The sequence below is a fragment of the Amblyomma americanum genome, chromosome 1, assembly GCF_052857255.1.
Source record: "Amblyomma americanum isolate KBUSLIRL-KWMA chromosome 1, ASM5285725v1, whole genome shotgun sequence".
Lineage (NCBI taxonomy): Eukaryota > Metazoa > Arthropoda > Arachnida > Ixodida > Ixodidae > Amblyomma > Amblyomma americanum.
Genome location: NC_135497.1, coordinates 94,069,828 through 94,141,581, shown reverse-complemented (window position 1 = coordinate 94,141,581; position 71,754 = coordinate 94,069,828). Strand labels below are relative to the sequence as shown.

Sequence of the window (71,754 nt, the reverse complement as noted above, 5' to 3'; positions counted from 1 at the left end):
TGTCGTCGAGGCGAAACCCTGGCGCTCTCTGTTGTCACGTCATCAAGGTCAGTGACGTCATTAAGAGTTGCCATAATAGTTTTGACATCAAGATCACGTGATATCAAAAAACCAATCACATTTGCGCTAAATTTAAAAAACCTTCACCTCCGAATGAGCTCGGAGGCTGCAGCAGTATCGACATCGCCCACAGAGAGGACATTGAGAAAGGAAACAACTCATGAGAGGTGTTTACGTCACGTTTTTTGAAGCCGGACGTGAAGGCTTCCCTCTGCACTGCTTCCCCCTCCCCCCCTTTTCTCTACTTGGCCGCCGTCTCAGCATGCTTGCGCATGCGCAGCAGACAATGCAGCAGACGACGCCGCTGCGCCCATTACTAATGTCTGAGCCGTCGGCCAGATTGCCAGTAGTCCTTGCGAAAGCGCGGCACCTCCGCAACACTTTATGGCCTGCAGTTCGAAAAGCGAGGGCCTCTCCTGAGCTTTCCTTCCTCCGTGGAAGAGGGCAATGGTAGTAGTGACCGTAAGAGTGTCAAGTGGGCGGAGGACGTACTAAATAAATGGCCGCGAGTGGGTTTCGAACCCGCGGCGGCGCGAACAGATCAGCTCGCTGGCCACTGCATTAGACCACTATAGCGCCATCACAAAAGCCGAACATCCCGCGTTTATAACTGCCAGTCTCTTGCGCTGTGCTTTGTATGTCCTCGTCTTCATCAACTTCCATCCGTGCTCAATGAATCCAAACCACACTGCTATATTAGGGTGCGTTAATAAGCCGGCCCCTTAATTTATTTTATTGGCATAGTTGTGCGAGGAGCCTTATCTGGGATAATCTGCATCGCCCATCGCGTCATCCGAACATGCCTTAGCTGAAAATCTTTTGAATATTTCTTTCTCATATGCAGTGGTGATGGCAGATACTAGTTCCAGCCTGTCAATACTCTGAAAGAGTCGCCAGCATAACTAGTGGCTCTGGATGAATGCATCGCGCTGGGATGGAGAAGTGAAGTAATATAGTGACCGTCTGGTAGGGCATTACTTTTCACGAACTAAACCTGAAGAGGCAAGCAGGCAACTCGCTGAACTAGCTGTAGCGATTGCCTTGCCAGAACACGACTTTGGGCGTCGCCAATACGCCGTGGTGTTCGGGGTTGTACATTTCAGACAGAGTACTCGGCCACTGTCCTGGCTGCACCAGCTTGGTCGGAACAGTTACCGCTCCTTGCATCTGATTCTAAGATGGCGCTTGACTTCCGATCGCCACGTGCAGACTGCTCACAGTCATTTTTACACTTTTTGCAGCGACAACCGTTAAGCGCCCATTCCCGGATTTCACATCGTCGCTGTAGTAGTAGTAGTATGTCGTAGTCATTGGCGGGTGCCGGAACTGGTGGGTGCGTTACCATGGGAACCACTTGGAGGGTGGTTACCGTGGAAGGAGGAGGGTATGATTTGAGCGGAAGAAGGCGTGACCGGAGGGTGGCCACCAAGGGAACTGTAATGTCATTACCGGGCAAGGAAGAGGGTGTGGTGACAGAGGGCGAATCTCTAACCGAAGAATGGTTACCGTGGAAGGAGGAGGGTATGACAAGAGCCTAAGGGCAACCAGTAGGTGGTTGCCACGAGAACCACCCGTAGGATAGTTACCTAGTAAGGAGGAGGAGGGCTACCGTGGAAGGAGGAGCGTATGACGAGAGAGCGTAGGAAGGTGCAACCGGAAGCTGGTTACCATTCGAACCGTCCAGATGGTGGTTAATGTGGAAGGAGGAGCATGGAGCGGCAGCGGAGGAATCTCCAACCGGAGGAACGTTACCGTGGAAGGAAGAGGCAATGGCGAGAGCGTAAGAAGATGCAAATGGTGGATAGCTACCACGAGAACCACCCGTAGGGTAGTCACCCTTGAAGGGGGAGGAGGAGGGTTACCGTGGAAGGAAGAGGATGTGGCGGGATCGTAGGAAGGTGTAACCGGAGGGTGGTTACCACGGGGACCATCCGAAATGGGTGACCGTGGAAGGAGGAAGGGCGAGAGCGGAGGAATCGCCAACCGGAGTACGGTTACCGTGGAAGGAGCAGGGTATGGCGAGAGCATAGCAAAGCATAGCGGGAGGGTGCTTACTATGAACGGAGGAACGTATGGCGAGAGCGTGAGTCGCTAGCGGGGGGTGGTTGCCACGTGACCCACCTTTGAGGTAGTTACCCCGGAAGAAGGAGGAAGAGGAAGTTACCATGGAAGAAGGAAGGTGAAACGCCCGCGTAAAATTTTCTTTGGGCGGTCTCTGACTTTGTATAGATTTATGGCCATAAACTTTGAGTAGAATTTTGTTTACAGACAGTCTATATACTATGAATGGACAGAGCAAAATATCAATAGAAAGGCGATAAAGAACAGGAGCGTACGAATGCGTCACCGGAAGTGGCTACCACACGAACCATTCGGAGAGTGCTTGGTATCAAAGGAGGAGGGAGAGTAATGCAAGAACGGAGGAATGTAGCATCATGGTTCATCTGGGGCAGCTGCTGCGATACGCGCCGCGCGAGGAGAGGGTCATCGGAGGCGCCACGCGCCGAGCGGCGGAGTGGAGAGGAGAGATAGTCGTAAAGCAAGTATGCGGGCAAAACTAAAACGCGCGCCGCTCTAGAACAATGCAGATATGAAGTTGCTCTCATATCCGCTACCTCAAGTATCGAAAAATATAAATACCTTAACAGCTGTCGCTGAATCTCGTGTTACACAGTGGAAAGCGCCTTACCAATTTTTAAAAACATTTTCAGGACACAAATAAGTTAGTTTGGCACTTGATTCCAGGGAACCCTCGGGTTTTCTCACGGGCAGAGAAACCTCTTCCGGTCCGTGAGAGGGGCTTCAGAACAAAGCCTTAGTGATTCCTTAGCCCCTTCATAAACATTCCTGTGGCGCTACCAAAAACAGGAAAACTTCGTGCTCTTGCCTTTCCGGTCCCGTACAAAGCAGTTTTACGCCACATTGCCCCACCAAAATTGTCCCTCAAGCATCGCATTTACTTTTCTCTGACGCGTATAATCTCATATGCCACAAAACATTCACTTTTTTTTGTGGCCGCTGTGTCATCTTGGAGAGCCACATGTGGAGACAAAAGAAGAGCCATCTTCTAATTTCTGCCGCCTTTATCCTCTGCATAGATAGGTATAGGCCTCAGCTCGCAACAACCAACCTGGCGTTTTTTGCTGCGCAAGCAACGCTACTGCAGCCCCCCCCCCCCCCCCCCCCCCCCCCCCCCCGGTATATATGGCGTGACTCGGTGGCCGAAGCCTTGGCGCACCTCGCCTGGGAGCAGCGTTCAAGAGTAGGGGAGGGTTTGGCGCAAGGCGAAGAGTGGAAGAGGAGGAAACAGCGAGGCGAGGAGGCGACGGCACTAATAGCGAGAGGGAATAAAGAGGGAAAGAGGGCAGCTTTCCGGAATCCTTCCGCTTTTTGGTGCAGCTTTCACCAAGTACGGATGTCGTAGTATTTACACAACGAGCAAGCGACCAACGAAGTGAAATACATCAGCTTCTACTTCTCCGATCCCAAGGATATATGGTCCTGTCGATCAATCAAAATCATCCGCCGGAAAGACCTATCCGACGTATACGCCTAAAACAACGGCGTCCGTCAAGACACGAGCAGATCGACAAAAAAAAAAAGATTGAGTGATTGATGGGTGTAAGCAATTACACCAACTTACATGGGTATGAGGTGGGTCATCATGATCTCGCAGGAATGGCGGCGGCTACCGCTCGGGCAAGTCAGCCATTGCAAGCAACACTGAGGCAAGTTCACGTGAGCCAGATAAGGGAAAGATGAAATGAATTGGTGCGAGGTTCCGGCACTTAGGTGCGGCAAAATTGGAAAGGAACCAAACGTAAAAAAACATGATTTAGAAAAGACAATCCGTATAAGACTGTCTGATCGTTCCGCCAATTTTCTTTTTCTCCCCACATCTGCTTGCCATCGCTTTTGCGTCTCCGTCTCGACTAGTCATCCACCGCGAACACCTAACGGGCGTAAAGGCTCTTCCAACAAACGCCTAATGGGACGCACTGATGACCCCTCCGGTGCAGTGCCGCCGCACGGCCCCCACTGACTGCAGCGTGTTCAAGAAGTGTCAACTACAGGATGCCTCTGACAGGGGCTTCCAATGGCTCTTTTGTCACTTTGAGGTAGCAGCTCTCTTCCCAGTTCTCTCCTGGGCCTCTTCGGTGGAGGAAGTGGAGGCCACAACGAGGGGAAACGCGCACGGGAAATGAGTTTTTGCTCAGTGTTACCCCCGTGCGTGTATGCCCACTGGGGTATAAGTAGTGCCCAATATTGTTCGGCTGTTGAAAACGAAACACCATGAGAAAAGAACTCAATTACAAATTATTTACCGGACGTGGACAAATTACACATAGGAATTCATGTATGCTAATGCCTCACTCGTCACTGCAAAGGAGAAAGCACGAGACAAAACAAATTGTTTCCATACTTACTTAATAATCTTAGTTTCGTCCTCGCAGGGCAAGACTAGACCTGAATACTTTTACATGGTGGTGAAACAGCGCAAGGGACGAAACAAAGAACGTCCCTTGCGCTGTTCCACCATCATGCATAAGCACCATCCAGCCCGGTAACTCGCCCTTCTGAATACTTTATCCTCTCGTTTCATGTCGTCGGCTCCAAAGCTCCCACCCTTTTGGTTCGCGTCCCGTAGATTAAAATCGACAGCGACGTGACCTTTATCTATTAAAACGTGTTTATATGCTTTTACCTATTGTCTATGCGCTGTTTCATTGTTTTAGCACATTTTTTGTACGGATTATTTCTCTAATCAATGTGTTTGACGAGGATTCTCGTACTTTGAGCTTTATTACACGCTCGCTGACGGCGGCTTACAAACAGCATTCAAAGCTAGTGTGCGTCATGGTATCCGCTTGGCTTTAAAGCGCTATTTTCGCTGATACTCTCGACTTTTTAGTTACTTCACTTCTCCACTTAGCTGACTGCACTAGGCGCTGGGAAGTGCACCCAACAAATGGACCACTACGTGTTCTACCTACGAAGCGTTTATGTTCGTCCTTGGTGTTCTGGATTAGGTTTCCCGAGATCATAAATAAAGTGAATGATTGGAAGTAGCACGCTTAGAGCTACTTCATTTCTCGTATGTACGAAGCAAGTCAAAAGACACATTACTGTTCATAGTCGCTACCACGCGTACATGACACCAATGGAGCATGGAAAACTGGAGGGGACACTTAAGCTCCGCCTTAACGGTATGATGCGATAGCGTTAATGAATAACTACCCATAAACGCGTAATTGGTGATTGTCTACTTTACGTTAATGGATCCCTGTGAGTCCTCATACCACTCCTGGCACAGTGCTGCAGCGGTTAAGCGATGCGCCACTGCCATGTGATGGCAGGTGCTGCCAGCGGTGGGGCTTGTGAGAGGCAGGTTGTTTTTCCTGAGCAACTTCTCGTGACCAATCATTAATTGAACTGCCACCTTCCGCAGTGGGAGGTTGTGATGGCGTCACAAGGTCACGTTTACCTAGATAGCCCATCTGTCACCTAGGTTTCTTCTGTTGGGAGTTTTCGTGGATTTTTCGCTCACGGCTGAGACGCTAAATTTTTTGTGAAATGGGGCCCTTAAAGGCCGAACCACATGACAGCGTTTCTTTGGCGTCGCGTCAGCGCCTCGGCTACTGGCGTCGCCGGAGGAGAAAATCCGGCGCTTGAAGCGAGGCGACGCAGGGAGACGCAGATATCTGTCGAAGCCAGATCTCAGCGTCCGCGCCGGAATTACCTCGTAGGTGCGGATTGGTGGGGACTAAAAGCCGGGACCCATTTTTGCGAAGGCAGCAGCGCCTCTTCTCTACCCTTGCTATTGTCTCCCTTGCTCCCGCTCTAGGTTCCCGTCGCCGCTGAATAGGACGATTAGATACGGACAGAGGACAATTGAGGGGCTTTACCCGCGATGTCTCCCCACCCCGGTCTGAAGACGCCAGTTCGTATGCCCTCATGTGTTTGGTCGCCCCCTCCTGCGGGCTCCGAGCGACGACGCCGGTACACGAGACGCTGACGCGACGCCCAAAAAACGTTGCCTTGTGGTTGGGCCTTAACGCTATCGCGTCAAATTAGATAAAGAATAAAAATGTACATATATGAGAGGAAGACACCCGCAGAACATGCATTAACATTCATCATAGAACAAACAGGGCTCATAATAGGCTACATTTGAGACATGGTTTTCACCGTAGCCGTCGCCTTTGCCGGACACGAAGCGGATACCCCAGCAACATATGGGTGACGCTGTCACAGAAAGCCTGCGGGATGTGCTTCAGAGAAAAATTATTTGTCTAAGCAAAAAATAGGCTTTTGCCCTTGGACTGTTCTCGTCACCACGAAGTCTGTGTTATTAAGAGAAATAAAGTATTTATAATGTAGGTTTATGCTTTATTTTTTTATGTGCTTCCGACGCCATTCCCTCTGTCCCACCTTGAATTCTTTCTTGCTCAATAAAAACTTACAAGAGTACTACCAGTGTAATTTTTCTCTGGGAAAACAAGAAATTTAAGCAAAATGGCACGTTCGCCGGGCTATGCGTAGCGAAGACGAGGAGCTGGTATTCCCTGTTCTAAATATTTATGTCGTGGTAAAGTCTCGACACCATGATTCACACGTTGTGTTGTTGAAGGTAACGGCACATGTGACACATTTATATATAACACCTTGACTCAGTCATAAAAGCGCGGTTTGGTTGGCAGAAAACGTGTCTCGTAGCTCTTCCTGCATCGGATTTCATATCCGAGAAGCCTAACATGGGAGAAAACTTGTGCCTGCAAAGCGTGCTTTGCTGTTAGACAACACTGCTTTGCGAACTGTTTGCAACTAGGGATGGAAGGTGAGTGAGTGAGTGAGTGAGTGAGTGAGTGAGTGAGTGAGTGAGTGAGTGAGTGAGTGAGTGAGTGAGTGAGTGAGTGAGTGAGTGAGTGAGTGGGTGAGTGAGTGAGTGAGTGAGTGAGTGAGTGAGTGAGTGAGTGAGTGAGTGAGTGAGCGAGCGAGCGAGCGAGCGAGCGAGTGTATCGCGCCAAAATCCATGCGCTTTCGAGAAGCTTGTAGGAAAAGCAACCTTTTCATACCACGCAACTCGTCGAAATAGCCAAAATTTGTCTGAGCATAGAGCCGAGGGTAACCACGTTTTCGAAATTGTAAAAACTGACGTGGATAATAGTGACGGTGGGCTACACGCTTCTCAATATTTAATGAGCCTAACAGTGTTTATGAATTTTTTAAAGAACATATCAGCATATCAGTTTCTAGAATTTCGAAAATGCGCTTGCCCTTGGCGCTGTGGACCAACATATGTTGACTATTTCGACGTGTTACGTACACTGGAGAGGTTTGCCTGCAAGGTTCTCGAAAGCGCATGTATTTTTGCGCAATGTAGGCAAGGTTTGTTGGGCCACATCACCGAGGGTAAATGCGTTTTCGAAATTAAAAAAAAACTGATATGAATATTACTTTTGGTGAGCTACACGCATTTCAATAATTAAGGAGCCTAACAAAAGTAGTTTAAAAGTTAACTATTCAATATTAGTTAACCAGCCTGCTAGTGAGCCCATCTGAGCTGAATTCTGATGTACTACACCGGTCGCAATGCTATGCCGTAAAAATCGCTCTTCTAACTCAAAAAGCTTATCTTTGAAAATTGTGCAAAGTCTTAGGTGAAACACCCTGTGTATGACCTGCCAGTTTTGTATTTGAGGTAGCCGGCATCACGTTCAGTTCGAATTAGGTGCGCTAGCACTGCACTTCGGGTTCCACTTCAGCTGCTATTTTTGGTTAAGGCTTGGTTTTCAAGGTCAAGCAGGCTTCAAGAAAATATTGGCGAAATCGGTGAGTGGGACCTTCGTACTAGCGCACTAAAACTGGAGCGGACGCTTAAGCTCCGCCTTACGGGTATGACGCGACAGCGTTAATGCGTTAATGCCCATACATGCGGCATTGGTCATACTGTACCTTGCATGGACAGACCGCTGGGAGTCTTCATACCATTCCTGGCACAGTGGTGCCAGTGGTTAAGCGATGCGCCAAAGCCCCTGAATGGCGGGGGCTGCCACCGGTGGAGCTTGTGTGACCCAGGTTCCTCTTCGCGAGCAACCTCTCGCGAGCAACCATTAATTGAACTGCCACCTGCCGCGGTGGGCAGTTTGCTCACAATCCGGCGGGCAGGATGCGATGGCGTCACAAGGTCGCGTGACCTGGCTGGCCCACCTGCCATCTAGCCAGACAGACAGTGGCGAAATCGGTGATTGCGGGCTTAAGTGCTAACGTACCAAAAGAGCTTGATTTGTCCCACGCTGTTAGCTTGAAGCTTCTGGGATATGCTAATAATCTCTCACTACTGATCGAACGCCAGTAGGCGAAGCTAACCTTTTCCTTATCAGGTTGACAGTTGGGTCAACGTAATAAATACGTTGCAAATAATGTGAGCCCAAGGTTGTAAGTTCGAGGGGAAACTTCAAGCCTGTCAGTGCGAGCGCGCGGTGTCCGAGAATAAAAACGCAGAAAAAGTTGAAGTTGGACAAAAGACCTCGTGGAGTGTTAAGACAGACTGCGTTTCAAGCGCACTATTTCGTTTTGTTCGCGTGGAGTCAAGAAGCGATACACTCCCGCCATACTGAAGCGCATTGATTCTTTCCCTTGTTCTGTATCTTATTATTTGTTTTTCTTTTGCATGTGGTAATATTCATCGGCAGCAAAACCAGAGAGCAATCTAAACGACGACTACGTTCAAACGAAATCCCAGGAGGATAAGATTCCCGGTAAACATGCGATACAAAATTACACGATGCGCACATCAGTGTTTGTTGAGTTAGGAAGGGTTTAATAGCATATCTGAAGTTGGATGTTGCTGCCATACCTTGCAGCAACACAATGAAAGAAGATGTGTAAGGCCCACCAGCACAGCACAGTTTAGTTTTGCGACCAGTTAGGTAGCCCTGACTGCCAGTTCCGGGGCAGATTTATGGGTCACCCTTGGAAGGAACGGTTGAGGAGGGGCGGAACCATTTGAACTTGTATTTTTTTACCTTTTTTGCTGACAAAATGGGGTTTGAATGCTTTTACTATGTAAAATTTCTCTTTCCTCTGTACCGGTCCAGCCTTTTTCATAGCAGTACCACGTGAAGAGTCTACGTCCCAATCCACTGTCTTAGAGGAAAAAAACGAAAAAAAAGCAAAAAGGCAAACCCCCGGAGAACTGCCTCAGGCAACAGAACGACTGCGCGACATCACTGCGCGTAGTGCGGTTTCTGTTTTTTCCTCTCGAAACAGTTTACAGCTTTCGGACGTCACGCGCTTGCTCGACGCTGTTTTTACAACCCCGCAAGCTCGCGATGTGCTGGCAATTCAGTCCTCTCAGGCGAAAGAAAAATTGTTGGAACATCCGGGACTAATCCTAAACAATAAACCACCCCGCCAAAACGAGACTTCTGGTCACCCCGTCTAAAATGCGCCGGGGAGCAAACACGAGTAATTCATCACCGCTGTCAGCAAAATTGCCGCGTAGTCAGGCTCTCAGCGGGAGAAATGCGCTGCTCGTGGTGACAAGGGCACCGACTCCGTCCCTAGAGCTCTAACTCCGGCGCACCACCGAAAAAAATGGGGGGGGGGGGGGTGCAGAAGCTTGCGCGCGCGTCCCATTCGCCGCCTCCCGCGGGCGCGCGGGCGCGCGGGCTGACTTTGGGCGCGCTGACTATTTCGCACCACAACCACTCCCAGCGTGATGGCCCATTCGGCTCTCGGTTCGCGTGTCGTCAGGCCCGCCTTGTCCTCTGCCGCTCGGATGACAGCGGCGGAGGGAGCACGACCCTCGCGGGGATGCGCCCGCATACTGGCCTGCGCAGCCGGAGTCCTCCTGAGTACACGGGGGGTTGTTTACCGAAGCGCGCGCCGGCTCCCACTCTTTGCCGGGACACCGCCCGGGCGAAAATCTCCGGTTCGCCGGAATGCTCTCTGTCCCGTGTCCCGTTTTTAGAAGTTTGGTCGGGCGAGTATGTGCGGTAGCCGCGGCCGTAGGCAGCGCAGGCCGCTATCGATCTCCAGCGATGCTCGGGCGTGGCGCTCGCTCGCCGCCGCGCTGCCTGATGAACGATGGTCGCCAACGTGGCCGGATGACGCTTTCTTCTTCTTTCTGCGCCCCCCCCCCCCCCACCTCGGTTTTCTCGGCGGCACTTTTTTGTGCGGGTGTCGTGCTTTCGAGGTGCCTATTTATACACGGAGCGGGGAAAAAGGCCGCGCAGGAAAATTTTGACCCCGGCACGTACTCCATTCGTGAGTCCTTCGCTCACGGAGGAACGTGCCCCGGGCGTCTCTCTCTTTGTCCTCGCATGCGACTGCGAAAAAAGAAAAAAGAAAAAGGACGGGGGCTGGGACGACGTGATCGGCGACGCTCCCACTCTGCCAGTTTGGGATTAAAAAACCACGGCCCGTTTTATTTTGCTCAGGAAGAGATTTCCACCGGAGGTAAAGAACCTTGACCAGGGCTGGTTTGCATTTTACAAACAGCCTTCAGTGTTCACCGCTCTATTCTTTTTCTTCGGTGGTGCGCTATCAATCGTCATAGCTGATGGAGTCGAGGTAAACATCCAAGTCTGTTTCACCTGACGCCATTAACTCTGGCCTGCCCATATTCAACTGCAGCTGTTTGGATTCGCATGTGGACGAACTTTTAAAGATAACGTTTTACGGTCCTATTTATTGACTCCTTAGCGGGCTTGTGTTTTGTCTTCATTTCTCCCTAAACTTGCGTTTTCTTGAATTCCTTTCACAGATTTGTCTTTTGCCAACTATGTCGACGCGGGCCTGACGTCACTTTAGGTGTTTTGTTCGGCGATTATTACGCCCACTGACGTATCCCTTCTCGTCGTAGATTGCCGTGCCTCGCTGCAGGTAACTGTGGAAGGTGTTGCCCTCTTCCACCAACGAATTCCTACAAGCACTTGTACTGCAGCGCTTATCGGCTGGAACTGCTTCAGTTTATCGATATCTCTTTTTTTTTCTCATGAAACTAGCATTTCAATTTTAAAAGCGGCCAAGCCAATAACAATATTTAAGAGATATGATTTCATCTTAGGCATTCATTCCAACTATGGGTCGGCGCGCGAATTGAAATTTTAGCTTTTTCTTTTTATTTAGAGCCGGGCTAGCGGGTGATGAATTGGCTTCATGACAATATCACCGGGCATTTCGAGCACGTTGATGCAATTGACGCTCTTGCACTTTCCACCCCATTTAATTTAGGGCGCAAAGGGAGTAAAGCACCTGTCCTGTCCCGAGGCAAGTCGCACTGGTCCAGCGAAACGTAATGCTTCGTTCGCGGGATTTAAAATGCGAGCACGTATGCATTTCCTGTGCGCGTACTGCAAACGCCTTTCGCCCGTGGAAATTTTCGCGCGACGCTCGTTGATCCGAAGCGAGCAGTTCTAACGCAGTATACGCGCAGACATCCGTTCAGGCCGCGGTGTCACGCGGTGTTTATACATCTCCATCGCATCAGCGCTGATGCGATGGGCGCTTCCAATTGCTCCGCTAAATATACCTGCGACTAATGGATCGTTTTGGCGCGACGACTCCCGGGAGGCGTTGTGCGGCGCGCCGCGCGCAAAACGCGCGCGCTGAATGGGCGGACGGCCGAGAGTGGAGAGGGACGACGGGGCCTCTGATTGCGCGTCTTGGCGTGCGGCGCGCCTCGGACCGCGCCGCTGTCTCCGGGGGCAATTTGGCGGGAGAAAAAAGGCGGCCGGCTGCGAGCGGGGAGACGCACGTACGCGATCATCTCTGCGTGCGCGCATACCGCACAATTGCAATAACGCGCAAGAGAAAGAAAGGCGCGCGCGCGCACGGGAAGCAAGTTCCGCGCAGTCCATATTCTCTCTTCCGGAGCTCTTATTCTCTCCCCCCATTCCCTACCTCATTCCTTTTATTTTCTAAACCACTCTACTTGTCCTCTCGCTCCCCTCATCCGCGTTATTTTTTGTTTCTGCCTTGTTCTTAGGGGGCGAATGGCGAGGCTGTTTGAACAAAGGAGACAAAAAGTGGTCAGGAACTGAGCGAGTGCGCCGGAGAAATTTCCGCGATAAAGGCAGCGCCGGAGGAAATTGCGGGTATTCACGAAAGAGAGAAAGAGAGAGGTATGGGGGGAGGGGAAATAGAACGCAGAAACACGTATAATTGCGCTCCCCCCGCGTATCCCCTGGGCCGATCAGGCTGGACGTTTTCGCAAATGACCCTACCCGAAGCTGCTACTTAACTGAAAGGAAACGATTAAAGAGCTGAATGGCGCTGCGCCCCGGTATCTTCTCTGCTGGCGCGCGTTACCTGGTTTTTACTTTCTACCCTTGCGCTCCTTCCCTTCTACCAGGCCTCCACCCAACGCGGCACACCTTCGGCCATTTTTTTTTCTCTTCCCCTTTGGCTCTTTATGCGGCGCGAAAGCCAATTATGCCACCACGCGTCCGCTTTTCGAACGTTGGCACATCGCGGTGCGGTCGCTCTCCCACACGTCTGCGGGGACCCCGGCGCGTTTGGCTCGGCTGGCCGGCTGAGCGCGGTCAAGGTTAAGTTGGCCCGTGCCGCCCATTTGACGCTCGCTTGACCGCCGCTCCCAAACGCTTTAGCGCTGCCTCCCGCGCGTGGCTAGTTTAAACCACCGCAGCCGTAATCGCTCCTGCACTGCTCTGGCCGCAGGCAGAGGCGGCAGCTGATTGGGGCCCATTCGGCGGTTGACTGTTGAAACCGTTCACGGTCAGTTTACTGTGCAGTAAAAATAGACGCCGCGCGAATAAGATAAGCAAACGAATAAGATTGTTCCCTCCAGCGGGAAGGCTTTGGAGGGGGTGGCAGGCTGTGAAATGCTCGGTTCAATAGGCACATTACTATTTTTTCGTTATGACCGACAGCGCTTGCAGTGGCATTTACTTTTGCACTGCTGCACATTCGCTCTGTGTATTTCCTCTCCGACATAGCAAATTGTGCCGCAAAACGTTTCAAGCGTGGCCGACTCGTTAGGAAAAAACTGAGGCCGAGGAAACAAGTGACAGAATAAGTCCTACCTGCGGATTTCTGCGTACATGTCACTATCTCGTTTATAAATTCCTCGTTTTGCAATGTATGTATCTCTGCAATATTCTGCTACTACTGCTACTGCTGTGTTTGTTGTTGCCTCAAATACTGTTGCTGATAGGAAGAAAGAAAAGGAAAGTGCACGGGCCTCCCTACTGGCTCAAGCCGAGCCACGGTCGCTGCCGCGTGCTGAAAGTAGGAGAGTTAAAGGATAGGAGAGCAAAGATGGAAAGAAAAGGCACGCGCTAATATGCCCCGGGCCGATCCCGGAGGCAGTGCAATACCGGGCCGACCCGTGCCAGAGTGCTTCAAGCCAAGCACTCCGCCATATTCCAAAAATAAGCTTGATGTCTTGGGTCCAAGGACCCGCAGAAGACTTAATAATAAATCAGGTATCAGATACAACAAGGGCGCTCCGTCCAACGCAAGCTTTCCGCATGGCCGTTAGGTCCTGTTGTCTAAGGCACGAGCCACCATGCTGGCTACCTTGGTAGTGTGTCGTAATTCAGCAAAGAGCAAACATTTTCCATCCTTGCGCGCTCTTGCATTAAAGAACCGTGAATTGTGATGCTTTCAGTTAAATGCTCCATTGCATGATATTTTTCTGCCGAATTGGCTTGGAAAGCATTCAGTTATGGCTAAGAACAGCTTTTGCATATTGTTAGTCTTTACTGCTAGACTTGGCAGGCAAAGCTCGCTTTAGATAATATTGCCAGCAGCGCAGCCTCCGGAGAAACTAGTTTAACAATGCTGCATATACCTTCTATCTGTCTTCACCTTATAATGCGAAACCATGGCGTCGTTTCACGAATTTTTTTTTACTCCATGAACAAGTCAATTCTGCGCGAAAAAATCAAAGACGTGTAACAAGTGGCCGGAAATTTCGGCATACAGTGTATTACTTGTGCATTAAATATATTAACTGGCACATGTGTATTACTTCCATGGCAACAAATAAAACAACTAAGCACCGCATTTTAAAATATCTGCAGTTTTTCCACACTTCGTCGTCTTCGCCCTCTATTTACTGTTTCACGCCCTTCGCAAAAACTGTCCACATCGCTCCTCGCAGGCGAGAGACCCGCCTGAAAACAACTGCTGCAATGCTGAGAAGTCATGCGAATGCTTGAACCGAAAAATTGCACTAATGCACTGTCTATTGCTCTGGATATTTGAGAAAAGACAAAGAGATACACGCTGCGAAGACGACGTTTTGCCACGCTGTCCAAGGCGCGCGCTCGTGGCTCGCCACGTCAGCTTCCACAACGTTCCTGCTGGTTGGCTCGCACCGCTCCTGCCATTCGAACCTGACCTGCTCGAGGACGCAGCCTACGTCTCTGCCCTCACCGGCGGAAGACTGGCTTTCAGAGAGGACGTCACGGACGACGCTTCTTCGCCGAGGACAAGATGCTACGACGGAAGATTCCGAGGGATAAGGGTACTCCACTACCTCGCTGGTGCCGCGAATCAAGCGCCGCACTTTGGGGCTTCTCGGTCGGAAAGCAATCTGGCCTGCTCGTGAACCCTACCTACTTCTCCATCGGCACCGGCGGAACTTCCAGGTAGGACCTCACGGCTGACGCTGCTCTGCCGAGGACGCAACTGTACGAGGGAAGATCGCTTGGGACAGCACTGCACCTCTTCCTCGCTAGTGCCACGAAGCAAGCAGCGGACTTCGGGGCTTCTGGGGTGGAAGACCAACCTCCGCCGAGGAGCTGGTGACTCTGAGGGGAAGCCAACGCGCAAGTGTAGGGCAGGACATTGCAGGCTTAAGATTGGCGTAGCTTTAAATTGTTTTTGTTTTTGTTCTTTAGCATGCTTCGGCAGTTTGAACAGATAGTTCTGCTTGTCTTCCACTCTGGACAAGACTACGATCGCGACAGTGACTGCACAAGCCGAACAATTTGTTTGCGCGCGCGGACAGATAGCGCAATGCTTACTACCCTCGCGCTATTTGCCCAGCGAAGACATTCCGTGGTTAGCACGTTTAGCCTTTGACCCGTGCTTTCGAAATTTTCTTACCGTTCTAGCTCTTGCCGTGATTTCAGAGCTTACGCCCACCACCCCCCTTTTTTCGCTTTGAGATGTGTTCTCTGTGCAATGAGTTTTCCGCAATTTTTTCGCACTACTACACGTACTCTTTTTCTGCAGGTGATGCCGGTGCAAGAGTTGTCCTCAAGACGTTCAGTTTTGTGATCCTATTTGGACAGAAGTTTTCCTCTGTCATGCAAACGAAACCGCTGCGGCGCACTTTAGTGCAGAACGTTCCCCGTTGCTACTGAGTTTTGCCCTTATCCTTATGAAGGTTGCGTGATTTTTCCGCATTCTAACATTCGCACCTCTTTTTCTGCAGGCGCTGCCGACACGAGAGTTGTTTTCCCGACGTGATCGTGCTTTGAGGCATTCTTTAGACATAGCTTTCACTGTACCATACTCACGAAAACGTTGCTGTTTTCTCTTGCAGGAGACTGGCCATGTGAAGTGCCCTTGGTCCTTGCGGGACACACCGAAAGTTTGATCTCCATCCGAAGATTTTTGAAAGAAGCTGAAGTGACTTTATCATTGAGTAGTAGCTGAGTACCGGAACTGCTGTGTCGCACCGCGAGAACTCTAGATTGTGGCCAGCCATATCTGCTTTGCATTCAGTGCAGTGTCCAGTTTGCCTTTACGAGCCATTGTTTTTGGGAGGGCCAGATGGCGTTGTGAGAGTGCTTGCCACTATTTGAAATCCCGAGTGTGATTTCTGTGTCCTTAACGCGAGCTAACGTCTATCTAACGTGAGTGTTGCTGTTTCCTCTGTTTATAAGTGTGCATGCCTATACCGTTCGCAGTGTGTGTGTACTCAAATTTCGCTATCTATTTTGTGTTCGTAAAATTCTGCCGTTGCTTCACCCGCAGTGTTTGTGTTGAGTATAACAAGTGCCGATAACTGTTCCCATTCTTGCTGTTTGTTACCATTTGCGTACCGTTTATTAAGACCTCGCTCATGTAAAGAGATCTAATGTGGCTGTGCTGTCGCTGGGTCTCAGATCCCAGGGCCTACGTCCCGCCATACCCGCCATACCACCAGCCCCACCACCAGGTCATGGCCCCCCCGGTCGACGCTCGTTTCATGGGGACCCCCCAGCCGGTGCGTCAAGCGGTTCCAGTGGCGGCGGCGGCGTCAGCCGCCGGCCCTCCAGCTCTCGACGCGGGAACGCGCTACTGGTGCGAGCTGTGCGGCCAGGCGTTCGTTCATCGCCCAGCACTGCTGTCGCACTGGCGCACGACCCACGGTATCTGCCGTTTCGTCTGCACTCACTGCGGCGTGGCGTTCCAGCAGAGGAGCCAACTCACCAAACACACGCGCACGCACACGGGCGAGAGACCGTTCGTGTGCGAGGTCTGCCAGAGCCGCTTCACACAGAAGGGACACCTAGTCGAGCACGTGCGGACCCACACCGGAGAGAGGCCGTACAGGTTCGTTGGCCACGAGCGTGTTTCTGTGCCTTCTTCCTCTCTCCTATGGTTATACTTGGTTAGAAGGAGCGCAGCTATCATGAAATTTTCGGGGCAACGAACGGTCCCGCTTACACCAATTTATTGCTGCTCCACCCCAGCGTAACTTGGCAGATGCCGCCTTCCCTGCTTGTGATGTCTGAACGCAGGTGCATAACTCTCAGCTAACGCCAGAGAGCGAAGTGAAGCAGCTGCGGGGGAATGTGACACGTTGGGAGGGAAGGCACGTTCCGATCACACAGGGGCAAGGAAGGTGACGTTATGCAGCGCGTAGTAGTGCGAAGAGATGGAAAGGCGTAGGGAAGACACCAACGAAGGCGCATGGAGGCCAGCCTTGTATCGCGCGGAGGAAGTGCGTGCGCAGAGATGCATTGCCTGTAGTGAGCCCACTTGTTGGCGATGCTACTCTGCTGAGGGTGCACGTTTCTCAGCGCGCTCTGATGCTTCGCTAGCACAGCACTGTAACGCGAGGCTAGCTGTGAAGTGCACAGAGTGTGTGGTGCGACTGTGTAGCGCACTCGGAAGAAGCGGTACAGCGAGAAAGAGAAGCAACGCGAGAAACACAGCGCCAAATGAGGGCCGCGCGAGGTAGTTGTAAGGTTGTGATGGCCTTTTGCCTAAAGAGCAAAGGTGGCTGCTGCCACGTTTTCGTATTGGAATGCCATTAAGATGGACAGAACGTCACACCTTAAGCCCGAACTCTAAACACACTTCCGCTGCGCGTCACCGCGCCAGGCATCCCGCGCATCAACCAGAATCAATATGCGCATGCATGTGGCGCTAGACGGGAGTAGCCTGAGCCACTGAAACCGCCGAATCTACCGATTCTTCCCTACAGCGGCAGGTAGAAGAGCTCAGGCGCCAAAAACAAATTCTTGCCCATAAAATTCAAGAACTAGAAGCCAAGCAGGCCGGGCCGTCTGAACCCATGCAAAACACTGAGCCAGAGAACGGCGATGACGAATCCTCCGTATCATCTTGCCTCAGTAGCGTCTCGTGGCGGACCGCGGACACGGTGATCGATTCGACCTCCGTTGACACTCGCCGCTTCGAGGCCCTGGAGCGTAGAGCCGAACAGACGCAGGAGCGGGTGGCAGCCATTCCGGACCAAATCATGATTGCGGTCCGCGAGTCCTTTCAGGATATGCTCAGGTCCGGATTGGCTGAAATGCTTCTCGACATTGCGGCCCAGGTGACTGACTGCCCTTAAGGCGGTGCAGTCCCAGGTCCACTCCCAAATGAAAAATAACGTCTGCTGCAACCACCCGCAGCCAAAGCGTAAAACAGCTCCCCGCCAGGCAGCGGAAGAAAGCGGTTTCGACCAGGTGGCCTTGGCGTTGGTGCAGCCCCTGTCCAGGGATGCGCCGGCCTCCGGTACGAGTGGGTACCTAGAACCATAAAAAGAATCAATATCGCTAGAAGATCTTCGCGGAAAGCTAACAGATTAGAACGATTCCAGATCATTCAATAGAACTGTAGGGGCTTCAGAGCCTGGACGAAACGGTCACACTTCCAGTTCTACCAGCACTCCTTCGGTGACATTCCGGCGCTTCCTGCTCTGTAGTTGTCCGGTAATGATGCTACATTCACTGGGTATAGCTCGTTTCAGGGGGGCCCCTCGACCTGAATCCTGGTGCATAAGACGTACATCGCGATCCAGGCCGATCTCGACCTAGAAACTGAGCAGGAATACACGATGATCAGGGGTCTGCCTCTCAGGCATTGCGAGCCGTCAATACATGTACTGAACGCATACTGCCCCCGGCATAAGCCGCGCGTTACTTTCAGCGAAAATTTCTATCGCGGATTCAAATTGGCAGGCAAGGAACCCCTGCTGATCGTTGGGGATTTCAACGCCCTCAGCCTTCTCTGGTGCTGTCACTTCGAGAAAGCCAGGGGGCGCAAGCTGGCGGAGCTCATTTCCAGCCGTCGTTTTACGTTGCTTACGGACCCGGCTTGTCCCACACGTGTGGGCAACTCTGCTGCCCGTGACACGCGCCCTGACTTATCTCTTATTAGGAACACTAGAGACGCCACATGGGGAACATGGGGGATTCCCTGGGCAGTGGCCACTGCCTTCTCCGCATCACGCTTCTGGCGAAGGCAGCCCGAAAAAACTGGGGACAGGCCAAAATGACCAGTTGGCAGCAATTTAGAACTTAAGACATTCCTCCCGTAGTATATTCTGAAGGCTATGCGGAGTGGGCAGCACAGGTCACCAACACAAAGAAACAACACACGCAAGCACTTCACACCACCGACGAGATCCCTGCCGTGGACAATCACCTTCTGCATCTGTGGGAGGCGCGCCGGAGCTTAACAAGACGGCGGAAGAAGCAAAAGACGAATTGAAATTTAGAGCTCGCATTGAACAGGCTGCGGCTTATGCTGGACAGCTCAAAGACCCAAACTGGACAGAAAACTGCAACTCTGCAGCACGTCAGATGAGCTCGAAGGGGACTTGGCGTCTCTTTCGCAGCCTCATCGACCCCGCTGAAACCAAACGGAGGACGAAAAAACAGCTCCGGTGGGCTCCGCATGGGTACCAAGGTACGATGGCGCAACTTGCGGACACTTTGTGCGACAGGTATCTCTGCCGCACAAATGACCCGGGTGGGCCCGAGTACGCGTACTCCGGCAAGTCAAATGAAGATTTAGACACCCCTTTTGCGTTGCATGAGCTTAAGGCGGCCCTGGCTAAAATGCACCGAGGTACGGCGCCAGGTCGGGATCGCGTAACAGTGAAACTGTTGGCGAACCTGAGACCCATCTCACTGACGTCGTGTGTGGGAAATGTCATGGAGACGATGGTACGGGATCAGCTCTCTTCATATATGAAGGCTAAGGGCGTCTTTGCAGCCTCTATGCTCGGGTTCCGCCCACACATGTCTGCACATGTCTGCAGACGGGTCCTGGGCGCCGCCTGCTAGACCGCTTACATATACGACACACATGCATAGCATAGCGGACGGATAACATCCCGGTTCTGTGGCGCCATATGCTTTGGGTCGCTCCGCTGCCGAGTAGCATGGACACGACTCCACGCGAAGGCGGATGACAAGCGCGGGCTCGGATGCTTGAGAGGCAATATAGAGCTAACAAGGGCGTCTGCTACGGGGACGCCACAGGGCCGTCACCTGTGCAGAGATCTGCGATATCTTTCACATGGCGTGGCCATATACTCAGAATCGTCACCTTCCCCCTTCTCCTACCGCTACCCGATAGGCATGGGAAGCTGCCCTCAAAGGGCTCTGGTAAAGCAGTCTCAAAGGGCTCTGGTAAAGCGGGCGCAAGACGGGGCCTCGTCGTGCGGAGTCCCAGACTTAGGATACCGACCATGTAGCGGAGTTTTCTCACTCCACAACTCTCTATTTGAACATTAAAAGAGTTTTTCACCACCAGCACCACCAACGTTGCTTCGAAGCTCCGATCTGCCCGCCAGATATTTGGTGCGCGCGCTGCACACGTAGTTTCCGGCGCAACGACGGATCGTTCGACTTCCGGAACGAGACCAAGCATGGTGTTCTGGTAACCTGCCCGCTCATACCGCTTGTTGTTCGCCAGTGTAGTTTAGCGAAGATGAAGGCGATGCTCGACAAAGAATTAATGATTTATTAAGTGGAAAAGTGGCCGTTGCTATGGCTGGCGAGCCATAAGATGCGATGCGAGGATGCGAGCACAGAGTGAACGAGTGTCGATGGCGCTGCGGGTTGTGCAAGTGCTGAGATACATGATCACGGTGAAAAGGCGTGCTTAAATAGTTGTGTGCCAAATACATTCCACACGTTTTAACAACATGACTTTGTTACGCTTATTACTACCTCTCATCACTCTTGACAGTCTAACTGCTTCTAGCAAATCACCGTAGCGCATGACTCTAAGCGTGCCCAGTCGTGAGCCCGTCCCCGGAGAGTGGAGATGCGTACCGCTCTCGACGCCTGACGCGGCACGGCGTTCAACGCTCCAGCGCGTGGGGCGACGCCTCGGAAGTGCGAATGGAGTCGGGCCTTTAGTTGTGCTGTGGCGGATTGAGTTTATGGCACATAGGCAACTAGGGCCATCATGCGCCAAACGCGTCTCATACCGCAGTGTGACATGTGTAACATTAACATAAGGCTATAGATTCAACTCGCCACGTTGGGTTCTATTATTTAGAGCACCTTAGAATTACGTATATGTGATCTTAGCGTATAAATGGACAGGACAGAAAGCGGATTAATTTGAAGGTGACCCCGACTGAGTCGCGCCTGAAAAGTGTCAGGTGTGACACATCACCATACAGGCGTGGACGCAAGTAAACAGAGCACGCTATTCCGCTCTAAGTGCAATCATGCCTTCGCTGTCGAAAATGAAGGAGCATCGCTACGCCATTCGCGAATGCTCTCTTACTCATGCGACATTCTTCCACATCACCCTTTCGGTGCTTTTCCTGTCGGTCGTAAACGTAGACGCAGTTTTATGTTTGCTTTTCGTGCTAGTACAGAGTGACCGGATCCCGCCACCGAAAGCTGACAGACTTGGAGTTGCCTTCTAACACTACACTAGTGCAGTTCAGCTTTACACACGCTCCTAACCTGCAGGTGCGACATCTGCCAGGCGATGTTCACACAGAAGGCTCACCTGGTCGGCCACACAAGAAGGCACACCGGCGAAAGGCCGTTCCAGTGTCCTGCCTGTCCCAAGGCATTCGCAACAAGCAGTGGCCTCAACCAGCACCGCTACGCCAATCACCGAAACCCCGAAAATGACAATGACTGACTCTGCGCCCTCTTCTCTAATGGAGGGTTTTCTGTCTTGTTTTGCCTTTTTTGCATTCTGCTGTTTTGCTTATTTTGCTATCCAAAATGTTTGCTTTGTGTGTATAACTTCTTGCTTGTTTTTGCTTGTTTTTCTTCTATCCAAAATGCTTGCTGTGTGTTTTGATAAAGAGCTCTTTTTGAACATCTCCTGAATACTTCGCTTATCCCCCTCACTCATGAGTTGACAAGTGGCAGCCCCCAAACCCACAGCCTTGTGTCAGCCTAATGTCCGTCTTTACCTTTGGTCATCCTCGGCGTCCCGTATGAGGAAGTCGGTGTCTGCTACGAGTTCAAGAACGGTCGACTCCTCTTCAAGGTCGTGAGCGACGCTTGTAATAATGCTAGTAAATGTGCTGCGAGGCAAAGAAAAGTGGCATGGACTTTGCTATGGAGCGATTCTGTTCTAACCACAAGAGGAGAGTTTCAATAAGTTATTCGTTGCCGCTGGAGAGATGGAAACCCAATTTATGCGCCAACTCTTGCGTTACGGGGCTTGTGGTATAAATCCAACAGAATACAGAGGCAGCGGAGGAGGGTGCTAAAGAAATTGAGTATTTCGGAGAGATTGAATGTAAGCTTAAAATGAATTTGAAGAAATACTTGGTGCAACCTGGGATGGCTCATAGATGGTGGGAGCCACACACTAGTCTTCAGGATTGAGCCTCCGTCACCAGCTACATTTCGGAGCCGCACTAGACTTTCGTAACCTCCATTAGCCACATTTCGCAGCTGCACAACACACATTATTTCGGCTTCTTTCGCGTTTTGGTAGCGAGAGCTACATTACGCTAGCATTTCGAGCCTTCAACGTGGCTGCGCCGTGGCTGGTCACAAGGTTGGCCACGTGGTGCGGAGCAGCTGCCGACGGCGCGGCGCGCCGGCGAAACCGAGTGGGGGGGAGTGGCGAAGGGGAGAGGGGAGAAAGTGATTCCACGTCCAGGGACGAAGATGAAGAAGGAACGCCCAGCGAAACGGGGCGTCGAAAGACTGACTTTGCAATTCGACTGAGCGAGTTCCACTCGGGCAGCCGCAGCTATCGCGTCACTCCAGGTTTAACCAGAGCTAAACCACAGCCATTTCCAATGTGTGTAGTGACTCGCGGGAACAACGCGGACGACGTGCCGCTTAAGAGGAGGTGGCGCCAGCATGCTCTGCAGAGAACCTTGGGTACTTGTGAATCTAGCCTCGGCCGGGCATTGCCGCCGCCGATCCGCCGGCAGCCACTTCGACGCAACTACGATAATGTGGTCGCGGTCGTTCAGTAGAGCGCGATTGCGGCCCGTAGCGCGTGTTGGTGCCACCTCCTTCTCTCCGGCATGTGCCTGTAGTTGGTCACGCAGGTGGATACAGGGGCTTAAGTGCTGCCGCGTTCACCCGCTTCTGTTTTTGTACGTGACAGCGTTCAACGTCTCTGGCTGCACTCATAAGGTCCCTCTCGCTCTTTGAAGTGCCACAGCGCTCGCACGCTCTTCCGCGACACCCTCCGGAGGGTGGTTAGAGTGCTCGGCTCCTGAGCTCGAGAAGCCGGGATCAGATAAAGGCCGCGACGGTAACGTTTTTACTGAGCTCCGTAGGTGGGCGTCCTGGCTTTCGGATGTGACAAACGACGGCGGATCGCCAATCCTCCGGTAGCTCACCGCGTTCCCACACCAGGTTGATCTGCTACAGGAGGATCTGTCGTTGCTGCGCATGCAGGTTTCGCAGCATCTGGTATGTCACCCCGTCCGGTCCGGGCGCCGAGCGGCGGCGGCAGCGCTGCAGCGCATTCTTCAGTTCCGCCGCAGTGAACGGCGCATCACATGGACCTTCCCAGGCGACGGGAGAGGGACAGGCGTCGCTTCTGGGGCTCTCAGAAGCAGCTATGTTAGCTGCGTTTGCGGGGCTGGGCGGCGCGAACCGGTCGGCAAACCGCTCTGCCAGTTCTTCAAAGCTGAGCCCGCTGGATATTGCGAGGGCGACCAGCGGTTGACGTTTGCCTGTGGTTCGGTGATGCGCCGCAGGGTGTCAAACAGCCTCCGCGAGCTGACTTCTTCCTGCATCCTTTGTTATAGTGAGGCCCACTGCCTGCGGTATAGCTTGTTGGCATGGCGGCGCGCTGCCGCGTCCAGGCGGTTGTAGACATTCCAGTCGGCGGCTCTGTCAGTCTGTCGCGCTCGTCACTCTCAGAGGCGCGATCCCACTTCTCGCGCAGATCGAGGAGCTCCTTATCAGATGTCGGCTGCCGCGCCCTAGCCTCTGCTCGTTGGGTTGCTGCGAGGGCGCTTCGGACTAGACTTGAAAAGAAATCGGCGCCAGTTGCCGCCGCCTTGTCTACCGACCGGCTGAACGCACTCCACTTGGCAATGGAGTAGGTACGTTTGGCGCGCGTCTCCAATGCAGTGGGTTCAATTAGGATGGAGCAATGATTCAAGCCCCAGAGAGATGGTGATCGGCAGCATGTCGCCTCGATGCCTTTGGATGCGAAGGCAACGTCGATGCAGGAGCCGGTTGTTCCGCATCGTTGAAAGGTGGGCTCGCCGGTGTTCAAGGGGGTGAGTCCCAGTAGCAGCAGCCACCGAAGCAACGGCCGCGCCGGCAGCGGCAGCGGCGATCCGCTTGCCCGGCGTCCCGTGCAGCGCGGCCCGAGCCTCCGGCCGCTTCTTATGGCCAGCCCCCTTACGGCGCGGTTCGGGTGTCCACCGAGATATGTGAGACAGGCGTCGTTTCCTTTGCTTAAAGCCAATTTTCATTTTCCTTCCCTTATGGCGCGGCTCGGAGGCCCACCGGGATATGCAAGGCAGACGTCATTTCTTTTCCTTAAATTGTGCAACGGGCAAGGCATCGCACCTAACTTGCGATGGCGTCCCGTGGACCCCTTGGCAACGCTGTAACACGCTGTCGCGTCCCACACTTGAAGACGAAGCTTAAGCATGCATTTTTTTATTTTTGCTTTTTATTTCATTACATATTTGCTTAATCAACTTTTGCATTTACGTTTTCAGCATACTACTTACGTTTTACAGCTGACGCGGACACCTCCCGGCTTCAGCAGACGGAGGGTTTCATCTATAGTAACTGCAGCATTAGGCCACAACGCGCATTCATATAGTAACATATACTATATGGCTCATTATTTGACGAGCACCTTATATAAACGCCATCTGCCAGGGCAGGCGGACTTCCTATCGCGAGTGTAAAACGCACTGACCGCCAAGTTAAATGTAAGCTACCTTTCTTTTCGCGGCTTCCCACTCATGGACGGCATACAGGACGTTCATCGATTAAAGCATAGTCGAACAATTCCTCTTAAATGGAAGGAAACATTCTTTTTCTCTCTGCGGCGCCCCACTTAAGGACGGCATACACTACGCACATCGACTAATGCATAGTCGAACAATTTAAGCCCTTCGAGACTAAGGGATTAAAATGCAGACATATTAAAGTTAATATTAAACTGCATATTAAAAATAGCCAGATCATGCGAAACAACTACTGCGACGACACCCGCGAAAGCCGTCCAACGCACTACTACTACTACTACTACTACTGCTACTGCTGATAGGAAGAAAGAAAAGGAAAGTGCAAGGGCCTGCCTACTGGCTCAAGCCGAGCCTCGCTCACTGCCGCGTGCTGAAAGTAGGAGAGTTAAAGGATAGCCGAGCAAAGATAGAAAGAAAAGGCGCCCTAATGACTAGCAGTGCGTACTGTCATGGCGACAAAATATTTCGCACTATTAGGTTTTGCCTTCCGCGTAAACATCAAGGCTCTCTCTCTTTCTTTCGCGACGCCATAGCAGGACAACCTGAATGGGGCCCCGACTTACGTATGCCACGACTCTGAAGTCCTCTCTCCTATGTAGTGCATACACTATAGCACAGAAAAGGAAATTCGGGAACCATTAGGCGACCCGCCGCGGTGGCTCAGTGGTTAGGGCGCTCGACTACTGATCCGGAGTTCCCGGGTTCGAACCCGACCGCGGCGGCTGCGTTTTTATGGAGGAAAAACGCTAAGGCGCCCGTGTGCTGTGCGATGTCAGTGCACGTTAAAGATCCCCAGGTGGTCGAAATTATTCCGGAGCCCTCCACTACGGCACCTCTTCTTCCTTTCTTCTTTCACTCCGTCCTTTACCCCTTCCCTTACGTCGCGGTTCAGGTGTCCAACGATATATGAGACAGATACTGCGCCATTTCCTTCCCCCCCAAAAAAAACCCAATTATTATTATTATAACCATTAGGCCGATTATTAACGCGAAAGCACTGCAAGTCCCATTGTCTCAAAAGCCGGCGTCCGCTGTCTATGGCAAGATTTTTCGGAGAATGTCAGAACGCCGGTTACGCCGGTGTACAATGTCGCAACACATCTAAGCGAACATGTTAGTCATGACTCATAATCATTCTGCAACACACACACACATACGCACACGCACGCACACGCACACACATATTACTCAGGTGTGATTGGTTGATTTCGGCTTAACGTACCAAAGCGACTCAGACTATGAGGTACGCCGTAGTGGAGGGCTCCGGAAATTTCGGCCACCTGGGGTTCTTTTACGTGCAGTGACATCGCACAGCACACGGACCTCTAGAATTTCGCCTCCATCGAAGTTCGACCGCCGCGGCCGGGATCGAACCCGCGTCTTTCGGGGCAGCAGCCGAACGCTATAACCGCTCAGCCACCGCGGCGGCTGCTCAGTTGTGAGGAAATATCCATCAGAAAAAAAGAGACCGTGGGTGACAATGAGCCAAATCTCGACGCGAGGCTCACCCAGGCTCCGCCTTAGAGCCGTCGATGCGGCATGGGGTATGAATGGCTGCAGCATTTCTGATCGAATTTCCGAGGTGCGGAGCTTGTGGAGACGGCGACGGAATTGTAGCTGACTATCATGCAGGATCGATGACCGCCTTCTCTTCATACTGAAGAGTTCTCCCAAGAGAAGGAGCACTGTTGCGACCACAAAACTTTGCTTGGCGTTTGGCGCCGCCTCCACCGTAGTGAAACCAGCGGCATTTGTATGGTACCCAATCATAAGAGGATGTTTCCGTACCACATCGAAAATTGCACCTTAGTGCCCGAGATCTGGGGTGCTCTTCTTTCACGAAAAAAAAAGAAAAAAAGTGCACTGTGCATGCGTGTGCGGACACGTAATACTGTGGTAGTGCCTCTGAGACGGCTACTTGAATTCTACCAGCGGGTCGCTCACGCTGACACAGCTTTATTGCGCAGCAGTGACTCATGAGACATTTTTTGGAGGGATTCGCCGGAGCCTGTAGACACGTACGCCAACATGCTGGGAATTTCGTAAGTAACAACGAAATATGTTCGAACGGGTTTTGGTAAGTTTCTACTAAGTCAAATGGGGATTGAAATCACCAGTTTAAATGCTTGGTTTACAGCAGCCATTATACGTATACGACATATTCGAATCACTGCCCGAAGTTTCATATCCAACATTTTTTGTGGGTGCAGAGCATTAAAAAATCATCGTGATTTTAACTCGCTAGTTTACGGTATGACGGAACCTTTTTTAGAGCAGTAATTCTTGAATTTTACTTTCCGTGACAATTTTTTATGGAAGATGAAAATATTTTGTTCCCAGGAACAAATGCAATAGTGCCTGGGAGAAGCGATGCAGTAGTATTTTTATATGTCTGAATTCTGTTTTGGTGTTTTAGCACCAAAAAATTGTGGAAAAGTTTGCCGTCTTGAATAGTTTAAACCGTGATTCTTGTTTCTCTAAGTGCTGCAAAGGTAAACCGGGTGTTTCAAATTATTCAAAACAGATTTTTCTTTTCAAAGGCGTCAAAGATACGCTGGTATGGTCTGTGCAGATGGACTGCACAGCAAGGCGTATCTTATTTTGATGATAAATTACAATAAAAGCTTATTAAATAATTTCAATGAACTACTCAGGCTTCTAATTTCTGATTTTTTTGCAAAAATTGTATTGTGAAATGCAAAGTAGTGAACATCAATAGAGAGCTCACTTTTTGAAATTGCCTAATCGGCAACCTGTTTCGAGATACCAAGAGTGAAGATGTCTTCGAACGCTCTTTCAGCTGACTTTCACTTTTCACATTTTTCAAACGGTGTCTCTGCACATGACGTCGTCACGAGAACAAGGTCGGTATACTCAACGACTTTAAATGCATGAACTACATGAGCATTTGGTGCATTTAAAATTCGACTAACGCCCCTTTATCGATGTGCAACGTGAGAAAGCTGACGTAAGAAGATTTTAAAATAGTTTTCTCGTTAGATATCGTGAAAAACAAGTGTTCATTTTAACAATGGCGGAAAATCTTCAAGCGCCGACTAATCGTTAAAGAAAGGTGACGTTTCGGCCCCGGCTTACGGGGCCTTGTTCACAATGAAAGAAAGACAGGAGTGAAGGTAAGTTATATAGGTTTCATGGTATGACGCAAGCAGCGGGAGTATATCGGGGGTAGATTGCCTTCGTTGCAATTAAGCGTGTTTGCCGTCGTCTGAATATAAAAAGATTCTAGGTAAAGCCTTGTCGTCTTGCTCTTTTCTTTTCCGAATATCTTCGTGCCGTCCCAGTCGATGTCATGGCCCTCGGAGATGGCATGATCAACCAGTGCGTTTGTTGCCACGCGCTTGTTCTTGAAATCATTGTGGTGCTGCTGCAATCTTTTCCGACAATCACCGATATAGACATGCTCACAATCAGCGCATGGAACCCTATACACGATGCCCGGGAACTTCTTTATCTTTTCTTTCACTGTAACCATCGCGTGTCGCAGCTTCCGCGTGGGTACATGTGCGGAGTCGATTTCGTACGACTGGAATATGCGGAATAAACTTTCACTTACTCCGGGGACGTAGGGTATCGGAGTCCTTTTCTTCTTCTCTCGCTGGGGTTGCTGTGGCGGCGGGTGAGCTAGGCGATTCTCGGATTTTTGTATAAAAGAACTGGGATAGCCCGAAGCCATCAGGTCGCGGCGAACGGTGTTCAGATCTGTCTTTTTCTCTTCCAGCGTAGAGCAGAGGTTCTCCGATCTGCGGACAAGTGAGGCAACAACGGACTTTTTGTGACAGGTCGGGTGTACGGAACTGAAGTTGATGTACATGCCGGTGTGCGTGTTCTTCCGGAATACACTGAATGATATTCCAGGGCCGTCGCGTTTCACCGGAACGTCCAAAAAAGGCAGACGGTCATCTACTTCCTCTTCCGTGGTAAACTGTATGGCCGGTTCCATGCTGTACAGGTGCAAAAGGAATGTACTCACAGCCGATTTCTTGATTATGCAGAAACATTCGTCCACATAACGAAGAAAGACTTTCGGGCGCGACGTGAAGCATGAAAGGGCGCGGAACTCCAGTGACTCCATTGTCAAGTTCGCAGCGGTGACAGAAATTGATGCTCCCATAGCCGTACCATGAACCTGTTTATATATGCTCTCCTGGAACGTGAAGTAGATGTTTGACAAACAGAACTGAAGAAGTCTGCTGAGGCCTGGAACTTCAATGGGTGTTCTTTCCGGTAGGGTTGCATCCGCATGGAGCGCATCTGTGCAAACCTTCACGGCCAGGTCAGTGGGCACGCTCGTAAACAGTGACTTCACGTCAAATGACACCAAAATTTCGTCGTCCTCTATAACCATGTTGCGAACCTTTTCACTGAAGTCGTGTGAGTTGTGCACGTTATAGAGGACGTTATAGAGGACCTTTTAGAGGACATGGTTATAGAGGACGACGAAATTTTGGTGTCATTTGACGTGAAGTCACTGTTTACGAGCGTGCCCACTGACCTAGCCGTGAAGGTTTGCACAGATGCGCTCCATGCGGATGCAACCCTACCGGAAAGAACACCCATTGAAGTTCCAGACCTCAGCACACTTCTTCAGTTCTGTTTGTCAAACACCTACTTCACGTTCCAGGAGAGCATATATAAACAGGTTCATGGTACGGCTATGGGAGCATCAATTTCTGTCACCGTTGCGAACTTGACAATGGATTCACTGGAGTCCCGCGCCCTTTCATGCTTCACGCCGCGCCCGAAAGTCTTTCTTCGTTATGTGGACGACTGTTTCTGCATAATCAAGAAATCGGCTGTGAGTACATTCCTTTTGCACCTGAACAGCATGGAACCGGCCATACAGTTTACCACGCAAGAGGAAGTAGATGGCCGTCTGCCTTTTTTGGACGTTCTGGTGAAACGCGACGGCCCTGGAATATCATTCAGTGTATTCCGGAAGGACACGCACACTGGCATGTACCTCAACTTCACTTCTGTACACCCGACCTGTCACAAGAAGTCCGTTGTTGCCTCGCTTGTCCGCCGATCGGAGAACCTCTGCTCTACGCTGGAAGAGAAAAAGACAGATCTGGATACCGTTCGCCGCGACCTGATGGATTCGGGATATCCCAGTTCTTTTATACAAAAATTCGAGAATCGGCTAGCTCACCCGCCGCCACAGCAACCCCAGCGAGAGAAGAAGAAAAGGATTCCGATACCCTACGTCCCCGGAGTAAGTGAAAGTTTATTCCGCATATTCCAGTCGTACGAAATCGACGTCGCACATGTACCCGCGCGGAAGCTGCGACACGCGATGGTTACAGTGAAAGACAAGATAAAGAAGGAGAAGTTCCCGGGCATCGTGTATAGGGTTCCCTGCGCTGATTGTGAGCATGTCTATATCGGTGATTTTCGGATAAGATTGCAGCAGCACCACAATGATGTCAAGAACAAGCGCGTGGCAACAAACGCACTGGCTGATCATGCCATCTCCGAGGGCCATGGCATCGACTGGGACGGCACGAAGATATTCGGAAATGAAAAGAGCAAGACGACAAGGCTTTACCTAGAATCTTTTTTTATTCAGCCGATGGCAGACACGCTTAATCGCAACGAAGGCAATCTACCCCCGATATACTCCCGCTGCTTGCATCATAGCATGAAACCTATATAACTTACCTTCACTCCTGTCTTTCTTTCATTGTGAACAAGGCCCCCGTAAGCCGGGGCCGAAATGTCATCTTTTTTTAACAATTGGTCGGCGCTTGAAGATTTTCCGCCATGAACATACCCGACCAGACGGGTTTCCGTCGAATTCTGGATTTCATTTGAACAATTAAGCAACCGAGTTTGCCTACGAAGTCGACGATCTTAAATTCTGCAGTATAATCTTGCGCCCTAAATGCAAAAATTGAAAGGCTCATCAGTCAATTTATCTGTCAGGTAAGTAATGACCGCCTAGCCGCACAATATAGCTGCACAAACCGCACAGAAGAGTACATCACAGCTTTTAAAAAGCTGCGAAAATTTTTTCATTAACTTCCTATCACAGTTGGCTAACATATAGCTAAAAACTATCAACCATATCATACACGGCACAAAGAACACTGGGAGGCTCCTACGTCACGAACAAATTACGGAATGCAAAGGCTGTCGAACATAATTCCAAGACTGTTGAATAACCTTCCTACTAATGATACAATGCATGGTATATTAGAAATGTTAACGTGTACTGCTGATTTGTATTATCGCATATGTGTTCTGATGCATGTACAATGGGTGGTATATGCCGTAGTTTTGTACTTTCTAAACTTTTTTTGTAACTTCTCAGTGAAGGCCGTACCGACTTTTTTGCTCTGGAAATATGTATATTACTGTTATATTTATAGAATCGTGTCCTGTATGTTAATATCAATTTATTTTTTTTCCGGCAGTTTTCTTCACAATTTTCGTTGTTTTTTTATGTTTCACATACCACTCGCACTGTGTCTGCCCTTGCCCTTATGTATTAGGGGGTGTGAACTTGTCAAGCTGCCCACAAGGCAGCTTTTTTCTCGTACCTCCTAATGTAATTCAGTGCGCGAAATAAATTAAATGAAATTCTGTACCGAATAATTTGATACACCTGTTAGATCATATCGCACGGCTGTATTTGCCAAAATCTAGGTCCAAACTTTCTTTTTACGGATTAATTTTTTCAGCTACCATCGGTATCGAACTGTTGTTAAGATTATTTTCGTCTGTCATTACTTCAGGAAGTAACCCACTGTAGTGGCTAAGCGGCTGTCCCATGTTCAATGCCTGGCCTTGGCGGCCATATTTTGTTGAGGGCGAAACGCAGAAAGGGAAGAGAACTCAGACTTGAGAGCATGTTGAAGACATTAAGGTGGCCGAAAACAGTGGTGCATTCCAAGCGGTCGCTCCTATCGCGCAGTTCATCGTCGGAACAAAAAATAACTCTCCGGTTCGTCGACTACTGTCGAGTTTTCTCCTCTCCGGAGGCCCCCGCACTGATTCTGCAGCTGTTGGCAACAACCTAATCGTAACGTTAAGGAGGTCGGTACATGGGCTGCGCAGTGTGAAACTCGAACTGAAAAGGAACGTGAGCTCATAAGACAGCCACCTCCCCCCCCCCCCCCCCCAACCCTCTCCCACCTGCTCACTTGTAAAAGAATCAAAATGGTGAGATGGAACGCTGACAGTAAGTTTGCTCCTTCCCTCTCACCCTACGCAAGACAGCTCCTGCTCACCTTCGCACTAGCGGCTAGTTAGAGGGAAAGTGCGTTGCCGCGCACATATTCTTCAACAATATGCGATGAGTCGCGCATAGATTCCTTGAAGAGTAAGGCTAAAAACTGAGCTAGCTGGCGTCTGCCTGTGCTGAGAAAACAGGCTTCAGTAACGAAGGGACGCATGCAAACAACACTGTCCCACGTGACCCTGTGTGTTTATGTGTAGCGTCAACATCTTCCGTAAATTTTTATGCCCCGGTGTCCTTTTGGCTCAAACCGGCTTCGCTGGACACTGCGCAAGAGCACTTTGCTAACGACGCAACAGATCCGCCTCGTTGTTGTTGTTCACTACATGTCGTCGTCTGCGTGCCATCTTCCATCCACGCGCAGTGTATCTAGAACACACCGCTGGTGGGCTAAGCCGTCCCAAAATTTCACAGTGCTCTACCACTAAGGTCCCCAATCACCGATTTCGCTTATATTTACCTGAAGCCTTACCTTGAAACGCTAGCTTCGAACCGAAAGCGAAATGAAATGCGATGTTCCAGCGCATATACTTCGCATTTGGCCTGGTAAGCTCAATGGGCTGTAATTAACCCCCCCCCCCCCCCCGGAACTGGTATTTGCGTTATGAATGTGTGGTCGTGTTTAGCGCAAATAATACTCCCATGTAAAAGCACATAAATGGCACTACAGCATGAAATAAGGCAGGGGAACAAAAAATAAACCAGTATTGCATACAGTTTAGGGGGCATACGCGTGAGTAATTTTTCGAGCGTGGTCAAGTAGCTTTGCTGGCTTGTAGCGGTTTCCGAAAAGCAAGGAGAAATGAGAAATGAGCATAAGATGACCAAAAGAAGCTTGTGCGTTTCAGTATTTTGTGTTTGTCGTGTTTCCGTAGGCTGGGGAGCACCGAAGAGAGGCTGAAATATATCATTTTTAACTTTTTGTAATACTTGCACCAATAACAAATTGTGTTTTATTAAAGGTGAGCGAGAGATTTTGCTCAATTCGTGTACATGTCATTTTATTCCGCCCATTCTGCAGGCCATGTAGGCGGGCGTCGATCAGAAACGGAGCAAGTACGGTAGTCGAGATTCGTCGTGTATTAATGCGATTCGTGCGATTAGTACTTGGTGGCCACACAGAGGTACCCGTCGGCCCTCTCTGGCAGCTGAAGTGCAACTGAACAGGTTTTAGAATGCGATGAGTTTAAAGGGGCCGAATGTGTGAGACATTCAGGTGAAGCCTGCAAAATCGATTTGCGCTAGCATTTGAAATGGTGGCGTAATCGCCGAATAAAGCGGCGTCGGCATTCAGCCATCTCTGCCCCGATAATGACGTCGCCATACCCGACAATTCTGGACAAGATTATTTTTGAACGGGAACCAGTTTATGAGAGCAATTTTTTTATATATATTGTAAGATTTCACTATAACAGTCACTATATCCGCTGATCTCCCAAGCAGCGCAAGTAATTGGCCCAACATTGGAATTGTATTGGCAAAGTTGGCCCTACAAAGGACCAGGATGGGACCATCCTGTTGAAATAGTGGGCCGATGACCTGTGCTGCTTGGGCTCCCGCCGGCTTGAATTTTTTTGTTGCTATTAACGTTTTTGCTGGCGTCAAAAGCGTTCGCCATTGGTTTTCTATGGCAGCCTTACCTGTTCGATGCCATCGATGGAAACGCATTAAAAGAAATATTTTCCTACACATCGGAATAATGGACCATTGTCTTAAATATTTCCATAAAAATACCTTACAGAATTTCAACATTCAAAATTTTCGACCAAGAATGTTGGACAAGGCACGACGGCGCTACGTTTCCAGCGATGAAACAGTTGCTTCATAGAAGAAACCCAATGCCATCGAAGGTGAAGCTCACGAAGCGTTGTTTGGCGGCACCGGAGGACGCACAGAAGCATGTAGGCGAAGGCAGCGGACAACCAAAATTTCGGCGACAATGACGTCACTACGAGTTTCCCCGCATTCTCCAACGCATTGAGGAGAAGCCTTAACATCGTCGCGGTTTTAACCGCCGATTACGTCACCATTTTCGATGCAAATGCAAAAATACTTTGCATGCTTTACCTAGAAGCTTCATAGATTAGAATTCTTGAATAACCTCGAATTACATAAAAAAAGCATTTCAGCTTTCCTTAATGTCATAAGTTTGACTCTGCACGTGCCTGTAAACGGTCATATATTTTTTATGAATAGCATCTGTGGTTTTGTTCTTCCATTTTGGCGAAGTCACGGAAGTATTTGCTGAGAGCCTGCAGCTTTCTTTCACTGTTCGTGTGGACGGACTTCGGGAGATCGCACGCATAAAGTTGTGGTTAGAAATTTGGCCGAGGAAGCCAAGTGCTGCACATTCTGATCACCTGCACTTTGGTGGCGTGATAAGGCGATACGAAGTTACGCTATCAGTACCGCAACATCACAACGACCGCATTCCTCGCATTGAGAGAGACTCTAGGCTTATACAGAAGCTGTTGCCCTGAGAACAGCCGCTTCAAGGCCTCGCCAGCAGGGAGTTCTTACCGAGAGGGAAGAAGAAGTACTTGCGTTACCTTTTCGTGAAGAAAAACAGTCGCGTTTTTTTTTTGATCCTGTATGGTACGCAGCGTAAATCAAACGACCCCGGAGAGAAAAATACGGAGCTAGCAGCACGTCAGCTATCGAACCTCAGTCCGACGCAACGTGACTTGTGCAAAGCAGTGTCAGCTCGTATATCTTTACACTTTAGTGGTACTATTGAAACAGCCATTTATTCTCCCGTGGGTGGTACTCCTGTCAAATGTCTCTTGAGCATGAAAATTTGCCGATGTACCCGCAAAATTATTGTTCCTAAATCTCGCCAAGCTCGCCAAGATTTTCCGCGATAGCAAAAAACAAACAAACATATAGCACTAAACAGATGAGCAGCTCGTTAAAATAAAAAAGAGGTAAAATGGAAGCAGTGCGCACCTAATGTGCGGCCCTTCAGCCTAAAGCATCGAGCCGAAAATTGTGCGAACATACAAAATATGATAGAAACAGAAGTATATAGGCAAAAGAAAGAATGGAGAAGTAAAACGGATTTAATGGTGTAGTATTTCGCATTTAACAAGTCGCTTATTGCAACGCATAATGGCAAAAGCGAAGCCACTCAGGCGTCGTTTACGCTGTTGCGTGAATAGGAAGAAAAGTCTCGCTTGTCACTGCGGTTGAAGTTTGAGGCGGGTCACTGTTGTAAGTTGAATAATTATGCGTGTCTGTGACTAGTCTCCGGCACAAGAATCATGCCTTTGTAGTAGTTTCGCTGAAATATAAGGAAAAATGCAGCCGCATTAGCGCTATAGGTGAAGGGGAAGTTAGGATGCTATAGAGGCATTGGTTAGGTTGGCTACCATACAAGTTGAAACAAGGATAACAAAAAGAACAGGTAAACAGGAAATGGGAGGGCAAAGACAGCTTATGCTTGCATACGGTATCAATATTGCCGTGTGTCTGAAATAAAAAAAAGAATATTTAAGTGCGCCTTCGTCGGCTCTTTAAAAACGTTGTGATTTGTGCTGCTTGATGTCGTCTTTGAGGATATATAAAGCTAGCTTCCTCTTAAAGGTGTGTAACGTGCATAGTAGCCCGCAAATGGGAAAGGAGAAAAATCACATGTGTATGTATCATTGGTACCACTGACGGCAGAAAAAAAGGCCCAATTACGATTTGATAATTTAGCACTGCATAAGATTTTGCTGTGCACAGTCCAAAACCTGAAAGCGTTCTGAAGCTGTATGGTGCAAGCGCCTCGGCAGTGGCGGAATATATGATTGGAATTTGTTTCCTAATGAAATACTTGCCAGAGTGAAAGCGTCGTATGAACTTTGTTTGTACTGATCTCTGAGCTGGTTTTGTGTCGCAGTTATGTATAGAAAGTGTTGTCGACTTGCTGATTGTTGGTTGGTCAACGGTGTTGACGCACAATGACTTTTCATGTCCTCGGTGTGGTTGCTGCTCTTGATTAATATATGCCATTTTTGGTCTCGTTAGAACTGTTACCATTACCACATTTCTGGTCTTTACTATATTCAGTTTTTTTGCTTTGTTGAATTGTTTCAGGACTTGATATAATTAATCCTCATATAGTAATGCATTTTGGGACGCTGTAAGTGTCTTGAGCAAATAAATAAGTTAAGCTTATCTATATGCGGAGCGCAGAAGAAGACGTAATGCATTCCTGCATTAGCTTTCGCCGGGCACAGCCGTAACCTGCATATGTGACCGCGGATACTTTACTCAGTTTGGCCGTTGTCACAAACTGAAAGTGCGATTCTAATAAAAGTGTTTACCTTAAAAAAAAAACAGAGGAAAGAGCACAAGGGTAGCAATAATCGCCCTTAAGTGCTCAGAAACTGGAAACTGTTGCCGCATATTCGTGCAGATCGCAGCCTGCAAGAGCTCTGTCGCCATGGCCTTTCTGTCTCTGCAAGCTAGCATGATTGCGGAGTGAGCATAACGGCACGTTCGCGACTGCGCAATACCTTTTATCACGTGCCGTGATTTCCTGAGCCCTGGCGTGCTTCGGCCGCACGTAACGTACCCCTGCGCGACGAAATGCCACAGTTAGAAAAATTTGCTTTTATGCGTAAATGCAGCGGCGTGGTCTGCATGCGCGTACGAGGCTATCTGGAAGGTTCACACTACGACCCATAATGACCACATTTTAATTTGCAATAGACAAGCAAAGAATACGCACGCGCCTTTTTGATTTCACCTTTATGAAACAACAACTGGTAAAAAATTGGCATTTTACATTTTATCCTATATACATGATAAAATGTAAAACGCCATTTTTTTTTTACCTATAGAGGTGGACGAAGAAAGGCGCTTGCGTATTCTTTGGTTGCTTTCCTGTGGTAATCGGATTCTACAAACCTTGACGTTACGGACGCGATGACTTCCCGGCGGGAAGTGCCAACATTGAGCGTGATATTAATTCAGGCGCATATATGTTTGAATAAAACTACAGTTTAAAGCACTGAACTGATTTCAAAAAATAATCCACAAAATAAGGCTGTCATACCGATACCGATAGAGGTGGACGATAAAAGGCGCTTGCGTATTCTTTGGTTGTCTATTGCAAATTGAAATGTGGTCATTATGGGTCATAAATAATACAGAATGAAGCCTACAATGAATTCTAAATTTCAAAAAAAAAATTCTGTGTATTCTGTGGTTAGGCGCATTGCGTAACATTTACCATCACGTGGTAGCTCAGCCTATAACGAAAATACTGAAAGACATGGATCGACTGGACATTTTATTCGAAACTCCCAACGGGCGCACCGTCGAAGACACACGATGGCTAGGGTGATGATGAATGTGCCCATAAGGCAGACGAAGTTCACGCACAGCACTCGCACAGATTCTCCTCCCCTCTATACCTTCCCCATAGTGGAATCGGCCAACCTGGCCGCGCGCTAAATCGAATTCGTACGGCGGGTGAACGGCTTCAATATCTTAAAGTGGTCCTGCAACACTCCCGGCTTCCCTTATCTGTGTTTCTTTCGATCCTTGGCCATTCCTCCCGGTTTCTGTTGCGTCAGAAGGGGTTTTGTCACGTAGCTGAAAATAGAATGCTGCCATTGGCCGATTTTCTTTCGCGAGAGGAGAGAATAGACAACCCGGGGCGCACCGCCGAGGCATGAAGGCAAAAAAAAAACGACGCAGCACGGTGGTGCTGTTATTCGGAGAGCATCGAGAGCGTTGTTCATGCCGTACCGGGTATGCCCGTCTGGCTTGCAGCGCGCTAACATCACCGATAGTCGGGAAAAAAAATGCTTCAAAGGAAACGAAAGGGCAGCTCCGATAAATAAATCATTGCTAAAAAAAGGAACTGTTTTATGTGTGAGCGTTACAATAGGATCAACAACTACCGCTGTTCATGGTCCTCCACCCTTTAACGTCCCGCAAGTGCCTGATTTTGGCACCTAACACTGCAACAACTACCAGGGCTGGTGGCTTAGCGTGTCTCCTATCTTTCCACTGGAGCTGCTAAATAATGCCGCAGTGTAATAAGCGCAGACCTTCAGGCTGACTCTTATGCAACAACCGCGTACCTGCCGCTGTTTTGGCGCAACTTTTGTCTCCGCAGCAAGCTGCGATTCTCTTTACTCCTCTGTTTCTAGTCATTCTGAATACGCATTTTCGCGCTTTGTTGCTCATCAATGCGGCAGGGCAGCCAACGTAAGTAGGTTGTCCTTCTGCACCTTTTTGTAACCGAACCTAATCGATGTGGTCGATTGTAGAGGTTACAGGTTCGCGAAATGTTAGAGGTGTCCCCTCTAGCACATACGTACACATAGGAAGAAACAGTGGAACAGTTCAGCTGAATTCGCCATCGCCTTCTTGAAACCGAGGAATAAGAGTGAGACTCTTTCTCTCACTCTTCTCTCTCTAAAACAAGATGGTAATGCGCACGGTTATCGAATGAATGCCCGCCTAAAAGTACCGAACATATGCAGTAAGCTTCTGTATATAAAACAGCATAAAAGCAAGAAACAAGGATACGCAACAGATGCGATAAAAGAAAATGACGCAGCAAAGCTCCTGCGTGGAGTCTCTGTTAGTCAGGGCTTAAAGTGAGCGGGCTCTCGGTGGTCCTCAAACCCCCCATCACTGCTAACAAGGAATCTGATACTCCCCGCGCTACAATGTAGAGTCTGCATCAATGCGAAGCAGGCAGCCATTTTTTTATTCTTCTTGCCAGTGGTGGTCGGAACATTTATTCTGCATCGTTTCAAAAATTTCACCGTGATATTTAGTAAGAATCATTAACACGTTTTCTAAAACGCGATACGGAGAAAAACAAAAATCGTCGGCTGAGAAAAGAAAACCCGTGCCCTCATACCACGAGCCAGTACAGAGCTGACCACTCAGCTCCAAGGCTACACTGCAACAGCACACTACAACAACGAGCTCAATGACAGAGCGTGGGGTATCGTTTGTTTCAGTTCTGTGTCATGAACTGAGCAAGCAAAAGCCTTTAAAAATGATTTCTCCCCTTTGTATAAAACGAAGTGTAAAACAGGCCGCCAGTTGTTTTCTCTCTCCTTCTATATTTCCCTCTTCACCTGTTCCCAAATCACTAGATACCCCTCTTATATGGAGCGAGACTTTAAGCACTGCTTTAAGTCCTTGCGGTCTCCTGCCGGTTTGTAGAGCGTGGATCAATTTGTCTTTCGGCAAATTTAGTATACAGAACATTCTGTACTTTCTGCAATATACAAAACAACTGCGTAAATTCGATTGTATTGTGTGTCAACTGTAGTTTAAATATCTCATGCTAACAATGCAGATCGACTAGACTAGTTAATGAAACTTCTCGCGAGTTAAAACCGCAACAAGTGCGTAGGCAATGTTACCTGAGCTATCTCATTATCGGCTCACAGCCTGGCCACTGGAACAGAAGTCCTCGCTGGACGCGCGGCCGACCATCAGCGAAACCGATCAGCGGAACCATTCAGGGGCAGCATTCCGCCGCACATGGCGCGGATCGATATAGCGCCGGAAGGCGAGGCAGATGCGAGGGCTCGCGCTAAAGTCACCTCGCTGATGGTGCGAGTATTTTACAGTGATTCCTTTTATTCCATTCTCTTCCCCTTTTATCATCAGCCGCTCTGACTGGCGAATTGCAGCTAACACAACGGCATGCATCGTCGCTTGGTCTATAGTGATGATGGGCAGGAACGATCGTTTTAGAATTTGAAATGGAATCATTGCAGAAGAGCGGTCATTATGAGTTTGCTTATAGGCAAGCGTCATTTGCGCATTCTTCTGCCATCTTTGAAGATAAATTGGTGGCGTACAGACTTGGCCTCTTACAGTCAGGAGCCACGAGAACACGGCGAAATAAGGTCTACTCCTCAAAGTTCAGTTATTCGGTAACATTATTCCGGTGAAACACTTCGTTTTAAGCACATGTTACGTGGCATGTTATTGTAACACTTGGCACACGTCACAAACACCATGACATACCAACTGGCCCAAAATTCTTACGTATACTTTGTCCTGCGGTCCCGTACGACAGTGCACAACACCTGCACTGCAGCGGCTGTTTCACGCCACTCAGACAGTGTCGCTGAAAGCGCGCACCACGCTGTTTATGTTTCATTCTGCCTATCGTTGAAAAAAACCGTGGCTTCATGTCCTCTTCACTGAACTCTATTGCAGGAACAGGATTGACATGCTGGACAGGTGGCAGATCGCTCTGCCCAAGTCTGAAGACGCAAAGCATGCACCTGCCTTTCGCGTGGTCGACAGCGACTTGGCGCGCCTCAAGAGCCGTCGCCGAGTGCATCCATGCGCAGCTAAGGACGACAAGTACGTGGTCTGGCGGGCACAGGAGCTCGTGATCCCGGGCCTGCTCATGTGCGCAGTTGCCATGCCCGGGCCTTTCCTTCAATTCATGAGTGCGCGCAACAAGGCCATCATGAGGCTGTACCAGTGCCTGCTGTACGTTGGCTTCTCGGCCTACGAGGCCTACCGCCTCAAGGAGTTTGTCGAAGACTACATGAGGAGCGAGAAGACGTCGCTCATCTGCTTCTTCCACTCGCTGGTCAACACGTTCCTCTTCCCGTTCATCTACGCCTATGTGGCCCGCCGCAGCGCGTCGCTAGACCTGCTTCTGGCACGGTGGCGCGCAGAGAGCGGCGACGTGTCTTTCTCGAAGCACCGCTGCCTGGCCAAGCACCGGCTGTGGGCTGGATTCTACCTGGCGGCCACCGTGCTCCTAGTGGTCGGCTTCCACACCCTCAACACCGTCCGTGTCTGCTACGAGATCTCTTGGCGCTACACCAACCGCACGCTGCCCATCAAGTCAGTCATGTTCCTGGGCAAGACGGCTCACCACTACGTGCTGCAGACCATGTACTGTGGCCTCGAATCGCTCGCGTTCTCGCTCATGTTCCTGCTGTGGATGCTGTCCAGCCACCTGACGGCCCAGGTCAGGGACATCCCGCTGCTGACTACCGCCGAGGTCACCCTGGTGCGCGAGAAGTACAGGAGCCTCTGCGTTGTCATCGAGGCCACGGCTCACTTCCTCAACAGCCTGCTATTCCTGTTCTTCTTCCGCACTGCCTTCGACTTCATGTCGTCGGTCATTTTCTACTCTATCCAGGATGGTCGCGAGACTAAGCTCTGGGTGTTGGCCTACGAGGGCCTTCTCACGCTAATCAACGTGTTTCAGAACACCGCTATCGCCGAAATGTCGGGGAAGCTGTCGTTGGAGATGAACAGCGCCTTGTACGAGGTGTCCAAGGTTCCCGCCGTGCCTGAGGCCTACAACGATCTGCTTCTCTTCTTGCAAGTGTACAAAGAGAGGCCCGAAGCTATGGCCGGCTGCGGCGTGCTCCGCGTAGATCGGGCCCTCATGTTCAAGCTGTCCGGCTCCACGGTCACCATTGTCCTCATTCTGTTCCAACTCGATCCCAATCTTTCCAACAAAGTAAGCTTCTAACACGAAGGTATCGCTCTCACGCAGGCCTATGATCGGCACGCGCCTTCACGCAATCTTGGCGAGGCAGCACAGCACGCTCCGCTCCTATATACAGTTAGCGCGAGCCCGTAAGAAATCCCTCTTCTGGGCCAGTTCGATAGCTTTATGCATTTCACGCGCGCACACGTATTATAATCGTCCGTTCTCTAGGCGAAAAAGTTTGTGATTCTGAAAGTGGAATAAACTAACAGTAGCAGGTTTGAGCGAGCGCGGTGTAAGCAGATAAACGCGTGGGTTTTGCACCCTAACGTGCATGAACTATATACGAAACTATATACGAACTTCAGATTATACTAAACATCTGGCTTATTTATAGGCACACGATGGGGGTGAAAGCTTTCACTTGAGATACGCAATCGCATACAAGATTCTTCCTGCTCAGAATTCACGTAGAAAATCACTGTATGTGCTTACCATACTGCACGTCCTTTATGTAGCGCACAGCGCATTCGGAAGACTAAACTATAGTTTGTATCCATTTAGATGACTCCTTAGCTGCTGTATTCTGCTGTATTCACAGCGTACATAGTTGTTGCGTCTCATGTCGCTGCTTTTACGCCCACATTATTATTTCTTTCGTACCCGAGACGAAAGAAGAGAAAAATCTGAAAACCGTGAGCACCGTGCAGTAAACGTGCTGCAAAAAGTCGAAAAAGACAGTGCAGCCTTGGATGACGGCAGTGAAACAAAATAAATCTATCACAAAAATTGTTCGCAAAATACAAACTTCACAAAAGTATATTGAAGGCCTACATGAAGACAGCCGCCAGGAGCAGACGGGAATACTAGCCAACGTTTTGACTGCGTAGATGCATGCAGGATATTACAACGCAAGTTGGATCACTGTGTTATCTGCTGCAATATGTTGACATTCTGCGCGATAAAATGCATAATATCGGTTTTGTGCAGGTTTAAGCACAGTGGACGACAGGAGAGAAAAAGTAGATGAAGTTGGAAGTGTTTGTTGGCCTCCTACTTTTACCTTTTCTTCTCAGATACAAAAGTCAAGGGGCACTCACCGTGTAAACAACTTTTTCTGGCAAAATTGTTACAGGCGATGCAGAACTGTTAAACTACGTCGCTAGGAAATGTCAGAAGTGTGGTTCCAGTTGTGAACCGATCTGGAACGTACCCTGGCCAGACAACTTTGTTCAAGTTTATCTTTAATTAAGGAAGGAAAGGTATTCTCCATCGCTCGTACTTTTTTTTCTGGTACAAGAAAGCATTAGCGTAATTGCCCGATTCTAGAGCGCCCTCGATTCTAACGTACACCCGATTTTTATATTTGCGAAATTTCAACAAGCAAAATTTGTTCGGAAGTCTAAAGCGACATTCATATCTACTTCCGCGTTACTGCTCGTCGCTCTCTTGACGGTTCTTCTTCGCTGTCTGCGCGGCGAGTGCGTCTCAAAGCAACAAACTCGTAAAAAACGCAATTACAGGACCAGCAGTTGACGGCCAATGGTGATCATTGGCAACAACACGGTTTGCCTACCATGCTTTCCACACTCACGCGCGTCCCAGCTGTCTAGCTTGGAAAGCGCCAAACTGACTGTGAATAGTTCTTTAGTTTCGGATTCCGGCTCGATGCGCGCTCCGGAGGTTATCGGAAGTTCCCAACTGATAGTCTTCTCTCGCGCTACCTACCGCTTGTCTTGAGAAGCGGCCACTACGATGAGCGAGCCGGTTTTAAATTGTATACGAATTTGTGTGCGAATTTTCATTCTTTTATGTTTACGCATGAGCGCCATGCACACCCCGGGAGCATGCATCGGCATAGGGACCGTATAACCAACGGCTCGGCCCCCCAGTTTCGAAGGGTAATTTCTCTAAGAAACAGTCGACTAACAGTCTTTATAGTTATTTCCAAAAAGAGGTCGATGGGCGCCGCCATACTGTACTCTGGTCTTCGCGAGGCGGTTGCGAACACCCGCTCATAAACAGGAAAGAGTTGAGGTGAGAAGCGCCCGCACGTGTTCCCCACAGCCCAAAAAACCGGTTGCTTCGAGGATCGTGAAAAGGCTTACACGCGGCAATATACGCAGTTCAGCACGACGTTTCCAAGGTTTCATCCATGACAACTGCCGGCTAAGACAAGCTTAATCGGCATATTGTGATTGTAATAACGCTGGTGCTGCTCGTCGCTTGTTTTAAGTTTTGCATATTGTTACACGCGCGCCTTTTGAGGCTCGACTTTCGTGAAAACATATCCGAGTTGTAACTGGGTAAATACAATAAATTACGTAAGCTCTGGCATATCTAAGAGACGGCGCAACGAACATCTGTCAATCTATATGCGTTCCTTGCTGTGTTTCTTTATCAGTAACTGACCGTGTAAACTAAGCTAGCATATTGGTCTGGGAGTGTCTTTGTACCGTTAGCACCGAACGAACCACCAGCCCAGAGAGGTCGCCGAACGCGCCTTTGTGGCAACAGCCGCGCACGGAGTGTTTCTTTGTTGAGCGTGTGTCAAGTACACTCAGGGTAATCAGAATAATGTATGTTTTTACTTACAATAGACAGACTGCAGTGCCCAGGTTGCGCTGCAATAATTACACTGCGCACCTAAAAACTGCTGCCGTCAGCCGCTTGGGTCGGGATAAAAGCGAGACCACGTTCTGAACGATTGGAGATGTGCGTTTAGCTGGTAACATTCCTTGCCTCCGTTCCCTCGACGTTGCACATTTAGCTAATGCATGCCATGTGTAATACCCCTGTCACACGGACACTCTAAAGGCACTTTGAACTAATGCTCCTTTACGCTCCCAAAGGAGCACTACTTCAAGGGAGTTCGTCCGTGCTACACGGTCGCGGAACGACCTTCGCAAGAACTTTTTAGCGCCCTCATCGGCGAAAAGCGTTATTTAAATTGCAAACCTCACTGCACATATAAATACATAAATGTCACATTTTTTTAGTAAATTAGTTTTATAACCGTATTATGTTAAAGCTAGAGTCACTAAATAAAGACTTAGAGTACCATCACTGCAGCACGGCGGTAAGCAGGGGCGGCCATTTTGTTGTTTATCATTGTTGCCAGATTGCCGCTTTGGCGACCTCGCCGCTAACTTTGGCCCGGCCATTTTGTAAACAACGCTGTTAGCCACCCTGCGCTGCGGCGGGGATCGTAGCCGTACGGCATGGAAAGCGGAAAGCGCATGAAGCGTTTTTCATCATTCTGCGAGTTGAAACAGCCAACAACGCAGCAAAACGGCATCCTCGTATGCTCTTGTGCAGCTGAAATGCTGCGAGGCGCGGAATCCCTGGTCACTGAGTCGGTCACCGGCAGCACTCGCAGCACTAGGACTACCACAGTTGCCCGACTGAAAACGCATAAGCCACAAAATGGCAGCCCTTATGAACCGTCGCAGTGTAAACAAATATCACGTGATGCAAACTGACCAATGATCGTGGCGGCGGCACAGAACAATAAGAGAAAAGAGTGCCGGTACTCTAAGTCTTTATTTAGTGACTCTAGTTAAAGCAATGCAATTTTAACTGCAATAATGACATGATTTTCCAAGTACAGAGCATAACATCACAGTGCTGGCCACACTGAGCCCAAATGGCTCGTATATCTGGAACGAGAGTATGGCGTGGTGAGACTGCCACAAAACAAATGATCTTATATTTTAAAACACCACTAATCTTATGAAGTGAATTTATAAAATGAAAATTTAACGTTTCTTTTCTCAATTTATTTATGCTGTTAACTCGCTGGGAGAGAGAGTACTCCCTTGAAGCCTCAAAGGACGAACTCGAGCTGCCTTGTTTCGAAGCTCCTTTGAGCTAGGTGTCCTTTGGCGCGTCCGTGTGGCAGCGCGCGTTCGTCCTTAGAGTAATGGAGCATTAGTTCAAAGTACCTTTACAGTGCCCGTGTGACAGGGGTATAAGTTGCCTGTCATATGATCACGTGGTCATAATAACATAGTCTGGGCCATGCCATCACACAGTTAAGTTCGGCTTGACCTTGTGAGGCATTGAAGGTTATTGTCTCATCCACATCCAAATCGGAAGTTGTGCACCGCAGAGCGGAGCTCTCGCTCTAAGAATGTTAGCTCCTCTCGCTAGGCTGTCTGTCACGGCTTTGCGATCGACCTCAGCAAACCACGAGGCGAAAGTGCATGATTTCGGAATGGCCACACAAACGATCATTGGTCGGAACTCTGTACGCTAGCGCTTGCAGGCATCTCGTAGCCCACAGACTGGGGCTGCCCAAGGCGTCGTAGCTTCGAGCGGTTGGCCACCGGCAGGCAGCGCTAACGCTGTACATCGACGGCAGCATGCACACGCCGTTTCGCAAGTACTCTTACCGTGCTTGTAAGCCGCCCAGTTTTCTCCCACGCTTCGTTCAGGCTTCATTACTATAAGGCAAAAAATCTCGCTGCCTTTCCCTTATTTTGCAACTATACGAACCCTTTGCCTCCTTTCCTTCAACAGTTGCCTTCATATCTCCCTGAATGGCTTCGTTTGACGTCTTGCCACGAGCGTAAGAAGCTTGCCTGCGAAATTTGTTGTGGCTGATTCCAATTTAAGAATTGATATCAGATGATCTGACTCATAGAACAACACTTCCGACTCTGATACCTGGCCTCTCCGGATCATGCGCACGGCGGAAATATATGCAGAGCTCACCGATGTCTTTTTGGCTCAAAGGAAGCGGCTCGAACACGGGGTTCACAGCACTTCTGGCGCAAGCACGCTCTCACACTCACGAAGCTCCAGCCGCCGACGTTCTTAGCCCCCCACCCACCCCCAAGTTATCCTTGGTTGCTTATAGATCACTTGAGGCATTTCTCACTGCTGTCGTGGATGGCGCACCGAGCCTGTGTACTGGTCAGAAATGTAATAAACGTCACTCAAGTGCACAAGCATTGCTCATCATTTTTTGAAACGATTTTTCGTGCGCATAAAAATGAAGGCACTTAAACGCACAGTGCACAGTGCGCCGGCGGCAGGCAGCATGGCGTCTGGATGACGGCTCATCTAAGCGTCCAGGCACCGCAGAAACTCCTGTGTACCGGAGATATTTATTGAACGCATGAAATCGCGAAATGATCGAAGCCGAGTACCGTATGAGAATGGCAGGCTGTTCACAACCTTAACCGAAAAATCTACGCGTGCGAAATCAAGAGTCAAATGTATTCGTAATAGAATGAAATCAGTTCTTCAGAGTGAATGTCGTCGCTACCTGAAAGCATCCCACTATAGGAGCTGCAATGGAAACCCAATGAACCGCCGTTTTTGTTGTTGCAGGCGGAGCGAACATGGCGGCTCGGAAATTTTGACCTGCGGTCCAAGGTATAACGGAGGGCATCTCCATTTTCTTTTTTCTTCCTCTGCTGATAGGCCCGAGGTTGCCTGCTGCTCAGCGAATGCACTTTCCTGGTGCGGACCTCTTTCCTTTAGCTCCTCCCTTTTCATTTCCGAGGTAGCTCGTGCTGGCATAGGTTCCTCAGCAGCTGCGCGTTGTGAAGGAGGGAAGGATTGAGACCACATTCTCAACGACAAAAAAAAAAAGAACTAAACAGAGAATTGGCGGGTTTGAAATGCACTTGATGATGAGACGGGACGTCACACTACACTCTTTTATGCCGCAGTGTATACGTTTTATTCTGCGCCTGCGCTATATGGCGAGGAAAGAACTGTATGCTAGATACTTCCCAATTATGTCAGCAACACTGACCAAAAAGTGTTTCAGGATTAATGAGACCATACATTGCCTTCATCGCAGCGGCAGAGTCAAAAATGTAAACATCAAATGGTTATGTTGCCATCGGCAAATATGGCTGAAAATCAAAAAGCGTATCGAAATGGCGAGCTTTTGTATTGTAGAAAATCTGTTTATTTTGGGTTTTTCTTCTTCAGCGGGAGGTGGTAGAGAGTGGAATCTTGACAGATGGCCATCATGTAGCCTATTAGATCGCGGTAACCTTCCTGCAAAGGGAACAGCAAAACAGGCGATCAGCAACTTTTGCACAGTGTGGCGCCCTAATATGGGAAGGTACGTGCACTCTTTAATATTTTTTTACGGGGTTTGGAGGCTGCTGAAAAGACACGAAGGGCAGTAAGGGGAGCATGCGAGCTGTGGCCGAACTTCGCCCCAGCGAGGTGTAACTGCGCCGGTACGAGACACACCCACCATGAACCTATGCGCACCCCCACCTGCGGTGACCTTCTGGGTATAAAACATGCCTTGATTTCGGGCGTTTAACAGGGCCAGCGGCCCCATGATTTCTCAGTGTGCGGCTTTTCCTTACAGCGTGCGGAAAATGCTTGGCGTGCCACTGCAGCGTGGCGGGCTGTTCTCTTTAATTGTTCAATGCCAATACTTGAGGTGGGTGAAACAAAGATGAATTTGGACGAGAATGTGCCTTAATCACGTCCTAATTTGCCGTGAACCATTGAGTGTGTCGTGCCATCTATAGGTAGCGGCAGTAATGAATTTCGTGCATTAAAGCGCGCCAATGCTTCTAGGATGCCCTCATCTGCTGCCACTGTCACAATTGCAATTAGCGAAGAACATTTACCTTTAACGTTCCAAACTCCTATTACTTTTGGTGTGGAGCACGGAGAGGATAAGCTAAGCTCAATGTTACCACAAAATCTGCTGCTACCCTGACGGGCTCGATGGAGGGTGTGTTTCCGCAACATGCTAAAAAAAGTGGGGGGGGGGGGTGATTTTACTTCGAATTAAAAGAAAAACATTCTGCGAGCAACAAATGTATATACTGCACTTTGTTTTGTAAACTGAAAACTGCAGAGTATATCGTTCCGAAGCGGCTATAAGGGTCGCCGTAGTGGAGGGCTCCTGGGCTTCTTTCACCTGGGCTTCTTTCACACGCCTTGTCATCGCATGGCCCATGGGCGGCTTTAGCATTTCGTCACCGTCGAAATGCGGTTGCCGAGTCTGGGATTCGATCTCGCATCCTTGGGATAAGGAGCCAGACTACACTAGAAGACGCATTATTCTAAGCTGAAAAATACATATAAAATGCTGCTTTCAGCTACTTATTTCACATTTTAAATGCGTCAAGAGAAGGCTCAACGCTTTCTGCTTTTTTTTCGTCATATCCCCGAGGCATATACTTAGTAGACTTATATTAAATGGCTTGTAAAGGTAATAGAACTAAAAAATGGCGTAATGAATTTTAGTTTAGATAAGAACGAACCTTCATCTCACTGCTTCCGAGAAGAGAAGGCAATTGATATTAGATGACCTCATTGATATTATGGCGCATCTAGCTGACGGACATTCAGCTGAGCCGGAAATTTACAGTGTTATGCCGATGATCATCTGCTGTTTATGCAGGCAAGAGCATTTTACTCAAGCTGTTGAAATTAATAAGAATCGCACCGGTTGCTGCAAGCTTCGATCGTAATTACTGAACGCTCAGCAGAGAACGCAAAGACAAGATATGTACCCGTTTTCTCTTCCCTATTTTGCCATTATAGAGAGGAACTCGCCCCGCCTGGCTGACGGGAATGAGAACATAAACGTGTACGTCGTAGATTGGCGCTGCAGGCGCAAATAGAAAGCAGTGCCATTATTACTGCGAACATTGCACTGATCAGACCTAGTAGGTTGTGTAGTGACCGTAATGCCAAGAGTCATTGCACATCAACAAACAAAAAAAAATTAGCACGCTCCAGTATTAATGTATGACTGTGTGACCACCATTTTTCTGCCACTATTTTTATGAACGTAAAGCCAAAACTACTGTGCTCTTGGTGTAAAATACTGAAAGTAGAGCAGCGGTGGGCTCCTCTTTCTTAGTTTGTTTGCCAACACTAATCGCTGGGCATTAAGCATAAAAAAACTCCCAGCGCGGAAACGATCAATTGCTGCAAGCTTCTGCTTTGGCTCCGCTGTTCCGGCTCATACACCGAAACAAATTATTAAATGTGATTCACAAACGGGTGAAACGCTTCCGGGTATCATAAAAACAGGTTATATATGACTACCTGAGTATTGCTGTGAACTTACCCTTGCGAGGCCTTTTATAATCGTCCTCTGGCAAGAAATCAGAAAAAAAGGACGCAAAGAGCGTTAGCAAACAAAGCAGCTACCGCCGCTATTTGCAGACTAACTATACCTGGCGCTCGTGCGACCGCCAATGCTGCCATTCATGCACTGGTCGTGCTTTTAGAAACGCGTGCGAAGGCCGAAAGTTTGTGTCTAAGCAGTTATCTAGAAATTCTATCATAGAGGTTTTACAATCAGAAAGTAAGTGCCTGACGTCGAAAGCGCCACGCGAAGAATTTCCGCTCTGGGATTAAGCGTGGGTTTAGTTGAAGCGTGTAATCATTAACTCAACTATACTGGCTCTCACTGCTTTACAAGTAGCATTGAAACTCCACGAAACACGACTCTGACATCGAAGTGCGCTCACGCTTAAAATTGAGGAGGCTAACAAACATGCGGTAGTCATGTTTAAGTATTCCAACAATACGCTTGCTCCAGTGTACTCGACCCCCTTTTGTCCATGCCCCGGACAGCAGCGTAATTAGATCACGACCTCGTGTTTCGTTCACTTTTGACGGGGCTGGTGCAGTTGCAACACTGCAGTCTCCCCTTGCGGAGATCGATGTCGCTCGCCCAGACAGCGCCATCCACGGAGGCTGGTGGTCAACCCAGGTCAGAGTGGGGCGCCAATCAAGGCCACAGAGGTGATCAGGGTGGAGCTGGTGGCAGCGGCACGCCACGCGGGAGACGATACGGGGCCGGGCGCCCTAATGAGAAACTCAGACCCCGTGCGCATATGACCCGCTTCTCGCTCTTCCCTTGAACTGGCTGCTTGTGACGCTCGCTAGGTGGCACCACAAAACCGCGTTGTCCCAACAGAAACGCGATGACCGGTGAAGCTCGGATAGAGAACTGTGCTTGAAGCGACACCACTCTATGCCGGCTTTTATCGACCACCTTTTCTGAATACATACATACATACATACATACATACATACATACATACGTACATACATACATACATACATACATACATACATACATACACACACACACACACACATACATACATACATACATACATACATACATACATACATACATACATACATACATACATACATACATACATACGTACGTACGTACGTACATACATACATACATACATACATACATACATACATACATACATACATACATACATACATACATACATACATACATACATACATACATACCGGGATATAGGGCTGAGCAGTACGGCAGAACGTTTTGGTATGTAAATTTTCGAAGCCGGAAAGTTGCTTTCCTGTGGTAATCGAAGTCTGCAAACCTTGACGTTACGGACGCGATGACTGCCCAGCGGGAAGTGGCAACAATGAGCGTGATATTAATGCAGGCGCATATATGTTTGCATAAAACTGCAGTTTAAAGCCCTGAACTGATTAAAAAAAGAATCCACAAAATAAGGCTGTGATATTGATACCAGCAACCGCATTTTGACGGTAGCTGCGCTGCCGAGGGCAGCGCTACGGTCGGCGTTGTGGCAGTCTGCCTTCTCAAGATTTTATAACAGATTATGAAAAAACAGGGTTCAACTTTGAACCATGGTATGAACAGTGACCACTTGCAAGAGAAAAAAAATTAAGGCACCTCAAGTTTTTCGCAGCAAAAATAAACATCTGCGTAGCACTTTGTACTATTCATAGAGAGTGGTTCACCCACTCCCGGCCACATAGACCGGCGACCAGATTCATGCAGAGCGATGAAGTTTGAGCAGAGCACGACGCCAGCCCCGGCTCTGGCCTCACTTTCTTCGTACAAGTAACCTATAAATTCCTGTTAAAATCGCGAGTTCAGCTCTCGTTAATGCCATCACTGATATAACATCTACAAGAACATGTCCACATAGACGGTTCGTTTAATTATCACCTTTTTACTAAGGTTACCAAAGTTCCCCAATTTTCGCTATAGTTTGAGTAAAATCAGTGACGCGGATGTATTGTCGTAAAGATCTTTCAGCAAGCATGGGCCGAGTCAGTTTATGTGAGTCATCCGAAGAGAGCCGAGAAGAAACGTGTTCAGTTCTGGTGTGGGTGGGTTCATGGAGCGAAGAGAATGCGTGCAGCGAATGCGATGGGTACAGGGAACTTACGAAGCTGTACAGCAGGGCCGGAGCGCGCTTGCAGTATCGGCTCAGCAGGCCAAAAGTCGAGATGTTGCCCCCCATTCTGTATCTGGCAGCAATCATGAGGTCCAGGTCCTAGCAAAGAAAGAAAGAAAGAAAGAAAGAAAAAAAGAAAGAAGGAAAGAAAGGAAGGAAGAAGGAAAGAAAGAAAGGAAGAAAGGAGAAAAGAGAGAGAAATAAAGAAAGAAGGAAAGAGAGAAAGAAGGAAAGAAGGAAATAAAAAGAAAGGAAGAAAGATAAAGAGAGAGAAAGAAGGAAGGAAAGAAAGAAAGAGAGAGAGAAAGAAACAAAGAAAGAAGGAAAGAAAGGAAGGAAGGAAGAAAGGAAAAAAGAGAGAGAAATAAAGAAAGAAAGAGAGAAAGAAGGAAAGAAGGAAAAAAGAAAAAAAGAAAGGAATAAAGAAAAGGAGAGAGAAAGAAGGAAAGAAGGAAAGAAGGAAAGAAAGAAAAAGAGAGAAATAAAGAAAGAGAGAGAGAAAGAAGAAAGGAAAGGAAGGAAGAAAGAAGGAAAGGAAGAGAGAAAGGAAGAAAAAAGAGAGAAAGAAAAGAAGAAAAAGAAAAACCGAAGTACGCTTCAGAAACTTACTTGCGCCTTCCATAGCATGTTCCAACAAATGCGTGCAAAACGCACTGTATAAGCTCGGGTCGGGCAACCGGAAGGCACTTTATTGGCGTCGGTCAGTTAACCTACATTTCGCAGTTTCGTCTCGTGTGGTAAGCACTGATCTCGCCAAGCGGCCATTTTACGGGCGACAAATTTTACAAGAAGGCATGCTGCCCGTAGCGATGGAACAACAGTGGTGGACGCTATCGCATGCTTGATGGTCTTTCGTGGCGTCAGTATACAAGAGACCTCAGAGAGGGTAAAAAAAACATATGACGAAGACGGCGTTTAGGCTGCACAGGCCTTTTTTTGTTACACGTGTAAAGTTTTCTCCGGTTCATATCATGTTTTCAAATTCGTAAACCACCGAAGGACTGTAACGTCTTTCGACTGTGAGTTCTTATGAACTGAAGTATATCCTCCCATATTTTGATCATGGCAGTTGCTACTAACATCATAATATATCGATACACTGCGCTTTACCATTCGTGTCTGCCATCGCTGACTGTGTTCGTGTCAATTAAAGCAGCGCAGCTCTCGTAAAAAATAAATGAATTTGCAAGAAGTCCAAACCTAAGCCTTTCTTATGTATACACTACCAACCATCATCTGCGCTGTGTTCTTTACATGCGGTCGCCAATTTTTTCATGTCCCCTCTTTATTTCTCTTTCATTTCCGGCAATGTTTTTTGCAAGATAATCAGCGGGTTCATACCAGATGCAGCTTTCGTCTTTTTAAGCTTTCAGGCATTATGATGAAATGAGGATCCACGGTAAGCAAAGTAACAGACAATGACTGTGATGTTTTGTTTGTAACTATAAGCGCAGGTCACGAAAATTTTTATCGGCTCACCTTCAGTGACGTTCCATTTGGGGAATTTTAGAGGTGAAATTTGGCGAAAATGGTAATTTTACTGAGTTTCAGAAAATTTTAAGAACAGATTTTCTCTCACTTTTTTCAAACTGACCAAGTTTCCAAGCTGCGGCACGAAAAAAAAAGGCCTGAAACAGAGAGTTTTTTTTATCTAATTGAGAGAATTTTCGGTTACGACAGGGAACATCACTGCTCACCTTACCTCAATGAACATATTCTTACACTTTTCGCTCAGAACAGCAAGCAAGATGGCGCACAGGTTTGTACTATAATACGTTTTTTTTCCCGACTACGTTTTCTAGAATGCCGGTTTGAGCATTGCTCTATAAAAGAAGTTTGGTTGCATACCTCTTGTGGAAAGATAGTGCAGTGGCAGTTAATGACTGCTTTCAGCTGCTCGTCGCTGTAATCTGAAAATCAAGACAGACGGCATCAAGTGAAGCGTACGGTGCACTTAGACTGCCTTGTTTCAGGAGTCACCCAACCAGGATTCTTCCTTGGAACCGAATTATGCGGTATGCAATAGAGCATGGCGAAGTTGTTGAAAGCATTTCGTAGCTGTGCGCTACTGTGCCCTGCTCGCACTTAATTTCTGAAAAGTTTTGCGATTTTTGGTTCCTTGCCTGTCTTTACAGTAACTGTACTAGCGCGAATACGCGTGCGGGCGCTGAAAATCCCACTACAGTATAATAAATTGGGGCCTGGCGAAATGTTTGCGTATATCGGGAGTTTTACTGCACGCGAAGCCACAACAAAACTTTAATTCTGCCAAAAGAATTCATTCAAGGTCGAAAGAAAATTTGATTGGCCCCAACACGAAGAAAAAAAAACTGACGCAAAAATATCAGGCAGCACAGAAGAAGCACCCAAACTAATATCGTTACGGAGGCGCCTTGCATTTCTGAAGACAGCTTTCCCTGCATGTAATGTGCATATTTTGCCTTTCGTAGGCATAAAAAGCGTTTAGCACTCCATCAACAGCACCAAAAATTCGCACGTAGAAGCCCACTCCATTCCTCTTTTTCTTCTTCTGTTTATTGTGATTTCTGATCGCTATTTTTCCAGCCTGGCGAACTGCAGGCATAGGTAGCGATGACTTCGTCCCACCTGGCGAATTTGTTGTGTTCTACACATGTCCATCTATTTGGAATTACTGCAAGGTGTCAACGTTTCAGCGAAGCACAGCGCAGAATAGGACGAATCCACGGAACTTTACTGCGGCGGTGCCCCGCAACGCACAGCAGCGCACTCGTGACGGCTGCGGCCCTGCAAACTGCGAAAATCTCTACCACTGGCAGCTGAACGTAGCTTCCTGAAAATGGTCGTGTCATGCTCTGGTGCGCCAATAGCTGACTTGAGAGCGTGCATTTCAGCCCTGCAGGCTCACAGAGGTATCTGTTTCTTGATAGGGTTTACTATGCGAAGTTTGTACCACGTGGGTCGCATCGGTGTATTTTGCCACAGGACAAATATTAAACAGAGTCGGCGCCTCTTCTTGCTAGAAGTGAAGTTTAACCCCAAGGTCATACTGTAGTGGCAGATCTCACGATGACCCTGGACGATTCTTCAACACTGTTGGTTTTCTTCTTCACAAAAAGTCACCAGGCCACTCGCATTAAAACCGTACACAATCAATGGTTTTACGAATCTTTATGCCCTGTGGCAATTACGGACGGCAGGAGCTGGCTGGCTGCTTTGCGACATATTCCCAGACTTTTCACTTTGTTCTGGGAGGGCAAAACGCAGTGACAGCTGTATCGCACCTCCTCTTCCTTTTTCCCACACATCTGGATTGGATCAAAAGACAATTCTTCTGCTAATTACCAGGAGGATAAAGTTGGTTGGAGTGCATTTGGAAGACAACTCCAGATGATGAACAGCCGCGTACTGATATTCCTGAAAAGAAAGATATCTAACTATATATCTTCCCCGTCCTTGCTCATGAGTACGAGGAATATATAGGGGAGGCAGGGGGAGGGGGGAACTTGAAGGTTGACAAGAAAACTTTAAGTGATTGCAGTGAGCAGTGGAAAAAAAAAACTTGTGGCATTGAATCCAGAAAGAGATCAACACGGATTGCAGAACAAATTCGGACTGCTAATAACGTAGCTGGGGGCTAGCGTGAGGAAATGGACTTCGTCCAGGACATGGCCGAAACAGAATATCGGTTGTATGTTGGAGGTACAGTGTAGATGCCAAGAGCAGCGGAACGTGGAGTGATGAGGTTAGAAAAGTCGCTGGCATAAATGGTCTCGCTGCGCTCTCGACAGCGGTAACCAGATAGCGAACGTACAGGACTTTGTTATACAATGAACTCTGCTCCGCTGGTACACACAAAGTGAACAAGGGAGGGGAAAGTCTCAGCACCCTGAGATTTTTCCTGCAGCTTTCCCCTCCCTTGTTTACGTTGTGTGTATCAAGAAACCATCTACCTGTTGTATCTCTACTATTGACTCCAATGGAGGAAATGAAGACAAGTCAATGACAGTAAATCGCTATAGGTGGTCTCTAGGTTGTGTTGACACCTTACGACACCTAATAAATTTGTTCAGACTTTCAGCAGAGAAATCAAGTTAGATGTTTTCTTGTGGCTGTGGAAAGAAAGAAGCGAACGTAAAATCCCTCCGGTTACTATTTGCACAGGCTGTTCGTTAATAACCACGCACATTGTGAATCACTCAGCGACATGCGCCAATCTAGGCGTTGTGAAAGAGCCCTCTGGCTGGCGCTTTGTGCGAGACCGATCCTCGGATATAATGGACTCGGAGGTGGCGCCCTTAACGAGCTGTCTTACGAGGCATCGAAGGCGAGTGAACAAACCGAAGGCACCCATGCCCGTCGCCGACGTTGGAGAACGCGAAAAACACTTTGAATTCCGAGGAAGGAACACATCGCAGCATTTTTAACAAAAGACGGACGTGCTGTTCATACTTTCTGTGAGAGCAAAACTAATGTTTGGTCATAACTTCTGCGTTTAGAGTGCTCCTGCGCCGCTGCGCCGCGGCGCCGTTCAGCGGGTCAGGAACATCGCCGACTACATAGCCACCTGCGAGACGCCGGTGCATATACAAACTGTGCACTGTTCTATAAACAAACACGCAAAATTAGAAGACGAAGGAGTACCGCGGCATCTCCGTGCAGACAGTGCATTGTACCGCATATGAAGACTTCTCTCTTCTCCTGGGCAGACACTGCGGGCTGTGCGAACGAAGCGGCCGCTGCCAGGACGCTGGCGAGGAGGAGGCTCGACATCGCGACAGCACCCGCCGAAAAGACAGCGACCAGAGAGGCCACCCAATTTCTTCCGGCTGGGACGAAGGCCGCTCTCACAGTGGCCTTTTATAATGCATCCCCTGGCCGCCGGGCGCTAATGAGAGGCACGCGTGTCAGGTGCGCGTGCAGCGGCGGCTGAGCAAAATGACACGCACGTTAAGTACCCAAACAATTCTAGTTCCGCGCGTGCGCCATGTTGTCTCCCTCTCACTCTCTCTCTTACGGTCGTTTTCAGAAAACGTGTTCGCTTGAACATATGAATTATGAATGCGCCTGGATTCCATTATCCTCCCCAGATGCCTTCGGCGCGTGCAGCTGTATCGCTCGCTCAGGCGACAAGAAAATGAGCCCCGCTTTCAGCTAATCGTTTCCTCCGCTGAGGGACCGCCGGCGGAGGTCGAGAACGTGCATGCGCGAAGCGACAGCTGCACTGTAGGCAATGCTTCGCTTTGACTGGTACGAGGCAGAGGATTACTGAATATGATTACACACACATACACGCACACACATGCACACACGTGCGTGCACGTGGGCATCATCCACTACTGGAATCGACAAACCGCGTAAAGCAGCGCGAAAAACATCCCGTATCATGCATGGTTGCGCTTCGTAGCCCTGTTTCCAGCTTCTTTCGAAGACGGGAATCCGCACGCCGAAGGCAGTGGGAGGGACATATCGGGAGTAATTAGGACTCGGGGGAAGACAATGCAGTCCGGAAACATGCAGGCCAGAAATTCATACTCTCACCAACATGCGGTGCCCTTTTCAGCAGCGACAGCTGTTAATGGATCATTCCCTGCGGATCCGGCGTAGTCGTCATCGGCGTTGTTGAAGCCTACCGCGTGGCCGGTGCCGGTTACGTGACCCTGTGCTATGACTTTACTATGAGTATGGAGCCGTCCGAGCGGGCAATTAGCTCGCAGAACACGTTACGACTAAATGCTTCTCATTGGTTGAACTAGAGACACTAAAGTTGGTCGCATTGATCAAACAAGAACAAGAAACAGTAACAACAGTTGATAAGAGGCTCGTGGGATGCAACGAATGCATCCTGAAGGAAGCCGAACAGGCCCCACGAAAAGCTGATACCCAACTATAGTTATGATACGAGAAGAGATCGGGGAACCTAGCTGTTGGCAGTGCAGTCACAATTCGTTGGAAGGAAACGCTTTCAACGGGGGTCAACCTATACACAGCAAACCCGCTCACGCAGCAACACGATGCTAGCATGGGCTATGTAAATATGCCAGAGGAATATAACCGGTAGAAGTGTCGTTGTAATTAGTCATACCAAGCGAACGAAGTGATGCAGTTCCACACAGAAGACACCACGGCCGCGCACCCCATGCTTCCCAATAACGCGCGTAGTTCCTATGCGTTTATATACGCCATTTGAGCAAGCGCCTACATGGAGTCAATAGGGCTTAACAGTTCTGCTAGAATATTTCAGTTAATTCTCAAATTATGGCCGCGTTAATCGCAGTCATAGCTGGACGCACCAATCCTGCAGCTGTCCTTTAATGAAAAGCAGGAATAGCTGACATCATGTTTACAAAGCACACTTGACTGAACGACTGCAAGGTTTTTCAAGAAGTATGAGAACACCGGTACACCCTCACGAATCCGTGTACCCCAAGGATCAAAAACACTCTTGCACCCGTGCACATTTAAGGGCGCACGGGTGAACGCTGTTGGCCTCCTCAGTGCAACCTTTATAAACAAGAAAGAAAAAATAAAGGTGTGTAAAGGCTGCCTTCATTCGGGTCGCACCCTTAAATGTCTATACACACCAAATTTTTGCTTGCGTGTTTTCTAATCTCAAATGATTCGTCAGACATAATATACAGGGATCACATCGCGTTATTCGCCAACGAACGCTAAATAATTTAGAATTGAATTTCTTCCTGACGCTGTTTCGTATTTGGTTTCTTCAACCGAGCGATGACTCCCCCCCCCCCCCCCCCCCGACGACAGCGAAGACAGCACGAGGCGTTAAAAGGCGTTTCCTGCCAAACGGTAGCAAGCTGTTCATCATATCTCTGCGCTTCGAGAATCCGCCCATCCGAATGCGCACAGCGTCCTCGTAAGAACACCGGTTGCCCCTCTCCTTGCCCGGCCACCAGTTTCTGCTGGTGCGTCATGTGCGAGAGATGGCACCAAATGCTGGCCTATAAAATTAAGAGGCCCACCCTTGAAGGCCAAAATCTATTGCGATAACGTTTCTGCTCTCTCCCTCTCTTCCTTGGCATGGGCTGATAGCCATCAGGATGGTGGTTTGGTTTAGGTTTATGGGGTTTAACGTCCCAAACCAACTCAGGCTATGCTGAACGTCGTAGTGGAGGGCTCTGGTGAATTTCGCCCACCTCGGGTTCTTCAACTTCCACTGGCATCTCACAACACATCGGTCTTTAGCATTTCGCCTCCATCGAAATGCGACCGCCCCGGCCGGAATCGAACCCATGTCTTTCGGGTTAGCAGCCGAGCACCATAACTACTGAGCCACCGCGGCGGATGGAACAGCGAAGCTGCTAAACAGCCCCCCCCCCCCTCTCTCTCTCACACATCCGGTCCTTCGTTTCGACTCGTACTTTTTCCTGTAAAGCCAAGAGTATTGCCCCAAAAACGATGCAGGTGCCAGCGAGGCTTGCATCCTTAGGCTTGCATCCTTGGGGGTTGTGATGGAGGGGCTCAAGACACGGATCAGCCCAGTCGAGAGCAGAGAAGGAACCGAGTTTCTTCAGCGTTCTAGGTTTCGCTCCCGTTGCGTAAACGGTGCTAGGTTGGGTGAGATGGCGGAGAGAAGAGACATTGCCGGACGAGAAGAGACATTGCCGTTGTGCATAGAGACAATACTGTTAAAACTCGATTTAATGAAGCGGAGAGCTTCCACAAAGTATTCCGTTAACTCCAGAAATTCGTAAAAACGAACACGGCGTTTTTCCGCCCTTTGAAATCTGAAATAATAACGCGCCATCGTATTTGCCGACTTCCGCGCCTGCGCGTGCTTTCGAAAAGTCCGCGACAGCGGCCTGTATCTCTTGTGCGTGGAATCGCCATCTGGTGAAAAGAATTCGCACCCAAGGTGGGAAACGCCGGCGACCGCCCAGTCCTTTGTTTCGCGCAACTTGCAGCCCCGTGAAAATGAAGCGAGTGCCGTTACTTTGGCGCCAAGATGTTACTGCTGATACGCTGCCAACAAGCTGCGATATATCGAGGGCAAAATAGGTAAGAAAGTCATCTTTTTTACTCATTTATTACCGGAAACTTCATTACATCGCGTTTAGTGATCGTTTGCTTCGTTATATCGGGTTGTTCGTGAGATCGGGAACTTCGGAAAATCAAGTTTGGTTAGGTCCAGTTGCGGCCGTAGTAAAGAATAAATAAACGATCTTCCTTCGCCATTCTCGATACGGCCATACGCTTGTAAACGCGCCAGGAGCGCGCATAAACCTTTTTTCGTGTCCGCGGCAAGGCTACGCTCCTCCCTGTGGGCATATTCCACTTCTTGTACGTCATGAATAGGCTGCGCGCCAAACATTACCCAGGGGCTAAATCAGCGAGATACAAAGGCAAGAGCGAGTTGACGGGCCAGTTGGTCCCACATGGTGAATATACAACCCAAGGCAAAGACAAGAGACCGAAAATGTAAAACACACACACAAGCGCTGTCTGTTTCTGTCCCTTTCACCATATTCATAATCACCATGCAGAAAAAACTAGCCTGTCAACTCACTCTTGTATCGCTGGTATCACACATCCTAATGGTGTTTTGCATTTATTCTCCGTGAAAACGTTACCGTCGCGGCCTGATCCCGGGTTTTCGACATCAGGAGCTGAGCACTCTCACCACCCTGCGTTGGGGGTCGCGGAAGAGCGTGCGAGCGCTGTGGCACTTCAAAGAGCGAGAGGGACCTTACGAGTGCAGCGAGAGACGTTGAACGCTGTCGCGAAATAAAAACAAAAGCGGGTGAACGCGGCGGCACTTAAGCCCCTGTATCGACCTGCGTGACCAACTACAGCCACATGCCGGAGAAGAGGAGGTGGCATCAACACGCGCTACGGGCCGCAATCGCGCTTTACTGAACGACCGCGACCACATTATTGTTGTTGCGCCGGAGTGGCTGCTGGCGGATCGGCGGCGGCATTGTTCGGCCGAGGCTAGATTCACAAGTACCCAAGGTTCTGTGCAGAGCATGCTGGCGCCACCTCCTCTTAAGCGGCACGTCGTCCGCGTTGTCCCCGCGAGTCGCTACACACATTGGAAATGGCTGTGGTTTAGCTCTGGTTAAACCTGGAGTGACGCGATAGCTGCAGCTGCCCGAGTGGAACTCGCTCAGTCGAATTGCAAAGTCAGTCTTTCGACGCCCCGTTTCGCTGGGCGTTCCTTCTTCATCTTCGTCCCTGGACGTGGATTCACTGTCTCCCCTCTCCCCTTCGCCACTCCCCCCCCCCCCTCGGTTTCGACGGCGCGCCGCGCCGCCGGCAACAGCTCAGCACCACGTGACCAACCTTGTGACCAGCCACGGCGCCGCCACGTTGAAGGCTCGAAATGCTAGCGTAATGTAGCTCTCGCTACAAAAGCGCGAAAGAAGCCGAAATAATGTGTGTTGTGCAGCTGCGAAATGTGGCTAATGGAGGTTACGAAAGTCTAGTGCGGCTCCGAAATGTAGCTGGTGACGGAGGCTCGATCCTGAAGACTACCGTGTGACTCCCACCATCTATGAGCCGTCCCAGATTGCACAAAGTATTTCTTCAAATTCATTTTGCGCTTACATCTATGCTCTCTGAAATACTCAATTTTATAGCACCCTACTCCGCTGCCTCTGCACTCCGTTGGATTTATACCACAAGCCCCGTAACGCAGGAGTTAGCGCATTAATTGGGTTTCCATTGCTCCAGCGGCCACGAATAACTTAATGAAACTCTCCTCTTGTGGTTGGAACAAATCGCTCCATTGCAAAGTCCATGCCACTTTTCTTTGCCTCGCAGCACTTTTACTAGCATTATTACAAGCGTCGCTCACGAGCTTGAAGTGGAGTCGACCTTTCTTGAACTTGCAGTAGGCGCCGACTTCCTTATACGGGAGGCCGAGGATGACCAAAGGTAAACACGGAAATTAGGCCGACACAAGCCTGTGGGTTTGGCGGCTGCCACTTGTCATCTCAGGAGCGAGGGGAATAAGCGAAGTATTGAGGAGATGTTCAAAAAGAGCTTTATTGAAAACACACAGCAAGCATTTTGGAGAGAAAAACAACATCAAGCAAAATCAAGCAAGAAGTTACACACATAAAGCAAACGTTTCGGAAAGGAAAATAAGCAGAACAAGAGATAGCAAAAAAAGGCAAAACAAGAGAGAAATCCCTACAGCAAAGAAGAGCGCGCAGAGTCAGTTATTGTCATTTTCGGTGTTTCGGTGGGTGACGTAGCGGTGCTGGTTGAGGGCGCTGCTGGTTGCGAATGCCTTGGGGCAGGAAGGGCATTGGAACGGTCTTTCGCCGGTGTGCGTACTCGTGTGGCCGACCAGGTGAGTCTTCTGCCTGAAGGTCGCCTCGCAGATGTCGCACCTGCAGGTTAGGAGCGTGTGTAAAGCTGAACTACACTAGTGTGTTGTGTACTACACTACACTAGTGTGTTGTGAACTACACTAGTGTAGTGTTAGAAGGCAAATCCAACTCTGTCAGCTTTCGGTGGCAAGATCTGGTCACTCTGTGCTTGCACGAAAAGCAAAAAAAAACAACTGCGTCTATGTTTACGACCGACAGGAAATGCACCGAAAGCAGGAGATGGAAGAATATCGGATGAGTAAGAGAGCATTCGCGAATGGTGTAGCGATGCTCCTTCATTTTCGACATCGAAGGCATGATTGCACTTAGAGCGGAATAGCGTGCTCGTTTACTTGCGTCCACGTCTGTATGGTGATGTGTCACACCTGACACTTTTCAGGCGCGACTCAGTCGGGGTCACCTTCAAATCAATCCGCTTTCTGTCCTGTTCATTTATACGCTAAGATTCAAAAGAAAGCGAACACGAGGATAACGCTCAATCACATATACGTAATTCTAAGCTGCTCTAAATAATAGAACCCAACGTCGCCAGTTGAGTCTATAGCGTTAGGTTAACGTTACACATCTCACACTGGGGTATGTCACGCGTTTGGCGCATGATGGCCCTAGTTGCCTATGTGCCATAAAACCCAATCCACCACAGCACAACCGAAGGACCGACTCCATTCGCACGTCCGCGGCGTCGGCCCAGGCGCTGGCGCGTTGAACGCCGAGCCGCGTCGGGCGTCGAGAGAGGTACGCATCTCCACTCTCCGGGAACTGGCTCGCATCTGGGCACGCTTAGAATCACGCGCTACGGTGATTTGCTAGAAGCAGTTCGACTGCATAGAGTGGCGAGAGGTAGTAATAAGCGTAATAAAGTGTTGTGAAAACGTGTGGAATGTATTTGGTACGCAAAAAAATTAAGCACGCCTTTTCACCGTGATCATGTATCTCAGCACTTGCACAACCCGCAGCGCCATCGACACTCGTTCACTCTGTGCTCGCATCCTCGTATCGCATATTACGGCTCACCAGTCATAGCGACGGCCGCTTTTCCACTTCAGAAATCAATAATTATTTGCCCAGCATCGCCTCCATCTTCGCTAAACTATACTGGCGAAGAACAAGCCGAATGAGTGGGCAGGTTACCAGAACACCGTGCTTGGTCTCGTTCTGGAAGTCGAACGATCCGTCTTTGCGCCGGAAACTACGTGTGCAGCGCGCGCGCCAAATATCTGGCGGGCAGATCGGAGCTTCGAAGCAACGTTGGTGGTGCTGGTGGTGAAAAACTCTTTTAATGTTCAAATAGAGTGTTGTGGAGTCAGAAAACTCCGCTGCATTGTCGGTATCCTCAATTTGGGACTCCGCACGACGAGGCCACGTCTCGCTCCCAGCTTTACCAGAGCCCCTTTGAGACTCCATTGTGGAGCAGTTGAGGAGGGCAGTTTCCGATGCCTCTCGGGTAGGGATAGGGGAAGGGGGAAGGTGAGGATTTTGAGTATATGACCACGGTATGTGAAAGATATCGCAGATCTCTCCGCACTGCGGGCAACGCCCATCTATGTACGGATCAGTGTATGACTACGGCAGGACCGCAAAGAGTTCCTGTGTGCAGGCGCCCGCATAGTTCTCTCCTTCGCCTTACCCAGCCCCTAGGCCGGGGGCCGGGTAGAGGCTGTCGCAGTAATGGACTAAAATTTCGCGGCACCGCAGAAGTGGTTTTCAGCTTCTGAGCCAGGAGAGCTAGGATGAGGAGCCCGGCGTGTAAGGGCTCAGGCGGCCGCATCAGCGGCCTCATTGCCTCGTAGACCCAGCTGGCCAGAAGCTCAGATTATCTGCCTGTGAGTTGGATCGGCAGCAGCCCGTTTTAGAGTTTGGGACACAAGAGGTGATATTCCCCCTGCCAGATAGTGTTCACAGGCCCGACGAGAGTGTGATAAACCGTTCTCGATCTTGAATCCGCGGCAGCGAGAGCTATATGGCAACTTCCTCCGCTCGCGTTGAATTAGGGGTTCGAAATGACGGCCCATCGACATTCATTCCCCGGTGGACTATGGCGGCCGTGTAGAATCCCGCAGGTGACGGCCCTCTGACGTCCCCATAGCAGACGCCCCTTTTTAGATCCATATTACCTCCCAAGCGTGTGAGCCCGCGCTTGTCATCTGCCTTCATGTGAAGTTGTGTCCATGGTACGCGGGAGCGGAGTGACCCAAAGCGTACGGTGCCACAGCACCGGGGATGTTATCCGTCCCTTCCGCTATGCATGTGTGTTGTATGTATAAGCGGTCTAGGAGGCTTCGCCCAGGACCCGTCTGCAAAAACCGCGCATATTGGCTCATGAGGTGGTCTTCCTGCAATTCCTGATAAGATTTTAGCACGCCTAACGCCTTAAAGGCGCTCTGAAACGCCTTCCGAAGACAGGACATGAACTTACATAATCACTGCACTGTGTTGCCGTGAAATCCAGAGCCAAATAATACCCTTCTACACGCAGCAGACGACCCACAATCACGCGTCAAAGTTGGCGAGCCCTTCCCAGCGACTTTTTCATGTTCACACCCTCCCCCGTTCCTCGCATCTGCGTAGACAAGGTTAGAGGTGGCCATTGGTTAGATTCTTTCAGGTCGTCACGCAGCTACCGTGGCCGCGGCCAATAAGCCGCATAGCTCCGGCGGGTCGGGAAGCTCCGCTCCCAGAGGGGAGTTGGCGAAGGAGCTCCTACCTTCCAGCGTGCAAAAGTGACGAGCGGAGAGGGAAAGGTGCGAATACGCTGAATTCAAATTTTAACTACAGATAACTCAGCTTCTGCAAAGCGCATTTAAAAAAATCGTTGCTGGACACTATTCGTGAAACGGCGTGCTTCAATATCCTAGGCATGAGGCAACTTTATTAGAGCCCCCTTCACAGCTCATTTAAGTTTAGCGTTGGAGGTGGCCACCGGGATGTCCAGTGATCGCTTTGTCGCCTTCCTCATGATGTCGCCAATGAGCTCGTCTTCCTGTATGGCGGTGCGAAGGTACAGCACGGCGCAGAGGATCCGGCTGGTCACGAAGGTATGAGTGAGCCATAGCGCATCCCTGCCCCGCAGGCCACCCCACTAGTTGGAAACGCGGCTGATCATGCGCCCTACCTGTTCGCCTATGAGCTCAAGTTTCGCTAACTAGAGTCTGGCCCACACACAGTCGGCCAACGACAGTCGGCAGCATACGCATCGGCTATGGAGAGGGCCCGCTGAAGGCAGTTTTCCATATCCCCAAGGCTCACCTCTGGGGTCGAGATTGTAACATCGTCTGCGTAGAGCGCGTATTTTATGGCCTCTACCTGAGCCAGTTGGCCGGGGAAATGCATCAAGGCGATGTTGAAAAGGAGCGGCTATACCACCGGCCCTTGTGGTGTACCCCGTTTACCCATAGCATACGGGCCGTGTTCCTCGTCTTCGATCCAGGGGAGTGCCTGACGCGTATAGAGAAAGTCTCTGACATAGGCGAAGACTTTCGACCCGCAGTCGGAGGTGTTCAGGTTAGACAGTATGCTACCATGTTTAACATTGTCAAAGGCCCCTTTAATATCGAGGGCGAGTATGGCCTTGTCATTTGTTGCATGGCTGTGGGTCGTGCTATGTCCCTGTGTTGATGGAGGAGGACATCCTGTGAAGACAAGTGTGAGTGGAACACGAGCATAGTGTCTGCAAAGAGGCCCTTGCCCTCCATATATGAAGAGAGGCGATCCCGTACCATCTTCTCCATGACATTTCCCACACACGACGCCAGTGAGATGGGTCTCAGGTTCGCCAACAGTTTCACTGTTATTCGATCGCGACCTGGCGCCGTACCTCGGTGCATTTTAACCAGGGCCGCTTTAAGGTCATGCAACGCAAAAGGGGTGTCTAAATCTTCATTTGGCTTGCCGGAGTACGCGTTCTCGGGCTCACAGATGCAGGAGGTGATTGTCCACTGCGGGGATCTCGTCGGTGGTGTGAAGTGTTTTGCGTGTGTTGTTTCTTTGTGTTGGTTACCTGTGCTGTCCACTCCGCATAGCCGTCGGGGAAGAGTACGGGAGCGATGTCCTGAGTTCGAAATTGCTGCCAATTGGTCATTTTGGCCTGTCCCCAGTTTTTTCGGGCTACCTTCGCCAAAACCGTGATACGGAGAAGGCAGTGGTCACTGCCCAAGGAATTCTCCAGGTTCTCCCATGTGGCGTCTCTAGTGTTCCTAATAAGAGATAAGTCTGGGCGCGTGTCACGGGCAACAGAGTTGCCCACACGTGTGGGACAAGCCGGGTCCGTAAGCAACGTAAGACGACGGCTGGAAATGAGCTCCGCCAGCTTGCGCCCCCTGGCTTTCTCGAAGTGACAGCACCAGTAAAGTCTGAGGGCGTTGAAATCCCCAGGGGTTCCTTGTCTGCCAATCTGAATCCGCGATAGAAATTTTCGCTGAAAGTAACGCGCGGCTTATGCCGGGGGTAGTATGCGCTCAGTACATGTATTGACGGGTCGCAATGCCTGAGAGGCAGAACCCTGATCATCGTGTATTCCTGCTCAGTTTCTAGGTCGAGATCGGCCTGGATCGCGATGTACGTCTTATGCACCAAAATTCAGGTCGAGCCCCCCCCCCTCCCCCCCCCCCCTCTGAAACGAGCTATACCCAGTGAATGTAGCATCATTACCGGACTACTACAGAGCAGGAAGCGCCGGCATGTCACCGAGGGTGTGCAGGTAGAACTGGTGATGTGACCATTTCGTCCAGGCTCTGAAGCCTCTATAGTTCCAATGAATGATCTGAAATCGTTCTAATTTTTTACCTTTCCGTGAAGAACTGCTAGCCATATTGACTTCTATGGTGCTGGGTACCGATTCGGACCGGGGGCCGGCGCCGAATCAGGCTGCTCACCGGGGGTGAGCAGCCTGATAGTCAGCCGAGTCACCTATTCACTGCTCTACCAAATACCAACCAAGGCCGACATGGAACAGATAGATGTAATATTAAGGAAGGCATATAAGACCGCCCTGCATCTACCTAAGAACACACCGAACGAGAAACTACTCCAGCTTGGGATTAGTAACACCTTCCAAGAGCTGAGGGAGGCCCAAATCAGGGCACAGTATACGAGACTCCGAGACACGTCAACAGGCCGGGAACTGCTGAAAAGAATAGGGGTGGAAACACAAGAGCGCCTTGACAGGTACAGGGACGTCCCGGATGGAATTAGAAAAGCCATTCGGATCGCACCCCTGCCCAGGAACATGGATCCGAACCTGCACGAAGGAAGACGGAAATCAAGAGCCGAGTATATCGAGCGAGGCTTAGTCAATCTGGAAAACACGGCCTTCACGGACTCGGTGCTGTACCTGATGGATAGGAAGCGCGCGGCTGCGGCTGTAGTAGTCGACCACCAGGGAGAACTGATCATCTCTGCAGCGGCAGAGGCTGCGGACGCAACAGAAGCCGAGGAGGTTGCCATAGCTCTAGCGGTCGCTTGCGGCTAACAGGGAAACAAATCTCTAAACATACTTACAGCCTCAAAAGAGGCATGTAGGAACTACACTAGGGGAAGGATAGGTGCCGCAGCCATGAACATACTCAGAAAAGCGCGTGTCTCAGACACAAAACACATACACAGCCTGGTTTGGATACCCGGACATGCAGGTATTAAGGGAAATGAATGAGCGGACGGCCATGCTCGAGCGATGAGTTTCCGAGCGGGATTACCAGACGACTTTTGCACCCGAGCCTGCGACGGGGGGTATGCAGAGCACCTGGCCCTATACAGGGGCTTAAGGTATAGATATCCTCCGCCACACAAGGCACTAACAAAGGAAGAGGCTACCGGGTGGCGCAGACTGCAGACGGGTATTTTACCAAATTGACACATACTAAACAAGATGTTTCCGACACAATACAGAGCCACATGCCCGTGGTGCGGGGCGGTACCAACGCTGTACCACATCACATGGGAGTGTGAGCGAAACATAAAATTCCACCAACACAAACACACAAGTGCGGAGCAATGGGAGAGCCGACTCGTCAGCAGCGAGCTCACGGTCCAAAGGACCCTGCATGGTGCAGCACGCTTACGAGGCAGCGCGGCTCAGCGGAGCCCTGGAATGAGGGCCCGACCTTGCGAAGACGGGATCCGGGATCGCCTGATATGAAGACGACGCGGATCCTGCTGCCGCCGAACTACGCAAATGTTCAATAAAAGTTTTTCACTCACTCAGGGGCGATCAATTGAATTGACGCGGAGGAAATGCGATTGCAACCTTCTTTCACTACCCAAGGTATTCCAATTCTGATTCTATTTTAATTCCAATTCCAACCGCGCAACTACGCAAAATGTGTCATATTGTTAGATCGCTGTGAGTTCTCATACTACTGCCGGCGCAATGGCTGAGAGCTAAAGTGATGCCCCCCTGCACTGGCAGGTGGCTGTTTCAAACGCGGCCGCCGATGGGGCTTGTGAGACCCAGGTTGCTCTTCTCGAACAATGCGGGAAGGAATAGCTCCAACAATCCTCATTCTTCAACGTGTAGTTCTTCGGGAGGCTGTCTGTTTTGTACGTGGGCCCGATTTTGTGCGAGTCACTTCCCTGTTTAATCATTTTCATTTTTGCTGGGTCATTGTTCGTCCAGCGCCTCCCTCCGTACGCCTACAAGTGGAAATTGGGAGAGGGGGAAAGTTGACAGGTGGACGTTGGAGGCAGCAAATCCCCAAAACACCACCTGGCAGGTCCACTCTACCCTCCGCGGTGACTAAGTGTATATGGCGCTCGTCTACTGAGCCGGAATACCCAGCTTCGAACCCGACCGCGGTGGCTCCGTTTCGATGGAGGCGAAACGCAAAATGCGCTCGTGTGCTCTGCGATGTCGGTGCACGTTAAAGATCCCCAGGTGGTCGAAATTATTCCGGAGATTTACGCTATGGCAGCTCTTCCTTTCTTCTTTCACTCTCTCCTTGATCCCTTTCTTTACGGCGAGGTTGAGGTGTCCACCGAGATAAGTGACACAGTTGCTTTTAGACATTGGGAAGGCATTCATGGCCCTCCTACAATGCTATCGCATTAGAAACTATACATGTACCGTAGTCATAGAAACTGGATGCTAATGTATTGCGCTTGTTTCTTGTTGTTTGTTGTTGCGACTGAAGCAAGAATGTTGGTGGTTTATTATTTACGAGTGTTTAACGTACCAAAGCGACTCATGCTACGAGGGACGACCACGCGGCGTTCTTTAACGTGCACTGACATCGCACCGGACACGGGCCTCTAGAATTTCGCCTCCATCGAAGTTCGACCGTCGCAGCCGTGGTCGAACCCCTGTCCTTCGTATCAGCAGCCGAGCACCATAACCACTGAGCCACAGCGACGGCGAAGGAATGGTGAGGGAAGTGCAGGAACCCTCCAGCGATCTCGCGAACAGACGAAAAAGCGCGAAGCGAGAGCTATTTATTTATTTATTTATTTATTTATTTATTTATTTATTTATTTATTTATTTATTTATTTATTTATTCAATAGTAACGCCAAGAGGGAAGTATTGCTTTGACATCGAGGCGTCGCTTTTTGTCGCCACTTCTAGACGCAAGTAGCTTTCAGTATCTTGTGACCGCTGGCGGGGTGCGGTCCTAGTGCGTATTGCTTCTATTATCCTGTGCCTATTTAGCGTTGTATAAGTGTTGGTCGTCCTTCTTTAGTACTTGTTTCGTCGTCATGTATGTATTTTTTCTTTCAAGGTCGCGGTTTTTTACTCTATTGTTTTGTACTGTGCCTCTCCTGCTTGGACCGTATTTGGTCTGCAGTATGTGATAAATAAAATGAAATTAATAGTGAAGCTACGGAATTCCATTCGCTGGAATGTGCAGTGTGGGTTCGTTCTTTTTTTGTTTCTTGGTTCATTCTTCCGTTCGTTCGTTTATTTGTACTTTCTTTCGTTAGTTTGTTCGTTCCTTCATTCTTTCGTTCATTATTTCGTTTATTCGGCCGTTCCTCCTCCCTCCTCTTCCTGATTCGCCAACATGGCAGTTGCAGTGACGTCTGCGCAAGATATGTAATACAGCTACGACATAGCACCACATGCTTGCATTCCGCCTTCAGCGATATGCGGTCGGCTTGGCCGGGATTGAACCTGCGACCATGGTTGAAATTAAAGGAATGAGAATACGCCATTACCTACCTTGTCGGTGCCAATCTCGTTCCTGCTTTTGTAGCTTTGCCGCAGCTAGATTAATACTTCGTAAACACGGGAAGATTTCTCAAAAGCCAGGTTAGACAGAAAATATAGGAAAGATGAAGTAAGTTAGTAAATACACTGAACAGCTCATAATCTTAAAATGGTTGGCTGACGGTTTAACGTGAACACAGTGGTTTCTACACCACACAAGTGGGGGTGGGTGGCTTTGCCGCATGATAAGGAACCGGCGTGACAACGTAGCAAGAAACACCGCCTGCCATTGTCCAGTATCGCATGGATCAAGATGCCTAGAATGTGTTTGCTCAGTGGTGTGTGAGCTTCCTCTTTCTTGCATTGAAGTTTATCAGACCGGCTGCTGTATTAATATTCGGCTTAGGGAACATCTTCCATCACTTTTGGATTCATCCTATTCCCATTTAACGGATCACTGCCAGGATTGCGGGAAGGAATACAAGAAAGAGTGCCGACGTTTAGTCGCACACGCGCTCATTTCTTTTCGTCACAGCGATAAGACAACAAGGGATTAACGAACAACACGTGATTTGTTTAGGCGTTCTTGGTTTTTCTCGTGTTTTTTCGCGCCTTTTTTTTTTTTGCAGCGGCTGTCCTGCTATCGGGGTTTAGGGGTTTTTAGCCACGTACCTATGATGAGGTCCTAAGATTGTACTCTGGACATGCACGCTGGTGCTATTAGGTAACGTGACATAACCGCTTTATGTACCACTATAGCATGCAGCTTTAACAGCTTTATATATTAATAGCTTTAAATTAGTTATAAATATAACAGCGCTCCTTTGTGTGTTCCCTTGTTCTCTTAGTGTCTTTCGTCCGTTCGCGCTGTTTTCTATCCAAAATGAAATGAAAGTCGCTTCATTTAACTCAACAAAAAATTACCGCCTATCTCGTCGTCGAAAGCAGATGTAAGCATGAAATGCAGTGCAAGAAACGCGTAGCGCATCCTAAGGCGGCTCACAGATGGTATGCCAGCCGCCCTTCGAGTCTTGAGGATCATCCGTCATGAGCTACATTTCTTAGCCTGACATTGCGCTCGGCTTACTTTGTTTTTAGCGTGCAGCGACCCACGTGTCCATTACCGGGAAAGTGCCGAAGAAGAGGAGGTGGCGGCAAGCACGCGTAACACATGCAAAGCGCTGGTGCCGCTACCTGTTGCGGTTGCTGGCGCCACCTCTTCTTCTTCGACACGTTGCTGGCTCTGGTAACGCAAGTTGCTTATACAGGGAACAGCCCAGCGAGTTCAACGTCTCTCGCTGCATTCGTATAACATACCATGCGCCGAACGAACTGATGAGAGATTATGATGAGTGTCAACGTAATCGTACACTTTGTTCCTTACGCTAGCTGTGGTGGACGTGAAAGGAGTATGGGGTACTGTAGAGAAGAATGAAGGAGAAGGAGAAAGGTTGCACCGCTTTGATATTAGGACCTGGCCGTAGGTGAGGGGAAAATACGGCCTAGATGATGAAGGCAACGACATCAAACGTGCAGCATGGAAGGCTTCCAGTTGTAACACTCAGCTCGCCAACAGAGAGAAAGAGAGAGAGAAACAGAGGGACGGAAAGGCAGGGAGGTTAACCAGGCGATACCCGGTAGGCTACCCTACACGTGGGGAGGTGAACATAGAGAAAAAAAAGGAAAGAAAGAGCGGCACCGAAATTAGTTTTACACGTGCC

The 71,754-nt window shown here is 49.4% G+C and overlaps 2 protein-coding genes and 1 non-coding gene across 3 annotated transcripts; 2 read left to right on the top strand and 1 right to left on the bottom strand.

The window, feature by feature from the left end:
* Positions 1-14,591: 14,591 nt before the first annotated feature.
* On the top strand, positions 14,592-21,381 carry LOC144133943 (uncharacterized). Its single transcript, XM_077666992.1, has 2 exons — positions 14,592-16,581; positions 21,201-21,381. The coding sequence occupies exons 1-2, from the start codon at positions 16,124-16,126 to the stop codon at positions 21,376-21,378; spliced, it is 636 nt and encodes a 211-aa protein (XP_077523118.1). The 5' UTR covers positions 14,592-16,123; the 3' UTR covers positions 21,379-21,381.
* Positions 21,382-26,012: 4,631 nt separating this feature from the next.
* Positions 26,013-26,084, bottom strand: TRNAS-GCU (transfer RNA serine (anticodon GCU)). Its single transcript has one exon. It is a non-coding gene; the product is annotated as a tRNA-Ser (tRNA).
* Positions 26,085-40,119: 14,035 nt separating this feature from the next.
* On the top strand, positions 40,120-41,391 carry Gr58b (Gustatory receptor 58b). The gene has a single exon (XM_077666986.1). The coding sequence runs from the start codon at positions 40,120-40,122 to the stop codon at positions 41,389-41,391; it is 1,272 nt and encodes a 423-aa protein (XP_077523112.1).
* The last annotated feature ends 30,363 nt before the right edge of the window (positions 41,392-71,754 follow it).

What these genes read in the sequence shown, in the direction of transcription:
- LOC144133943 (XM_077666992.1), top strand. Translation starts at nt 16,124, where the DNA reads ATGTGGCTGTGCTGTCGCTGGGTCTCAGATCCCAGGGCCTACGTCCCG. An exon ending in ACCGGAGAGAGGCCGTACAG is followed by an intron (nt 16,582 to 21,200) that starts GTTCGTTGGCCA and finishes CCTAACCTGCAG; the next exon opens with GTGCGACATCTGCCAGGCGA.
- Gr58b (XM_077666986.1), top strand. Translation starts at nt 40,120, where the DNA reads ATGCTGGACAGGTGGCAGATCGCTCTGCCCAAGTCTGAAGACGCAAAG.